Source organism: Eleutherodactylus coqui, chromosome 1, assembly GCF_035609145.1.
Source record: "Eleutherodactylus coqui strain aEleCoq1 chromosome 1, aEleCoq1.hap1, whole genome shotgun sequence".
Lineage (NCBI taxonomy): Eukaryota > Metazoa > Chordata > Amphibia > Anura > Eleutherodactylidae > Eleutherodactylus > Eleutherodactylus coqui.
Genome location: NC_089837.1, coordinates 50918305 through 50990393, shown reverse-complemented (window position 1 = coordinate 50990393; position 72089 = coordinate 50918305). Strand labels below are relative to the sequence as shown.

The 72089-nt window shown below is 45.8% G+C and overlaps 1 protein-coding gene across 1 annotated transcript; it reads left to right on the top strand.

The window, feature by feature from the left end:
* The first annotated feature begins 40251 nt into the window (after positions 1-40251).
* On the top strand, positions 40252-68584 carry LOC136616830 (cytochrome P450 2C15-like). Its single transcript, XM_066594222.1, has 7 exons — positions 40252-40717; positions 43395-43555; positions 43967-44143; positions 45214-45355; positions 45797-45981; positions 55941-56082; positions 68358-68584. The coding sequence occupies exons 1-7, from the start codon at positions 40252-40254 to the stop codon at positions 68534-68536; spliced, it is 1452 nt and encodes a 483-aa protein (XP_066450319.1). The 3' UTR covers positions 68537-68584.
* Positions 68585-72089: the final 3505 nt, after the last annotated feature.

The window sequence follows — 72089 nt, the reverse complement described above, 5'->3', positions numbered from 1 at the left end:
CATACATTGGCCAAAACAAAATTCCAGAACTCTGTTCTGGCTGTGTGTATATGCGCCAGCGGGGTATATATTCTATTTATCTACATTGTATAATCGCCCATGTGAATGGCTGCATTGGAAACCAATGCTTCACATGGGTACCTTATATGCGCCCGGGTGGGAAAAAGCGGCGTATATACGCTCCTGGGAATAAAGCCTGAGGGTGGGTTGTGGTTGATTCTAACCTTTGTTCATTCTATGCCCTCTGATGGCTTTCTTTATTACTTCTCTATCTTTCTAAGCTGGCTAGTATCAGATGTCCATTTATGACACTCTCTGAACTGCCAGTTCTAACCATGGTGCCCGATATGCTTCCTTGGCTCCCCTTACCCCCATCGACACGTTTCTACAACTACTATTTTAAAGTTGTTTCCTCAGGATGGAGTTTTAGAGATAGATATTAGAGATGAGCGAGTATACTCACTAAGGCACTACTCGCTCGAGTAATGTGCCTTAGCCGAGTATCTCCCCGCTCGTCCCGAAAGATTCGGGGGCCGCCGCAGCTGACAGGTGAGTTGCGGCGGGGCGCGGGGCAGAGCGGGCGGGAGAGAGGGAGAGAAAGATCTCCCCTCCGTTCCTCCCTGCTCTCCCCCGCAGCTCCCCGCCCCGCGGCGGCACCCGAATCTTTCGGGACGAGCGGGGAGATACTCGGCTAAGGCACATTACTCGAGCGAGTAGTGCCTTAGCGAGTATACTCGCTCATCTCTAATAGATATTGAACAGCCCTTACAGCCGTGATAGATAGATCATTGATGGTAAGTGTGCTCTGCGTTCTCGCACATGCGCACTGGGATCCACGGCCCAAGATGCATCACATGACCATCACGCGGTATAGTGCCACCTGATGACGTAGGAGTGACGTGTTTCCATGGAAACCATGTGCAGCGTTACTATGGAGTCGACATAACCGGCTACCATGGTTTCACGGCCCGTGTGCAGTAGATCGGATAATTGAGGACATACATTAGCCAGTCTGGGTGATACTAATTTGCAAATCAGTCATTAATAAACTCTCTATGGAGATAATACTCTTGATGGCTACATATATGCACATCCCTCATTACATCAAAAAGGCCCAGCTGTAATTAGCCCTGTACGTTCATCACTGTTAGCTTAGGGAAATAATTAGGTGATGGAGAATTTGTATCATCATATAGTATGATGTCACAACACCTTTTATTATCCCACGGGGTATATACAGGAGGGTGTTTTCCTTTCAATTCAATAATAAGGTAGAAGGGACTAACCTCCCATGGTTTTTATTTTCCACCTCCTATTGATAATTGAGGGGGTTATGTCCATAATTGGCCACATTTGTTCTTATGAGATACTTTTATTATCAATTGTAGATATAGTTCAATAATGTATAGACCCATTTCATACCCTCCCCTCTTAAAGTTCACACCTAGTGATGAGAGAGCATGCTCTTCTGAGCTTGCTACTCGTTCGAGTATTAGGGTACTTGAGACGAACACCACGCGGTACTTGAGTCAATTGCGTTTCCCTTTCCCGCATGTTTAGCGCCGTTTTCTAGCCAATAAACATGCAGGGGAGGTCTTACCACTTCTTGCTGTGACGTGCCAGCCCTCTCCCCCCCCCCCCCCCCCACCCCCCCAGTATTGAGTGGCTGGGGCTATCAGGTGACCACCAAATACTTAAACTGGTCCCACCCGCGGTTCGCCTCAGACGTATGCTGGCAGTGGTTAGGGAAAGTGCTGATGCTTATACAGGGAAAGTGTTAGCGTAGGATAATCTCATCAAGAACCCCAACAGTCCTTCCTAAGGCTACTTCTCATCGTGTGCATTACAGTTGTGGCTGTCTGGGAGCAGTAATGCACTATTTTTTTTTTTTTTTAAAGCATCTGTCCCTCTGCAGAGCATTACGGCTATAGTATTCTCAGTCTGCAGTGCATTGGGCAGAGTTTAGGGACAGAGTTGCTAAGATAGAGAAAGTTTTACAGTCGGGATCCTCTCTACAAGAACCCCAATGGTCCTTCTTAGGACTACTCCTCATCGTGTGCATTATAGTTGTGGCTGGTTGGGAGCAGTGGTGCACCCACTTTTTTTTTTTTTAAGTATCTAGGCCTGTGCAGAGCATTACAGTTATACCGTTCTCAGTCTGTAGTGCATTAGACCAAGGTCTCACCGTAAAACAGTACTCTAATATGTCCTAGGCCACTGCAAACTATTTCAGTTATACCGTTCTCAGTCTGCAGTGCATTAAACAGAGGTCTCATCGCAAAACAGTACTCTAATATTTCCTAGGCCACTGCAACGTATTTCAGCTCTGCCACTGTGCAGTGTCTCACAATACCCTTTCCTTGAGGGGGGTTGAGATCGCCACAGTTACCAGCACTATCCACTGGCTTTAGAGTCTTCTCCCCCTCCACACAGCCTCTATTATCTACAAGTCTCTGTGAGCGGTAAATTACCCCTAGGTATCAGCGCAAGACAGCGGGTTAATTTTTTCAAGTCGCAGAATAGAGCCTCTGCTAACTACAAATCTCCGTGTGCGGTGAATTAGCCACAGCTGTCAGTACTGTACAGTGGGGTAATTTATTTGGGCCCTGCCCTATCCTTAATCCGCCATAATGAGGAGTAGGGGTAAGGGTTGAGGACGCGGGCATCCAAGTGAGGGTGTGCACACAGGGCGAGTTCCTAGGTGGGGTGAATCACAGCTGGCTGCTGAGGGATTAGGAGAGAGGCAAGTTTCTGGACTCCGCAGCTTCCTATCACAATTTGTGGGTCGGCGTGGTAGACCTTTATTACAAACAGCAGTGTGTGAGCAGATCCTATCGTGGATGGCAGAAAATGCGTCCAGCGATGTATCGACCACCCAGTCTTCTATGCAGTCCACTACTCCCGGCCTAGGGACTGCAACTCTGAATCCTCTGGCTGCTCCTCCTTCCTCCCAGCCTCCTCACTCCATGAAAATGATATCTTCTGAGCAGGCAGACTCCCAGAGACTGTTCTCGGGTCCCTGCCGTGAGTGGGGAAAAAACAGTTCCTCTCTCACCTGAGGGGTCCGTCGTGACCAATGTCCAACCTTTGGAAACTTCCCGGAGTCTGAGTGATGAGGCTGGGGACTTCCGGCAACTGTCTCAAGAGCTTTTTGTGGATGAGGATGATGAGACCCAGTTGTCAATCAGTGAGGTAGTAGTAAGGGCAGTAAATCCGAGGGAGGAGTGCACAGAGGATTTGGAGGAAGAGCTGCTGGACGATGACGTGACTGACCCCACCTGGCTTGCTATGCCTACTGAGGACAGGGCTTCAGAGCGGGAGGCAAGTGCAGCAGCAGGACAAGTTGGAAGAGGCAGTGGAGTGGCCAGGGGTAGAGGCAGGGCCAGAGCAAAGAATCCCCCAACTGTTTCCCAAAGCACCCCCTCGTGGCAAGCCTCCGTGTAGAGGGCTAGGTGTTCAATGGTGTGGAAGTTTTTTAGTGAAAGCGCAGATGACCGATGAACAGTGGTGTGCAACCTGTGTCGCACCAAGATCAGCCGGGGAGCCACCACTACCAGCCTCACCACCACCAGCATGCACAGGCATATGATGGTCAAGCACCCCACAAGGTGGGACGAAGGCTATTCACCGGCTCTGTTAACACCACTGCCTCTTCCCCTCCCGGCCTACACCCACACCCTAACCTCCACTGTTCTCGACTCCATCAAGTAATGACTTTCAGCGCAGCGTTCAGCTATTGCTAACACAAGCGTTGGAGCGAAAGCGGAAATACGCCGCCACCCACCCGCATGCACAAGCTTTAAACGTGTGCATTGCCCAATTAATCAGCCTGGCGATGCTTCTGTACAGGCCTATGGAAACAGAGGCTTTCAAAAACATGATGGCGGTCCCACGCTACTCGGTCCCCAGTCACCACTATTTTTCCCGGTGTGCCATCCCCGCCCTACACCAGCACGTCTCCAGCAACATAAACTGTGCCCTTACCAACGCGGTTACTGGAAAGGTCCACTTAACCACAGGCATGTGGACAAGTACTGGCGGGCAGGGTCACTATTTCTCCTTGATGGCACATTGGGTGAACTTGGTGGCGGCTGGGACCGAGTCAGAACCTGGGACCGATCACGTCCTACCCACACCTAGAATAACGGGTCCTATCTTGATGCTGGTATCTGCGGCATTTTATGCCACCTCCTCCGCCACTTCCAACTCTCAATTAAGAAGTGTGAGCAAGTCACCAGCAGTCGATAGCGCGTGGCAGCACAGTGGTGGGCAAGAGTCAGCAAGCTGTGCTGAAACTAATCAGCTTAGGTGACAAGCGGCAGACGGCCCCTGAGCTGTTGCAGGGTCTGACAGAGCAGACCAACCTCTGGCTTTCACCGCTGAGCCTCCAACCGGGCATGGTCGTCTGTGACAATGGCTGTAACCTGGTGGCAGCTCTGCAGCTCAGCAGCCTCACACACATGCCATGCCTAGCCCACGTCTTCAATCTGGTGGTTCAGCGATTTCTGAAAAACTACCCCCACTTGTCTGACCTGGTCAGCAAGGTGCGCCGTGTGTGCTCACATTTCCGCAAGTCCACTACGGATGCTGCCACCCTGAGGACCCTGCAATGACAGTTTCAGCTGCCAGAGCACCGACTGCTGTGCGACGTACCCATACGCTGGAATTCTACACTGCACATGTTGGCCAGGCTGTACTAGCTGCAACATGGGCGGCGGAGTGGTAGTCAGCCTCCACAATTCTTTACTGAGGAGCGGGCATGGATGGCAGATATCTGCCAGGTCCTCGGAAACTTTGAGGAGTCTACCCAGATGGTGAGCGGCAATGCGGCCATCATTAGCGTTACCATCCTGCTGCTTTGCCTGCTGAGAAGTTCACTGCTAAGCATAAAGGCCGACGCTTTACGGTGGGAACAGGAGACGGGCGATGACAGTATGTCGCTTGATAGCCAAACCACCCTCATGTCTATATCTCAGTGCGTTTTAGAGGAGGAGAAGGAGGGGAAGAGACAGCTGGCCACACTGCAGAGGGTACGGAGGAGGAGGATCCTGAAAGTCATCTTCCTAGTGAGGACAGCGATGTGTTGCGTACTGGTACCCTGGCACACATGGCTGACTTCATGTTAGGCTGCCTTTCCTGCGACCCTCGCGTTAGATGCTTTCTGGAAACACAGATTACTGGGTGTACACCCTTCTAGACCCACAGTATAAGGAGAACCTTTCCACTCTTATTTCCAAAGGGGAAAGGGGTACGAGAGTGATGCAATACCACAGGACCCTGGTGGAAAAATTGATGCTAATGTTCCCATCTGACAGCGCTAGTGGCAGAAGCTGCAGTTCAGAGGGACAAGTAGCAGGAGAGGCGCAGGGATCAGGCAACATGTCCAGCGCAGGCAGGGGAACACTTTCCAAGGCCTTTGCCAGCTTTATGGCTCCCCAGAAAGACTGTGTCACCACTCCCCAGTCAAGGCTGAGTCAGAGGGAGCACTGTAAAAAGATGGTAAGGGAGTACGTAGCCGACGAGGGAGTACCGTCCTCCGTGATGCCTCTGCTCCATACAACTATTGGTTGTCAAAGCTAGGCACGTGGCACAAACTTGCTCTGTATGCCCTGGAGGTACTGGCCTGCCCTGCCGCTAGCGTCTTGTCAGAGAGGGTGTTTAGTGCAGCTGGGGGAATCATCACGGATAAGTGTACCCGCCTGTCAACTGACAGCACAGACGACTTACCCTCATAAAGATGAACAAGACTTCTCTTCTCCCCTGGCAGAAAGCAGCGGAACCTAATGATTCTTTTCACTGCAATAGGAGAGAAATGCATCCTCTATCACCGCAAAAAAAGGGGAATTAGCTTTGTCAATCACTCTTTTGGATATTATTACTCATCCTCCTCCTCCTAAAACAGCATGTCATCACGCTGAACTGCCAATTTTTCTGCGGCCCAAAAGGCTCTGTTTAAAAGTTGTTGTTTTTTTGTTTTTTTTTACAATTTTTCAAAGAAGCTGCAAAAGTATTTATAATTTAACAGAAACAATTTTTGTTCACAGGGCTGCCTCCAGGTTCTGTTACAAATTAAGCAACAGCGAGCTGTATCTTTAAAAAATGTTTATGGGTTTCACCTGTCCTCGTGGGTGAGCAATTTTTCAGGGGTACACTTGTACTCTTGGTACACAAATTTTTCTGGCCCTTGCCTATACTGTTATCTAATTAATTTTTCCTGCCTTCGCCTACCCTCTTGGTAACCAAATTTTTTTCAGGGGTTCACCTACACTCTTGCTACAGAAATGTTACTGGGGTCCGCCTATACAATTGGTACTGAAATGTTACTGGGGTCCGCCTATACAATTGGTACTGAAATGTTACTGGGGTCCGCCTATAAAATTGGTACTGAAATGTTACTGGGGTCCGCCTATACACTTGGTACAGAAATGTTACTGGGGTCCGCCTATACTCTTGCTACAGAAATTTTACTAGGATCCACCTATACACTTGCTACTGAAAGGTTCGAGGCTTTCCCCTATACTCTTGCTACAGAAATGTTACGGGGGGCCGCCTATACTGTGGGTGCACAAAGGTTTCCCATTGCGGTGACGCATACACAGAATGAAGTGTGTAGGGACACATGGATTTCCCATAGCTATTTAACTCACAGCACCTTGGGTCACACAAGGTGGAGGCATGGGACTGAGCCTTACCCAGGGCCTGCTCACGTACTTCCCACACAGAGTATTGCAGGTCCTACCTTGGTCATGGTTTCTCAGCCATATTATGCCTCCTCCTCCTCCTGCTCCTGCTCGGGGTCTGGGGATCAGCGATGAGCCACATGTATTTTCTCTCGTGTTCCCACATTTATCTGAGACAGTAGTTTGGGCCAAACAAAAGGAGCATTACTGCATTAATGAAACGTTCACAGCTACACTGGCAGGGGAGATCTTTCTCTCCCTCTCTCCCGCCCGCTCTCCCCTGCTCCCCGCTGCGACTCACCTGTCAGCCGCAGCGGCACCCGAATCTTCAGGGACGAGCACAGCGATACTCGGATAAAGCAAATTACTCGAGCAAGTAGTGCTTTTCTGAGTACGCTCGCTCATCTCTAATGTTAATGTATTAAATAGACCAATTCAATGATACTTGCATTGATTCTCGAATCGTCCGTTAGTTTGTTTTGGCGCCTCAGGTAGTCGAGGGGCAGCTTGTTGAGTGCATTGATTCGCAAGTTGGGCATTAGTTTGCTCTAGTGCTACAGCTAATCGAGTGGCTGCTACTTTGAGTACAGCTTTTGTCCTTCTGCCCAAACAGGTCCTTCGCTTGCTTGGCATCTTATGTCTAAAACCTAAAATCTGGTTTTTTTTTTGTGTTGTATACAAATCCCAAGTTCTGGTCCGATTTGAGTAAAATTTGGCTTTTTTTTTTTTTTATTGCCAATAGCAACCAATCATAGCTCGGCTTTCATTTTATTCTGATGAGGTAAAATGAAAGCTGCACTGTCACTGGTTGCTATAGATTATACTGCTGAGGTAAAATAAAAGCGTTTTATGTGTCCTTCTTTTTTTTTTTTTTTAACTGTTCGTTGATTTGCTATTAGACAGCTTTGATAAATAAGGGTCTGTGTTCATAAATTTGTCCCATGTATTTCTGGGGCCATATCATTTTTGCAAATTATTATCCATATGGACATCCAAGGCGGAATTAGGAAGGACAAAATGGGCAAATGATTAGTGGCTCCACCAGGGTTAGACTGTGGCTAAAAAGCAGTTCTGAAACACAAATTTTCAACGCTCAGTCTGACTCTTCTAGTGGGAAAAGAATGACTACAATTTTTTTTATCATGGACCGACTCAGGAAGATGGAACACTTGATCCCCATCAAAAGTATTCTCACCGCAAAGAACAACACTGAGAGTATATCAGGAATTCCATGTAGTTGGAAAACTTCCTGGATGACCAACTCCGACAGAGGGGTTCACTTCATGCCAAAATTCTGGAAGCACTTCTGCAGGGCCCTGGGAACTACTGTGAATCTTTCCTCTGTCTTTCATCCTCAGTCTAATGGCCAGATCGAAATAACTAACCTGACTCTGAAGCAGTATCTCCGTTGCTTCATTTTCCATCTTCAGGATGACTGAGTGGATTATTTATTTATAGCAGAGTTCAGCCCAACATGGTTCAACCACCCAGAGGCCATTCTATGCCAACTACAGTACACATCCTGTCTTCATGGCCTCCCTATCAACACTCCTGTTCTGACTGTCAACCACAGACTGACACTGTTGGCTGTATCTCAGAAGGAATTGAAGGAGGCCTTACAGGAATCCCAGGATGCCTATAAGGAAGCAGCAGACTGATACCGCCAGGCAGCTCCTCTTTTCCGGTTTGGAGAAAAGGTGTGGTTATCCACACACAACCTGAAGGCCCACGTGCCCTCTCCCAAACTTGGCCAAAAGTTTATTGGACCCTTCCCAATTTTAGCAAGAGTCAGCCTGGTGGCTTTTTGCTTGAAGCTCCTGGGCAGCCTCAAGATCCACCCCCATCTTCCATGTGTCCCTGCTAAAACCATTCTGGGAAAATTGCCTTCACAGGAAGACTACAACCGCTTCCCCATCTTGTGAAGGTTCATTGACAAGATGAGTTCGTTGTAGAGAATATCCTGGATTCTAGCAGATAGAGGACTTTATTACCTCATGCAGTGTGTCAGGACTTGGGGTCCGGGAAACTGGAAGTCCCTGAAAATGCCCGCAACCCCTGTCCCTACCTACTTGCTAAGCCCCAGGGCGACAACTGGACGATGGTTCCTACACTCACTAAGGAAGGGGAACACTGGGATTAACAAACAGACAGACACTAGAACAAACAGCATGGAGAGTCAGACTATCCGGGTCGGCAACAAGAGGGTACACGGTACAAGAGGGTCAGGCAGAGGCAACGTCCGGTTCAAAAACAGAGCGTCAAAAGTCAGGAGTCACAACAAGAAGTACGCTGGTGTAGCAGGAAGACCAAACTAACACTGGCACTGGAATGCAGACACATGCAGGTTTAAATGCTGTCAGAGCTCTTGCGCCAGCAGCTGATTGGGGCGGGGAGTCTGACAGCAGCTGAGTGCACCCAGCAGCACTGGGGAACCCGCCCCCAGCCCTGCAGGAGGCAGGGAAGAAGATGCATGCCTGGTTGCTATGATACCGAGGACGCGATGTGGGGCAACACCCACCGTGTCCCTAGCAACCCGGCAGCGAGGAGGAGCTCGGCGGCCAGGGGAGGTGACGAGGACCGAGGCTCCCCTGCGTCGCACAGCAGCAGCCCATGTGACAGGATCGGCGGTGAGGGCACGAGGGACCTGCGAACCGCCAATCCTTACACAGTGGCAGGGATAGAGGTAAGAGGAGAGCTCCTGGAAGCCAAACCAAAACTTACATGCTTCAAGGCTTACAAAAGTTTCACAAGTAGCATCGGGATAAACCAGCGCCTGAGTTGTGATTAACAAGCCTGCTGGTTATTTAATGTCTATATCCTGTAATGTCATAGCGCTATAAAGACATCTAGTCCCCTTTTAAACTCCTATAAAAAATTTTTATTTTTTCCTCCCCATCACCACTTCCTCAGGCAGAGAGTTCCACAGTCTCATTTTATAGATGCAGAGTTTGTCATTTGGCATACAGTTCTTTCTTTCACCTAAACCTAGTTACCTCACTGATCTGTATCCTATATTGCTCCAAAAATTCAGCCTGCAGATTAGCTCTTCTACACTTTTTTTTGTAATTTTAAATCTAATTTTCTGTCTGTTTTCGACTCTTGCAATCTCAAAAAATGGCATTTTAATACCAAATTTCATGTTTTCAGGAGATGGGAAGAAACCAAGATAAACAAACTTCATAAACGTTGCTATGATCAGGCTTAAAATTTTAATCCCAGTGATAAGAATACTAACCACAAATTACAATGCATCCATGTAGAATTATGCTGAGTGCAATGAGTCTTAACTAGAGATGAGCAAGCACACACCTCCGAGCTTGATGTTTGATCGCGTATTAGACTACGCAGGCACGATCGCCATAGGACCGGCACAATGGCCGTAGGGTCAGCACAATGGCCGTAGAACCAAACAATATGCAGCAAGCCAGACTATAAACCAGAGGAGCTAAACTGTCCACTGCAGACTTATATGCAGCCACCCACTCAACCCAGCCCAGATTGAGGAGTAGTAACTGAATGCAACTAAATCTGCAATGTGAACGATACCACAGAAGCTGGTCTGGTTTGCTGCATATTGTTGGGTTCTACGGCCAATTTTGCTGACCCTACGTCCATTGTGCTAGTCTTATGGCGATTGTCCTTACTTAGCGGCTATCGTACCGGCTCTGCATCTTTTCAGGTATTGCATTTTTGGCTCTTTTCCAGTGAAATAAGAATATGAGTAAGAGTCGTGGACGTGGGCGGCCCGATGAGGGTGTGGGCAGAGGCCGAGGTCCTGGGTGGGGGGGAAACAGAGCCTCCTGCTGAGGGATTGGTAGAGCGCCGCGTATCTCCACTCCTCAGCTCCATGTCACGTTTTGAAGGTCCGCGTGGTAGACCATTATTAAAAGCACAGCAGTGTGATCAGGTGCTGATGTGGAAATCTGATAACTCCTCCACTACTTTATCCAACACCCAGTCTTCCATGCAGTCCATTCATGCCACCCAAGGTACTGGACCTCTTAATCCTCAGGCTTCTCCTCCTTCCTCCCAGCCTGCTCACTCCAGAAAAAGGAGAGATTATGATGAACAGGCATACACCCAAGAACTCTTCTCAGGCCCGTGCCCTGAGTCGGGAAAAAAACAGTTCCACAGCCACGTGAGGAGTTTGTCGTCACCGATGCCGATAATGTGGAACTTTCACAGACTCGGGGTGATGAGGGTGGGGACTTTGAATTACTGTCTCAAGAGCTGTTTGTGGATGATGAGAATGAGACACAGTTGTCTGTCAGTGAGGTTGTTGTTTGGGCAGTAAGTCTAAGGGAGGAGCAGACTGAGGAGTCAGTGCAAGAACTGGTGGATGATGAGGTGACTGACCCCACCTGGCTTGCAAAGCCTATTGAAGACATGGCTTCAGAGGCAGAGGCAAGTGCTGCAGCAGAACAGGTTGGAAAATGCAGTGGGGTGGCCAGGGGGAGTAGCGGGGCCAGAGCGAAGAATTCACCAACTGTTCCACACAGCACCCCCTTGTGGCAAGCCTCTGTGCAGTGGGCTAGTCGTTCGAAGGTCTGGAGGTTTTTCAGTGAGAGCTTGTGTGGTGGAAGCCCAGTATATATCTATATGGATCGGTGGGCCTTGGCAGTAGACAGTTGTCAATTTAACATTCTGTATACATATTTGCTTTCTGTCTTGCTACAAATATAATGTTCTTACAGTTATGAAATAGGTACTTCTGCTCATATGAAAATATCTGTTTTATAACTCTGCTGACATGGGGAAGCCAACATGAAACTTCTGTTCTCAAAACGCTGACAAGATAATATATAGTATAAACACGTTACATTTTCCATCTGTTTTGCAATTTTGGAAGACAGTATAACTCAGACATGGACAACCGCAGTCTGAAACAGCTACCGCAGAAATTACCCAAGCAATTTTACTGGAAACGTATGCAAATAACATGGGAGGTTTGTGCAATTTATAGTTCATGATGTAACATCCAATCATATTGAAGGAACCACACGTGGCTCCAAGACAACCCACTCATTTCATCCACCACCTGATGGCCAATCACAGATGACCGGAGGATGGAAGAATTGCAAGATGCTTATCCAATAATTAAACAATACGTTGTATCTATGTAATCTTTGACCTGCCCAGATGGGCGGATATGTTAAACTCTTAAAACAGGCTACACGCCCATCATTAAAGTTAGAATTGAGGAAGCTATGCATGCTGAACCTTGTGTCAGTGTGAAAACTTCTTATGCGCATTATCAATTCAGAATTAATATGGAAGGGTGTAAACATTCCAAATTGAGTAAGCTGTGGTTCCGCAAAGGAGGGTTCCGCGACAGCTGGTGGCCCGTACGGGGAGTGATCGATAGGTTCCATAGAGTGCGGACAGAAGACACGGACATATGCGACCTTGGACTTGGTGGGCCCAAAATATCATCAGAACACGGTAAGATAAATTAATTATCTATACCTGTGTAGCTAAGTCCAGGCTCGCCTATGTGCCGTGTCAAGGCCGAACGATTTGGAACTGCACGACAGGTACTTTTAAGTCTCGATCACTCGATAAGAACCTGTCATAAGATATAAAGGAATGTTTACATGCCTGTCGTTTTGAGAGTACTGGTCGGTTGGCAAGGTCAGTGAATTGCTTTAAGGGAGAGGAAGTCCCCGTACAGGGGCCCCCTGCTCGGGTCAGGTTTGGAGTCTAAAACCTTAGAGTAAGGGGACCTGTCGGGGTAGTTTGACTAGGTGGTCCTGCTCGAGTCAGGTTTGGTGTCTAAAACCTTAGAGTCAGGAAACGGTCAAACGTCTGGACAGGCACCGCTGCTCCGGTAAAGTCTGGTAAAAGGCTTCCGAAGAAAGGGAACTGCCAGACAGTATCCCGAGGGGCAGTTTAGACTAAACCAGCCGTACTGGTGCTCCGTCTATTTGTCTGTCTAATTGTGTGGGTATACCACCCATGTCCTGCCCAAATTGCCAAAAAGGATTGTTATTGACGAAAAGTACCCTCGGATGGGAGATCTGTAGTCAGGATAATCCCTACCCCGCCCACCGCTGTGGTTACGGTCCACTGTTTGAGGATGATGGTCCACAAATATTTGCTTATTGTTTAAACGTGCACGAGTGGATCCCTCCGTCTGAGGGTAGATTAATAAACTGTGTAGCGACAGAAATGCTAGAGACTCTAGGGCTGGGCATACTGTGTCCGGCGTCTGAGGAGACTTCTATAATCATAAATCTGGCAGCCATGATTGAAATTGAAAGGCAGCGAACATTGTACCGAGGTTAATTCTTACACCCTCCAGGAAAGTGTGGAAGGGGTGGAGAGTCAAGTTATCATTGATTAATCAAGCAATCTTTCTGTGTGTCCTACCTGTCAGTATGATAAAGTTAGTGTGCTTGTCTGTTGTGTAGAGCTAATCCTGCTGAGTTGTTATATAGAATTAGTATCAGTCCTGCTCAACTGTAAGAGGAGATTGTTGGCAATGAGAACGCATTGGCTGGGTTATAGCCAAGATTAATGCACCGTACACAGCGGCGCGCTGTGGGTTTGGACTTTATAGGTTAGAAAGTATAACTGAATGTGTTTAGAGGAAAGAAAAAAAAAAAAGGCTGCTAACTACATTTAAAAAGAGGAAGTGCCATAACTCTTTATAGAAGCAAAGCAATTCATGTGCTGTTAGTATGTCTTGTTATGTAATCTAAGATTTTTGTTATACATCCGTCACACAAATGTAAAAAGTTATATGCCACTCACATCCTGAGGGGGCTCTTAAGAATACAAACTGTAACTGTAACAGACTGCGTAGCCCATCATGCCCACAAGAAAATACATCTATGTTTGCCAAGTCCCCAACAGCGTACATGTTAGCAGCCCCCAATTCAATTGTAACCACATACAATGTTAGGTGGTCACCGCTGTGACCGTAAGGTTACAACATAAGATTTATGCATTAGACGTTAGAATTTCCCTAAGTGTCAGAAAGAGGAAGAGAAGGTGGGCTGAAATGGCGTCTGTATTAATACACGCCAAAGACACCAGCGTTCAATATAACAGTTTAGTGAATAGAGAGAATTGCAGTACATTACCAATCAGATGGAGATGCCCGGCATCTAAGACTGCATCTGCCCGGTCGCCGGAAGTCTGGGACAAAAACTGTTGTAAAAGTAAAAATTAGCCACGTTCTCCCTTATAATCCTGTCGCTGGGCTGTCACAGGAGCGAGAGACTTAAAAAGAGGAAGTTACTTGCTTTGTAGTCCCAGCACAAGTAACGTATATTCACAGACAATATAAAATAAATAAATAAACTACAGGGAGTAAGAGAAACTGTAGAGAAGCCAAGGAATAGGAAACAAGCAGGTAACGATAAGGCCAGGTATCCACTGGAGGAACGGGGCAGATTGACCCGTAATTTGTAAAATGTAAATTGTGTGGTGCATAAGACTTTATCTTTATTGAGTTGCGATGTGTGTCTGAGGACTGCTAACATTGAATGAGGGAATAAGGAAGTAAGTGATTAGCCAAATTCAGAGGGGTGGAGCTAGATGATGCAAGAACACGTCTCTTATCCAAGGAGGGGGTAAGAATCATAGATAGCCAGAAGAAAAAGTTTTTTGTTTTTTTTCTCCTGTCCCAAACTCAGCTTTCCACGGTTCCTGACAAATTATGGGACACCCACAAGACAGGCATAGGGAAATTGAATATACCCACCATGATAATATATACGAGACCCAGATACACACCCCTGGGTCAAACAGTATCCCCCTAGTTAAAAAAAAAAAAAAGAAAAAAAAGGGGTGAAGGGTCAGCACACGCATCTTAGGTGCTGTGTGCTGATGCTTTGGAAAAAACTGCCAACCGGCCACAATTTCACTGTTAATTTCTCTTGCAGAAGGCTGTAAGGCCTGGAGGCCTCCAAAGACTAACCAAGTTCTGCAGGCCATACCTGTACATACACCCGTTGCCAAATTCCGCACCTTTCTGGGCCTTGTTTCATACTGCCACCCATATGACAGTATTGACACAAAAGCACGGAGGACAACCACAGCCATGAGGTTAGATCCAGTGACTCGAGGAGCTCCCTCATCTGCTTGTGCGGTGGCAGCAGTACAGGCAATGGCTGACAAATCTTCTAAGTTGGTATTGGACTACCCCCTAGTGGTCCACACCCCAAATGACATCCAGAACATACTCATGCAAGTGCAACCCAAGCACTTATCTCTGGCCTATTAGATCCGACTACAATGTGCTCTTTCCATGCCTCCCCCAATATTGCTTCCCAATGTTGTAATACCTTGAACCCGGTTACTCTTCTTTTAATCAGGTAATCCTGGGGGGAGGGGAGGCATAGGTGATCTGAGTATGGCAGATCAGCTATTTTTTTAAAATTGTTTAAAATTCTGTGCAACAAGATTCTGACATTATTGTAGTGATGTACACACTGTTAATGATGCATATTTTGAGTTTTCTTTTGTAGATGGTATCAGGGTGAGGATTGATGATTCCGAACCAGATATGCAGAGGTCACACAACAAGATGTCCTAAACGCAGAAGCTCTGCCTCCGCATGTCTCAGGGCAAGAAGCGGAACCGGAGGCCCTCACTGAGGCGTGTGGAGTGGTAGAAGGTAAGTCGGCAACTCTTTACACTGACTCCTGGAATGCATTTGGCATAGCTCATGATTATGGCCCAATATGGAAGGCCAGACAGCTTGTTATCTCAGTAGGACAGCCAATTAAGAATGGTGCAGCGGTGCAGAGTCTCATGGAAACCCTACTACTACTACCTGGCAATGGAGAATTCACACCGATTTCTACAATGGAGAAGCGAGAGATGACACCCTCGCCGACAACACAGCAAAGGTAGCGGCCCTCAAGCCGTGGAAGAAAGAAGAATAGATGCTGACAGCATGAGTCAGTGATAAAAACTTTGGACTTTGATAAAAACTTTGGACTTTGATAAAAACTTTGGACTTTGATAAAAACTTTGGACTTTGATATGTCAAGGACTTTACAGTTACAAGTCAACGAGGAAGGAAAGCAGATGGGCTAAAAGACGGGAGCGACAGAACAGGACGGCGTATGGCGAACAATCAACAGAACTTGCCTACAGAGGTCCCTGTCCCCCATGATGGCCCAACTGGTACACAGAATCAAAAGCAGCAATGACGGCGACACTGAACAAGAATGGGTGACACCTGGGTTCTCTGTAGCTGCTGCATCATTTGTCCAGTTAGCATGATCTTTGCCATATGCGAGTCCGGACAGAAGTAAGGTAGCCATATAACACTTGCCTTGACCACTCTACCCATTTCAGGGATTGCCAATTTGACCGCATTCAGCTCACACCTGTTGGGGAGTATGAATATGTGCTTGTTGTTGCTCGAGTCTTTTTCAGGTTGGAGGCCCACCCTGATACTAAGGTAAATGAGCAGGTAACCACACAGAAGCTCATGAATGAGGTAATCTACCGATACAGGGTACCGGAAGTGAATAAGGTAAACGAAGGTACACACTTCACAGGTAAAATAATGTGACATCATGTCTAGAAAGTAATTGGACAGGGGAGTGTGCCTTAGTAAAGCCCTTATGCTCCCCCACATCCTGTCAGACAGCATTGAAGATAATGAGGTTACCCCCCATAGTTACTCTATCTTGATCCAACTCTGCTGTGTTCCGTAGTTATCCTGTCATGTTGGTCTACCCTTGTTTCTGCATAGGTACGACGGCTCCTTCTAGTCTTGTCACTAGGTAGTGTAGGGTCAGGGTAGGCGGCCTGGACGTGTTCACCATCAGGACTATCTCCAGGAGGGACATTGGTGTGGGTGAAGATCAGGGAGTCCCAATCCGTGCATACCTGTGCATACTACTAGTATTGTAACAGCACATTAGAGTGAGAAGAGAGGCTCCTGGTGATAGTTTTGACCCACACATGTACGTTGACATCATAAGACAGCCAAGGGGGGTACCTGACGAGTTTTTTAGAAATTTTCCTGATTTATTATGGTAAATAAAATGTTGAGCAGATTAATTATGTTTATTACAATTAAAAGTGATTTATAAGTTATACTAGAGACGCCTTATAGGGACTAGTCGACCAATAGGACCTACCTCGACTATGACTTTTCAAAATAGAATGGCACTAGGTACGATTTTAGCCAAAAAAGGGAGTGTCTGTAAGATGATAGGGGAGACTTGTACCTACATTTCAGACAAAACGTGACCCGCGGGTAAAGACGCAGTTGCCATTAAGAAGCTGACCGCACTAACTAAAAAGAGCTAACCTTAGTCTGTTTTCCTCAGTTAGGTACCTAACAGGAGAAGGGAAAAATATATAAAATAAGTTTTGAAACATTGTGTATTTAGAACACTGTGATAGGTTTTTGCTAAGATTTTGCTTTATTTTATCTGCAGTGCACTCTGCTTATGTCCACGCAACGCCCCTGGTCCTGTTACCTTGCCGCCTCTGGAAAAGGGAAGTGGGAATAATCAGCTTGTAGCTCTTTCCTTCCAGACTAATATATATGATAATGCACGTACTAATAAGACAGGGGTTCAGTCATGTTGATCAGTTATTAGATAGTCCTGATTTTGCACTCTTGTTGATGAATCGAGGTAACATCAAGAAGGCGGGGTACTATACAAGTTATGCAGAGTTTACCTGAAATAGTAAAAGTCGCACCTCTCCTAACCTAATTATATTTGTCACCTTTCTAGTCATCCTAATTTCTGTTTGTTGTTGCATACAGTGTATTCCGACCCTGATGACTGCCTGGTCCACCTGTCCCACTACGACGTCCAACAAAAAGCCCACTGTCAGCGCAAACGTCGTCATCATGAATCCAGAATACGATGATGTCGAACCATCCTATACCCCCATGGCAGTAATAGGCCCAGTCGTCTACAACACAATGCGAGTCTAGGGTCAGCGGTGGGGGATTGGGGTGGGACGGAGCAGGGCGAGTTTAGTGAAACAGATAGTTTCAAGAGGGGTCTGTAGTGGAAGCCCAGTATATATCTATATGGATCGGTGGGCCTTGGCAGTAGACAGTTGTCAATTTAACATTCTGTATACATATTTGCTTTCTGTCTTGCTACAAATATAATGTTCTTACAGTTATGCAATAGGTACTTCCGCTCATATGAAAATATCTGTTTTATAACTCTGCTGACATGGGGAAGCCAACATGAAACTTCTGTTCTCAAAACGCTGACAAGATAATATATAGTATAAACACGTTACATTTCCCATCTGTTTTGCAATTTTGGAAGACAGTATAACTCAGACATGGACAACCGCAGTCTGAAACAGCTACCGCAGAAATTACCCAAGCAATTTTACTGGAAACGTATGCAAATAACATGGGAGGTTTGTGCAATTTATAGTTCATGATGTAACATCCAATCATATCGAAGGAACCACACGTGGCTCCAAGACAACCCACTCATTTCATCCACCACCTGATGGCCAATCACAGATGACCGGAGGATGGAAGAATTGCAAGATGCTTATCCAATAATTAAACAATACGTTGTATCTATGTAATCTTTGACCTGCCCAGATGGGCGGATATGTTAAACTCTTAAAACAGGCTACACGCCCATCATTAAAGTTAGAATTGAGGAAGCTATGCATGCTGAACCTTGTGTCAGTGTGAAAACTTCTTATGCGCATTATCAATTCAGAATTAATATGGAAGGGTGTAAACATTCCAAATTGAGTAAGCCGTGGTTCCGCGACACTTGGACGACCGACGAACAGTGGTGTACAACCTGTGCCATACAAAGATCAGCCGGGGAGCCACCACTACCAGCCTGACCACCACCAAGTACCCCACTAGGTGGAACGAAGGCCATTCACCACCTGTGGGTCACAACCTGGCACAGAGAGCAGCGACGCTGCCATTATCAGTGTAAACATCCCGCTGCTTTGCCTGCTGAGAAATTCGCTGCTAAGCATAAAGGCCGACACTTTGCGGTTGGAACAAGAGATGGGGATGACAGTATGTCGCTTGATAGCCAGACCACTCTCACGCCTGTTTCTCAGCGCGTATTGGAGGAGGGGAGGGAAGAAACTGCTGCCCACACTGCAGAGGGTACCCATGCTACTTCCCTCACATCTGTTCAGCGTGTATGGGCTGTGGAGGAGGAGGATTATAAGAGTCATCCTCCTAGTGAGGACAGCGATGTGTTGTGTAGTGGGACTCTGGCACACGGTTGACTTCATGTTAAGCTGCCTTTCCCGTGACCCTCGCGTTAGACGCATTCTGGCCAACACGGATTTCTGGGTGTTCACCCTTCCTAACCCATGATATAAAGAGAACCTTTCTACTCTCATTCCCGAAGAGGAAAGGGGTACGAGAGTGATGCACTACCACAAGGCCCTGGTGGAAAAGCTGATGCTAAGGTTCCCATCTGACAACGCTAGCAGTAGAGGGCCAGGTAGCAGGGGAGGTAGGAGGTCAGGCAGCATGTCCAGTGCAGGCAGGGCAACAGTCTCCAAGGCCTTTGTCAGTTTTATCGCTCCCCAGCCAGACTGTGTCACCACTCCCAGGTCTAGGCTGAGTCGGAAGGAACAGTGTAAAAAGATGGTCAGGGAGTACATTGCCAACTGTACCCATGTCGGCCGTGATCCCTCTACTCCATACAACTATTGGGTGTCAAAGCTGGACACGTGGCACAAACTTGCGCTGTACGCCTTGGAGGTGCTGGCCTGCCTTGCCGATAGCGTCTTATCAGAGAGGGTGTTTAGTGCAGCTGGGTGAATCCTCACGGATAAGTGTACCCGCCTATCAACTGACAGCGCCGACAGGCTTATACTCATTAAGATGAACAAAGGTTGGATTTACCCAGACTTCTCTTCTCCACCGGTGGAAAGCAGCGGAACATAAAGATTCTTTAAGCTGGAACTGGAGAACCATGCATCCTATATCACGCCCAAAAAAGGGGAGAAGTTGCTTGGTCTATCCCTCTCTGATCTTCCTCCTCCAAAACCGGCATGTCAGCATGCTGAACAGCCAATACTTCAGAGGGCCTAAAGGCCCTGTTTAAAACTATTTTTTTCGGAGGGCTGCCTCCAGGCTCTGTTTGCAAATTAAGCAACTATGAGCTCTATCTTTTTAAACAATGTTTTTTGGGTTCACCAGCACTGTGGTTAAACCAATTTTTCAGGGGGTACACCTGAACTCTTGGTACACACACTTTTTTTTTTGGCTTTGCCTATACTCATAGCAAACCAATTTTTCCGGGCTTCACCTATACTCTTAGTAAATAAATGTTTGAGGTGTTTGCCTATACTCTTGGTACACCAATTTTTCAGGGGTTCACTTATACTCTTGGTACACCAATTTTGCCAGGAGTCGCCTATACTCTGGCTACAGAAATGTTTCATGGGTTCACCTATCCGCTTGCTACAGAAATGTTCCAGGGGTTCGCCTATCCGCTTGCTGCAGAAATGTTTCAGGGGTTTGCCTATCCGCTTGCTGCAGAAATGTTTCAGGGGTTTGCCTATCCGCTTGCTGCAGAAATGTTTCAGGGGTTTGCCTATCCGCTTGCTGCAGAAATGTTTCAGGGGTTTGCCTATCCGCTTGCTGCAGAAATGTTTCAGGGGTTCGCCTATCCGCTTGCTGCAGAAATGTTTCAAGGGGTTCGTCTATACTGTGGGTAAACAAGGGTTTCCCATAGCGATGTAACTGACGGCACATTGGGTCAAGTTGGAAACCTTGGTCACGGTTTCTCTGGCTTATTATGCCACCTCCTCCTCCTGCTTGGGATCTGGGGATCAGCACTGGTCGACATGTATTTGCTCTTGTGTTACCACAGTTATCTGAGACACTGGTTTAGACCAATAAAAAGAAGCGTAACTGAATTAATGAGACGTTCACAGCAGTACTAGCATCCGAGTCCCCTTTATGCCCACGTTTGTTCTGTCTAGTAGTGCTCACTAGGCTTTTGTAAGCATGCCGGCTGTATAACAGGTAAACTCATTGTACACTGCCTGTTTTTGAGTGTCGGATGATGTATAATGCCCTGAGTGGCAAACAGCCAGAATAGTTCACAGGAAGCTTAACTGATTTAATGAGACTTTCACTGTATACCTGTGGTGGCTACTTTTGCAACACCTCCTGCTTCAAACCAATCTTTGATGTTAGTATGCACTGCTGCGTTGTGGAGATGTGCAGAAGTACTGGCATCTCAGTCCCCTTTATGCCCACGTTTGCGGCTCCTGACAATTTGGTGACGGAGGAGGCATGGGATTGGAATTATGATCGGACGTTAATTTATCAGCAATTCTCATCAGCGTTGTGGCCTATCGCCCACAATTTCAGAGAGGGTCACTGCCTAGTCCTGCCAACCCTCTGCAGTGTATGTCTCTAGTTCCTCCTCATCCAAGATGCACTTAGACAAGAGGGTGGTGTGACTATCAAGCGAGCGTGTGGCATGAGGGCAGCTGAATGCTGCACAAGGGAAATTTTGAGTACGCTGTGGATGCAGGCTCGTGCGAGGGATTGGACAGCAATGCCAGCATGTAACACAGGAGAAGAGGCAGTGGTGTTACCCGCAGGCGGTGATTGGCCTTCGTTGCACCCAGTGTGGTGCTTAGCTAAGATGTGCCAGTGCGTGTGCCTTGCTGATTATGGTCTGTCCCAAGTAAAAGTTGTTAGGGGGGTGACCCGCAGGCTCTTGCCCCCAATTTGGCTTATTAGTGCGACCTGGGAGCCCCAGATGCACCCATGCATGCAGCCCCTGTGGTTCCCTATCCGTTTTTGTGGTGTTTCTATGACTTCCTGATGTTTTCAGATGTTTCAGATGCGGAGCATCGGTAAGCTTGAAAAATGCTTGAGTCTCCCATTGACTTCACTGGGGTTCGTTACTCGAAACGAGCTCTCAAGCATTACGAACAGTTTGACTTGAGTAACAAGCACCCAAGCATTTTGGTACTCACTCATCTCTAGTCTTAACCTTTTCCAATTCAATTTCTCTGCCAGCCCTGCACCCTCCCAGATCTTATTTATTTTGGGTGGGAAAGTGCATTGTAAATTTCTTTTAAATTACTCAACAGAAACACTTAAATGAACGATCATGAGTTTATTAGCAGTTTTCTGAAAATTAAATATGAGTAATATGCATATTACAGTAATATACATATACAGATGAAAACTCCAATGACAGAAGTCTTTTCTGCATACTGTTAGAAACATCTCAGACCTCACCTGACATGGGAGCTATGCAGGCAAATCGCAATGTCGGACAAGGTTGAAACTGGATAGGAAGTGTTTAAAGGGTATGTCCACTCTTGTAAAAATGTTATTTTTTTTTTAACTTTCCAATATCTAAAATAAAGAGAAAATTAACCATTTTTTTACAAATTTGTCTCAATTAAAGATCAACTGGTTGTGTCCGTGGTTACAGACCATAAGCAATCCTTGTTTAGTTTAATCCTGCAGCTAAAATTCCGTAATCTGTCTCCTACCTTTTCCTAACCAATAATTTTGTATGCTGTAGAAGGCAAATGCAAGGAAAGAAGGGATTTTTTTGGCAGTCAGAAGTGCATAGAAAGTGTATGCACAAAACAGTATGACATTCTTTAAGTCAAGAGTATTTGTAAGGTTGCTTTCCCTCCGTCTGATGGGACAGGAAGAGGCAGAACATAAAAGGCACCTCCCCTCCACCAAACACCAGTGCTTTTCCTGTCCCTCCAGGACAGCAGCGGCAGAGCTCCAGCGATGCTGTCCCATGCCGGAGGTTCCAGGACTTACCGGTGAGTGGCGGCATCTCTTCTGGCAGCCCCGGTTGCCCCAGTGGGAAGTACCTCATCTGGGAGCTAACTGGGGACTGCGTGGGCCTGGTTCCAAGGACGGGCTTTCCGGCACCACTGCGGCCGTCATTCAGGCGGCGGCCGCAATCTCTAAGATATCATCTTCTGGCAGCCCCGCTTGCCCCAGTGGGAAGTACCTCATCTGGGTGCGAATCGGGGACTCCGTGGGCCTGGGTCCAAGGACGGACTTTCCGGTACCACCGCGGCCGTCAACCAGGCGGCGACCGCCATCTCTGGGTCCCGGCTGTAGCGGGCGAAACACAAGGAGTGTGACGCCAGACGCTCCGCAAGAGGGCGTGGCCTCGATGGAGCACACAAAGGGGCGCGGCTTGGCGCCAGATTCAAAATTTAAAGCCCCTGCACCAGGCGGCTGGTGTTTTCTTTTCACGCTAGGAATCGATTCTAAGGACAGGTATGGATCCCACAAGTGCAGGATGTCGGCCAAGAGAGGACCCAGAGAATCTCCAAACTGTAAGTGGTCCTGTGGGCCAACCTACAGACACCTGCACTACACTTCCCTTACTAACAGAGCTCTCCCTTGTCATGTACGACAGGGATACTCAAAAACCTAGGGGGGCTAGGAGGAGATGTAAAAAGCGTCCTGTATGCTTACAAAACTTGACGACTCCTATTCTAAAACATTATGCGCTTCCTGCTCAGCGAAAATTCTGCAGGAAGAAAAATCTTCCCCCATGTCTGAAATCCAGTCAGTTGTCCAGGAAGAAACAGTCCTACCTCTCGGACCTCCAACCAGGGCCCTTAGGGGCCACAAGAGGGTCTGCTCCGGCAGTGTTAGAGTCCGACTCTGACATGGCAGAAGCATTTGATCTTAAAGATCTTGGAAGTGTCGCAGGGGGAGAAAAAATATCTCGTTTTCGAAAAAACACTAACAGAGAAACCTTGCACTGTGCAGGACGTCATGTTGCGAGTCTGCTTCCACAACGTAAATCTACATTCCCTGTAAAGCACTTAAACCATTGATCCTTAATGATTGGAATTGTATGGATCAAGCTCCGTTAATTTCTAAAAGAATTTTAGGAGTGTCCTTTATTTGCAGACAATGAAGTGGCTATCCTTGAGGAGATGCCAAATGTTGACACTAAAAGAACTGGACTACCATCTGAGGATACGTCCCACTTAAAGGACTCCATGGACAACAAGTAGACATGACCATGCGTAAGGCTTGGTCCACGTCCAGCTTCATTATAAAGCTAATATTGCGGCCACCTTGGTGGCTCGCTCTATGGCGGTTTGACTAGGTCAGCTTCTACGGTCCGCTTCGGAACCCGCGTGGCAGCCCTATCCAACACGAGCATCTCTTCTGCCAGCCCCGGTTGCCCCAGTGGGAAGTACCTCATCTGGGAGCTAACCGGAGACTGCGTGGGCGTGGGTCCAAGGACGGGCTTTCCGGCACCACTGCGGCCGTCATTCAGGGGTAAAGTATTGGTCAAGAGACATAACCTCCAAAAATAGGTTGTGTACCCTACCCTTTCGGGGCGGCTAGTCATCAGACCCCACAAAAAGCGCCTTAATTCCATGTCCCTCGTCTACAACATAAGTGGGGAATGGAAAAAGCGGAGGAAGCGGTAAGGCTCTTACTGTTGTCCCTCAACCTGCATCTTCATGCCCGCAGAAGATTAGTTCACTTGTGCACTAGTTGGAGAAACATAGCTACTGACGGTGCCTACCACACGCTGGGAAACGATCCTAATGACAGGAATCGATCCCACAAGCGCAGGCCTGGTGATGGAGGGGTACAAGATTTGAGCTAGAACCCCGCCCTCCAAATAGATTCATTTTAACCTCGGGGGACTGTGTGAGCCTGGGTCCAAGTACGGGCTTCCGGTTCCACCGCGACCGTCATCCCGGCACCAACCCTAGAGCAGGCTCTACTTAAGGGTGAACAAATAGTGCTGGATATCGGTGCAGTTATCCCCATCCCTAAGACGGAATGGGGGAAAGGGTTTTACTCCCCTCTCTTTCTGGTTCCCAACCAGATGGCTCCCACCGATGGAGACTATCAGAACCGCAACCCCCCTGATTGGTAGGGATAACGTTATGGCTACGATTGACATAAAGGATGAGTATTATCACATCCCCAGTTATGTCAACTCGCAAAAAGTTCCTAAATTTGCGCTGAGAATGGCGCCTTCCCTTTGGAATCTCCTCTGCTTCACGGATCTTCTCCAAAGGAGTGATTGAAATGGTAGCCTTTCTGCACAATCACGGGATTATCATCATCCCTTATCTGAAAGAGGGCATAGCTCAGTAGATGGTTCCCTGCTGGTGGCAGATCCCCTCACTATTCTGAGGTCACACTGGGGGTCCACGCTTCAGCTATCTAAGGGTCTGAGCTGGATCATTAATGATTTGAAATCCAACATGGATCCGGACACCAGGAAAAAATTCCTGGGAGTCATTTTGGATTTTCGTCTCCAATGTTCGTCCCTTCCTCCTCTAAGGAAACAGCTCATTCTAGAGAATGTTCTGCTCTATATAAAAAATCTACAGTTTCAATAAGAGGCTATGCAGATCCTGGGGCTAATGACTTCATGCATTGGAGTGGTTCCCTGGGCCCAGTTCCACAGCGGTGATCTCCAGACACTTATCCTCCAGAATGAGGACAAGTCAGTCCTCACTTGACAGAACAATCCCTATTTCCACTAGGGCTAGATCCTCACTCCGCTGGCGGTTGTCCTCAGACAACCTTTTAATGGGGACCCCGCGATAACTGATGCCAGCACAAAAGGGTGAGGGGTCACCTTTGAAGGTGGCCATATACAGGGTACATAGGACCCTCATGAGAGATCCATGTTATCTAATGTTGGAGAACGTAATGAGGTTTGGGAAACCCGACGTAGCCTGCAAACCGTTTAGGGATGAAGCATGTGAGGATTTTTTCCGATAACATGATGGCAGTGCCACTCATTCGCCACCAGGGTACCACCAGGAATCCTCTACTTCAGCATTTGGCGGGAAGGTTCCTTCAACGGGCGGAACTCACAACTAAGTCGCTGTCGGCCTTCCGTATAAAAGGAGCCGAGAATTCAGTCGCGGGCTTTCTAAGCAGGAAGAAAGTGGACGCAGGAGAGTGGGGACTCCATCCCGAAGTGTTTAGCCTACTCGGGACAAATAGGGGGTACCCGAAATAGTTTTGCTTGCGTGAAGCGCAAATACCAATTGCCGTCTTCTCTTTTCCCGAGACTCGGAGAAACAAGCCTTAGGCACGGGGGCCCCCTCTCACCCCTGGGTTTGGGACTTGGCTTACGCTTTTTCCCCTTTACCCCTGATTCCGCTACTCCTAAAAAAATTACTGCGGCCAAGGCTGTCAGTAACGTTAGTAGCGCCTTATTGGCCCAAAAGACCTTGGTTTCCTCTCTGAGATCTGTCAGTGGGAGAGCCTCTCCATCTTCCGTCAAGACTGAACCTATTGCTGCAGGGTCCTCTCCTCTACTCGGAGGTTCACAAGTTCAGGCTTACAGTCTGGATCTTGAACGGGTAAAATTCTTAGAAAAGGATCTATCATCTAATAGGGTTTCCACTAATTGCGAGAGCCTTATGCCCTCGATGGAAAAGATTTATTCCAAAGTCGGGAAAAAATTCTCAGAATGGATGGGTCAGGACATCCAATCAGACATTCGTAAAAAATTTTAAATTTTGTCCAGGCAGGCCCGGATAAGGGTTGAGTCCAGATTCCCTCAAAGCCCAAGTAGTGGCTTTGAGGGCATTCTTTGATCTCGTGCTTGCTGAGCACAAGGGGATCAGGAAATTTCCTAGAAGGGCGAGTAGACTGCATCGATTCATAAGGCTGATAGTGCCCCCCTGGGATCTGACTATAGTCCTTCAGGCCTTCTGCGATTTTCCCTGTTTGAACCTGTTAGAAACCTATCCATCGCCTTGCTGACGTACAAGGTAGCCCACCTTGTGGCAGTTATGTCGGCTATGTGCGTGGGTGAAATTCAGGCCCTTTCGCAAAGGGCCCCATATATGACTATACACCCCGATGAGATCGTATTCTCCTTAGACCCTTCCCTCCAACCCAAAGTCTTGTCAGACTTCCACGGAGGCCAGCCAATAGTCATTCCAGCCTTTGTCTAAATTTTAAAAACGAAAAGGAGCAGAGGCTCCATAATCTTGACGTTAAATGAGCTGCATTAGCGTACCTTGAGGCAACGGAAAGTTGCAGAAAGTTTGACAAACTTTTGTTCAATTTCAGGGGCGGGCCAAAGGGAAGGCTACTTCTAGAGATTCAATAGCCAGGTGGCTCAGAAGAGCCATCCAGGAGGCTTACAAGGCCAGGGGCATTCCTCCCCCAGAAGGTTTGAAAGCCCACTTTACTCGGGTGGTGGCATTTTCCTGGGCAGAAAGAGTGCACGCCTCAATCGAACAGATTTGTAACGCAGCCACGTGGACTTCTAGTCATACGTTTATTAAACCTTTATAGGCTGGACATTAAAATCTAGTGAGGATGCAACCTTCGGGAGGAAGGTGCTTCAAGCAGTAATCCCTCCCTAAAAAAGCCCATGCCAGTTATTTGGTATTCCTCCAGGTGTATGCTGTCATGATGTCGGAGGGAAAACGGGAATTTTTCTTACCGATAATTCCCTTTCTTGAGGGCATCATGACAGCATACGGGCTCCCCCCCCCCCCTACCGACACGGTTACCCTTGTTTGTTTAACACATGAGGTAATGTGTATGCTTATGATTTCTTTGTCTAAGGTGTGTGGTGCCAATAAAACACACCTTCTGGTTAAGTATACTGTCATTGTGGTTATTTGGAACGCACTGGTGTTTGGTGGAGGGGAGGTGCCTTTTATGTTCTGCCTCTTCCTGTCTCAGCAGGTGAGCAACCTCCAGGTGTATGCTGTCATGATGCCTTCAAGAAAGGGAATTATCGGTAAGAAAAATTCCCGTTTTCTTTTTTTATTTTGGGTGCATTGGACCATTAAAGAAATGGTTGCAAAGGTCTACACATGCTATGAACTTAATTATTGCATTTGTTTTTTACTCCAAAGTCACTCATTTGTCTTATGTCTTTCTTCTCTATTATAAAGAAGTCACGTCCTCCATGGAACTCGTCACAGTCCTTCTGTCCTTGGTTGTCGTCCTATTTTTGGTCCATGTTTTCAGCAATCAAAAAGATGGAAAATGCAAAAATTTTCCCCCTGGGCCAAAGCCTTTACCCATTCTTGGGAATATCCTCATGTTGGACATGTTGAAACCACATAACTTTTTTTTTCAGGTAAAGTGAATGTTCTCAGAAGAAAAATAGATATTCTATACTAACCTTGGCACGTTTTAAACTAGCTTACAGTTTGTATCCCTCTACACAGGATTTTAGGGGAAGGGAGGGGTCTCAGCATCCTGGCATTCATCTCCTACTCTATGGATGAGGCATAAATGTCTTTAATGAGAAAACCCTTTAAATTTTTGTGTCCACAGCTATCTAAAGAATATGGCACGATCTTCAGTGTCCATATGGGAATGACGAAAATGGTGGTCCTATGCAGTTATGACACCATTAAAGATGCTCTGGTCAACCACGCCGAAGTATTCTCTGACAGACCCTATATACCTTTGTTCTCAAAATCCACAAAGAACCATGGTAATTGCTTAACTTGCTTAAACTACCTCCTTATTAAAAAAAAAAATAGATTTTGGTGGATCAGTGAAAAGGAGATGGTTTTGTAATCTGGAGTTGTATGCCCTCCGTTTTCTTGTAGATACACTATGGCCAATAGTAAATGAACACCTGACTATCACATGTATATGACCTTGTTGGACATCCTATTTCAAAATTATTAGTGTTAATATAGTTGATTCCCAAACTGTTGCCACAAAACTGACATACAACTTTCTAAAATGTCTTTCTATGTAGCATTAACACAGTGTTTCTCAACTCTAGTCCTCAGGGACCCCCCAACAGGTCATGTTTTCAGGATTTCCTCAGTATTGCACAGGGTATGTAATTATTGTTGGTGCCTCAGACATTGCCACAGATGTTCGTACTGTAGGATATCCTGAAAACATGACCTGTTGGGGGGGTCCTGAGGACTGGAGTTAAGAAACGCTGTATTAACATTACCCTTGACTAAAAATATGGGGCGAAGCTGTGAAAAACAGCCCTATACCATTTTTCCCTCTACCAAATTCTGCAATAGACAGAAGACACTCCATTAGGTAGTGTTCTGCAATGGGTAAGCCCAAACTCACCCATCCTACTGCTGGATAGTGAGAGGTGGTTAACCTCTGCTTTGAATAAGTTTCTACATTCTTTACACCATCTGGCTGACACTTTGTATTGACAGTGGTGGTCTTAAGCATGTGTGCAGCAGCTTGATCCTAAAAAAACATTTCAGGAAGGTCATGATGCAGTTCCTGTGCTGATGTCGCATTCAGAGGTAGTTTGAAACACTAGTTTAAAACCCTATAGTGAGTGATACAAGACATGATGGGGGATTTAATCAAACACTTTAACATTCGACAACACTGCTATGTGAGTTGGCATTCTCAACTGCTTTGTTGCTAAGCTGCTGCTTTTCCTAATACTTCCACTTCACAGTAATGCTGCTTACAGATGACCAGGGCAGAGCTAGCACATCAGAAATTTCACGAACTGAATAGTGGCAAAAGTGGCCTTTTATGACAGTGCCACATACAAGGTCACTGAACGCTTCAGTACAACTCGCACTACTACCAATGTTTGTCCTGTTTGCAATGAGCGTGAATGGACTACTCCTAGGTTTCCACATATCTTTGTCCATAAAGTGTTTATCACATGTAGTTCAGCATCAGAAGACTAGAGGATTGTATATGTGTACTTCACCATAACATGTATTCCATTACTTAGGTATTTTTTTGCCAATGGGGAGAACTGGAAAGTGATGAGACGATTTGCACTCTCAACATTTCGAGATTACGGAATGGGTAAGAAAACTATGGAAAACAGGATTTCTGAGGAAGCTATGTGTTTAGTACAGAAGCTGAAATCATATGAAGGTGAGCAGTCAGATGTCTTCTGCATTGTAGTGTGTGTGTGTGTGTGTGTGTGTGTGTGTGTGTGTTCCCCTACATTCTCAATATCTTAGTCAATTTGTTTACCTCTACAGTTACTAATTACTTGACTTTAGGGTTACTCAGATGAGATCTAGAATGTAGACAAGTATTGATACACATAGAAGGTGATGAAATTTGATTTTATTCACATTTTCAATATGTTGGGCTGGCAATGGCCTCAGTGATACAGTAACCCTCCTAGGCGTGCTTTCCACAAAATTCCAATAGATGTGTTGAAGAATTTGTCACTATTCCGCAAGAGGTTCAGATGGTGATGATGGCAGTGTTGAATGTGTATGGACATGTTGTTCTAGTTCATTCCAAAGATGCTCGATGGGAGTAACATCAAGACTTTGGGCTGTCCAATCAAGCTTGCAGATGTTCTACTCCTCAAACAAGCCTCAACATTGCATGCTGTATGAGTTGGTGCTTGGTCTTGTTGGTAGAGACACAGAGCTATACCAAAATATTGCCACAGGGTAGGAAAATTCCACATTTTCCAGAATGTCTCTGTAGTCTTTGGCATTGAGGGCAGACTTTACTATAATCAATGGCCCTAGTCCTTCCCAACAGAAACCTTCTCCAAACTTAATTATTAGGACTAGTTTCTTTCTAGTTAAAAGCCACAACCAAGTCCTACCATATGAATGGAAGATGGTGTACAGTGATGCATCTGTTCAACACTTGCTTTCACTCCTTTCCAGTTCAAGAAAGATGCTCCAAGTACCATCTAAAGCACCTCTGTGCATTTACTGCTGTGAGGATCGGCTTGTGTGCAGCTGCTTGTCCATGGTAACTCTTCAAATGCAGTTCCCTACAGATTGTGCTGCTGCCAATGGATGTTCAAATGGCCTGTTAGACCTCCTGAGCAAATGCTTGTTCTTTGTGTGTGATTTCTGCAAAGCTTGTTCTTAGTTGACAATTTTCTCTAAGTTGACAAGGTCTCCCTGAATGTGGCTGCACTGCACACACCAGATGTTTTCCATTTCTGAACAATATTGTCAACAGTGGTCTTTGAAAGATCCAAAAGTGCTGCAATATCCTGTACTGATTGCTCTGGTAACATTTCACCACCACACCCCACTGGAAGTCTTTCAACTTGACTCCTCATGACATTCTGATTGTTTCTGTACTTGGATATGTCTGTGTAATACTTTCCTTTTATGCCTAATGCTCACACATCCAATTTGCATATCCCCTTCATCTGACAGCACAGCATTAGTGGGAGTCCCAATACTTCTGTCAACATAGTGAAGTAATGAAAGAACCTTGGCTAGAGTATTCTTAATAAGGACAATTGGCTAGTAAATCACCGCTGCTAAACCTTAACTTTTGAAGAAGCAGAGGAGAAAATGACCAGCCAAGTGTTCTTCTAAGAATGGTGTTTTATGGTCAATACATTTTTTACACATCCGTTATCATATACAATACAGTTGAAAATGTCAATTGGCATTATAAAACTTGGTCAATAGATCTTGCTCAAAAAAGTTACAGAACAAAATTAAAAACGTTAGGTTCGTAGCCAATAACATGACTAACTATAACACACAGAGCACACATATGGGGGGAAAAAAGGGTCAGGAAAAAGAAGGGGTGTGGGGGAGAGAAGGGATCCAGGTATTAACTCCTTGGCATTCGCTTCTGTATGAACTTTAATCATTTTACTCACAGGTGCTATCCTGTAGCTAACTAGTGAAATATAGAGGTTTTCCGGATGTCTGTCCAAATGGCCCACGTGCAATAGAAACCCTCATAACCCAATGTTGACAGGAGCTGTGGATTCCCAACTAAAGGAGTGAGGGGCCCCCTGGACTATCATCCCCCCACCCCACCCCCAAGTCCAGGCTCTGAGTAGAGTGGCCATCATTATCGACGCCCCCATTCTTTCCCAATTGATTTTTCCCTGGGATCCAAGAAGAATGGTGTTTTGGAGATGATGGAGCATGGAAGTACTTTCACTTTGAGGTTAGCAAAAAACCACTTTGGAGGGAGTGTGGACTGAAAGTGAACCAAGACAGTTACATAACACGGAGCTCTGATTGCTTCCAGCCTACAGTGACTAAAAGTGATCCTAGCCACTTCAACAACACCCAAAAGCAGACCGGTGGTCTTCTAAAGGAGAATGCCTAAAAGAAGGAGCACCAAAACGCCGCTGAATAAAGTTTCGGACTTTTTCACCACCCGCGGTCCGAGGAGACAGGGTCCGCTGAGCAAAGGGAGCTCCCCCTCGCCTACAAGCCTCGGAGAGGATGCGGGGGTCTCTCCTTCTCGGTCGCCTGGCGTGAGAAACCAAGTTGCTGCTCAAGAGCTGCAAGGAGAGGAGACACTGAAGACCATGTCCAGGCGCGGGGTGAGTGTTACCTCTGGGGAAAGTGTTAATTCTGCTCAATATGGCCACAAAATGGCGCCGGCGGGCTCTCAGCCATCATCTGTCCTCTCCACTCCCTTATCAAGCCCAGAAAAACAGCACCCCCCGACTCTCCCCACATACCAACCTACATCAAGGGGACCCCACATCTGAGCCTGACCCCATTACAAGTGTCCCGTCATCCAATATGCCTGCTACGGAAGATTTTATAAAACAAATGATCCTAGCCTTAAGGGAATCCTTGCAAAAGGACATTAAGTCTCTGTCAAATTCCCTAAACACCTCTATACAAGATCTGGAAGAGAGGACCGACCATATTGAAACTAAAATGGGAGAAGTTACTGCATCTCATAATAAGCTAATAGATGCACACTACTCCCTGGAGGAGGAAGTAGAAGACATGAGGAAAAAACTCACAGATCTGGAAGATAGGAGTAGGAGATGTAACGTCAAGTTCAGAGGCATCCCAGAGAGTGTCCCACAGAACGATCTAAAAAGCTTCCTCACCAAGCTAATCAAAAGCATCCTTCCAGATGCCTCAGAATTAGATTGCACAATTGATAGAGCGCACAGATTGCTAAAGCCGAACTTTCTACCAGACTCGGTTCCAAGGGATGTAATCGCCAAATTTCATTTTTTCCACATAAAAGATGCCCTGATGACAGCTTCAAGAAAGCAGGGCACCCTACCATCTCCATTTGCAAACATAAGCCTTTTTACCGATTTGTCGCAGAATACAATCCAAGCAAGAAAGGCTTTCTCTTTAATCACCTCATCCCTGAGAGCTGCAAAAATACCCTACAAATGGGGCTTCCCTGCTAAAATAATAGTGCATAAGCATAATGCAGTGCATGCCCTAAACTCTCCAGAGGATGGCGCCAACGTCCTCTCAAAATGGAACATCCTACTCTCAGAGGAACCGCAATCTAGTAAGCCTTAGAGACCTCTGAAACCCTCCCATCGCCGCACGCTCCCTTCTACTCCGTGAAATCAGCTTAAAGGTGCTGGGATCAGCACACATGACGGGGCGGAGCTACGCGATGACGCGTAGAAGGGGCGGAGGCAAAACGCTGCTGCTGCCGGACAGACCCGAAGGCAGAAGACCCTTCTGCGCAAGCGCGTCTAAGCATTCCAAGTGTTCTTCCTCACATGGCGCTGGACACACTCTCTACGCTGACCTTCAATACCAGGCTGATGGTCTGTAAGCCTAACTCCCCCCCCCCCCCCCCCACACACACACACACACACACACAACAGGATTCAGGTTTTTACACCTGCTTTTATCCAAAGTTTTATTTGTTTAGTTTTACAAGTTCATTGTCTTTTCTTTAGAGGGCTCATCTTGATGCTTCCAAGCAATAAGATTAGAGATGAGCGAACGTACTCGTCCGAGCTTGATATTCGTGCGAATATTACGGTGTTCGGGATGCTCGTTACTCGTAACGAGTACCACGCGGTGTTCCGGTTACTTTCAGTTTCCTCTCTGAGACGTTAGCGCGCTTTTCTGGCCAATTGAAAGACAGGGAAGGCATTACAACTTCCCCCTGTGACGTTCAAGCCCTATACCACCCCCCTGCTGTGAGTGGCTGGGGCGATCAGATGTCACCCGAGTATAAAAATCGGCCCCTCCCGCGGCTCGGCTCAGATGCCTTGTGAGTTAGCTGAGGGAAAGTGCTGTTCTATTGGAGTTGCTGTAGGGAGAGTGTTTGTAGTGAGTGTAGGCTTCAAGAACCCCAACGGTCCTTCTTAGGGCCACATCTACGTGTGTGCAGGCTGCTGTTAGCGGTGGAGAATTTTTTTTTTTCTCAAAAACGGCAGTGCAGAGCATTGCACCCGGTATTAGGGACAGAAGTGGTGCTTAGGCAGGGAGAGTGTTAGGAGTGAGTGTGTAGCCTTCAAGAACCTCAACGGTCCTTTCTAGGGCCACATTTAACTGTGTGGAGTACTGTGCAGGCTGCTGTTAGCTGTGTTGCTTTTTTTTTTTTTTTCTCAAAATCGGCGGTGCAGAGCATTGCACCCTCCATTGATACTACAGGCACAGAATTGTGTAGGCAGGGCCACAACACAGCTATTAGTCATTGAATAGACGCAGTGGGCCTATCCTTTTAAACAAAAGGGAAAAAAGTATATTTGCCCTGCCTCTGTCAGTCCTAAGGGCTCTGGGTACGTGTGTGCTGCGTGGAGAACGTAAAAAAATCAGACGCAACCAGCTACGGTTGAGTGCAGCCTTGCGCCAATTTCTTTCCTGCCTGGGAAATCAAATCACTGGTAATACAGCATGCTGAGGGGTAGGGGTAGGCCTAGAGGACGTGGACGCGGCCGAGGACGCGGAGGGCCAAGTGAGGGTGTGGGCACAGGCCGAGCTCCTGATCCAGGTGTGTCGCAGCCGACTGCTGCGCGATTACGAGAGCGGCACGTTTCTGGCGTCCCCACATTCATCGCCCAATTAATAGGTCCACGTGGGAGACCTTTATTAGAAAATGAGCAGTGTGAGCAGGTCCTGTCCTGGATGGCAGAAAGTGCTTCGAGCAACCTATCGTCCAGCCACAGTTCTGCGCCGTCCACTGCTGCAAATCCGAATCCTCTGTCTGCTGCTCCTCCTTCCTCCCAGCCTCCTCACTCCACTACAATGACACATGCTCAGGAGCGGGAACACTCCCAGGAACTGTTCTCGGGCCCCTGCTCAGATTGGGCAGCAGTGGTTCCTCTCCCACCAGAGGAGTTTATCGTCACTGATGCCCAACCATTGGAAAGTTCCCGGGGTCCGGGGGATGAGGCTGGGGACTTCCGGCAACTGTCTCAAGACCTTTCAGTGGGTGAGGAGGACGATGACGATGAGACACAGTTGTCTTGCAGTGAGGTAGTAGTAAGGGCAGTAAGTCCGAGGGAGGAGCGCACAGAGGATTCGGAGGAAGAGCAGCAGGACGATGAGGTGACTGACCCCACCTGGTGTGCAACGCCTACACAGGACAGGTCTTCAGAGGGGGAGGCACGGGCAGCAGCAGGGCAGGTTGCAAGAGGCAGTGCGGTGGCCAGGGGTAGAGGCAGGGCCAGACCGAATAAACCACCAAGTGTTTCCCAAAGCGCACCCTCGCGCCATGCCACCCTGCAGAGGCCGAGGTGCTCTAAGGTCTGGCAGTTTTTCACAGAGACGCCTGACGACCGACGAACAGTGGTGTGCAACCTTTGTCGCGCCAAGATCAGCCGGGGAGCCACCACCAACAGCCTGACCACCACCAGCATGCGCAGACATATGATGGCCAAGCACCCCACAAGGTGGGACGAAGGCCGTTCACCGCCTCCGGTTTGCACCGCTGCCTCTCCCCCTGTGCCCCAACCTGCCACTGAGATCCAACCCCCCTCTCAGGACACAGGCACGACCGTCTCATGGCCTGCACCCACACCCTCACCTCCGCTGTCCTCGGCCCCATCCAGCAATGTCTCGCACCGCACAGTCCAGCCATCGCTAGCGCAAGTGTTGGAGCGCAAGCGCAAGTACGCCGCCACGCACCCGCACGCTCAATCGTTAACCGTCCACATAGCTAAATTTATCAGCCTTGAGATGCTGCCGTATAGGGTTGTGGAAATGGAGCCTTTCAAAGCTATGATGGCGGCGGCGGCCCCGCGCTACTCAGTTCCCAGTCGCCACTACTTTTCCCGATGTGCCGTCCCAGCCCTGCACGACCACGTCTCACGCAACATTGTACGCGCCCTCACCAATGCGGTTAGTGGCAAGGTCCACTTAACTACGGACACGTGGACAAGCACAGGCGGGCAGGGCCACTACATCTCCCTGATGGCACATTGGGTGAATTTAGTGGAGGCTGGGACAGAGTCAGAGCCTGGGACCGCTCACGTCCTACCCACCCCCAGAATTGCGGGCCCCAGCTCGGTGGTGGTATGTTCGGCGGTGTATGCTTCCTCCAATAAAGCACCCTCCTCCTCCTCCTCCTCCTCAACCTCTGTCTCGCAATCTAGATGTGTCAGCAGCAGCAGGACGTCGCCAGCAGTCGGTGTCGCGCGGCGTGGCAGCACAGCGGTGGGCAAGCGTCAGCAGGCCGTGCTGAAACTACTCAGCTTAGGAGATAGGAGGTGCACTGCCCATGAACTGCTGCAGGGTCTGACAGAGCAGACCGACCGTTGGCTTGCGCCGCTGAGGGGGGGGGGGGGGGAGAGGAGGAGGAGAGAGGAGGAGGAGCTTCCTAGTGAAGACAGCCATGTGTTGCGTACAGGTACCCTGGCACACATGGCTGACTTCATGTTAGGATGCCTTTCTCGTGACCCTCGCATTACACGCATTCTGGCCACTACGGATTACTGGGTGTACACACTGCTCGACCCACGCTATAAGGAGAACCATCCCACTCTCATTCCCGAAGAGGAAAGGGGTTTGAGAGTGTTGCTATACCACAGGACCCTGGCGGACAAGCTGATGGTAAAATTCCCACCCGACAGCGCTAGTGGCAGAAGGCGCAGTTCCGAGGGCCAGGTAGCAGGGGAGGTGCGTAGATCGAGCAGCATGTACAGCCCAGGCAGTGCAACAGTCTTTAAGGGCCTGGACAGCTTTATGGCTCCCCAGCAAGACTGTGTCACCGCTCCCCAGTCAAGGCTGAGTCGGCGGGAGCACTGTAAAAGGATGGTGAGGGAGTACGTAGCCGATCACACGACCGTCCTCCGTGACGCCTCTGCCCCCTACAACTACTGGGTGTCGAAGCTGGACACGTGGCCTTAACTAGCGCTGTATGCCCTGGGGGTGCTTGCTTGTCCTGCGGCTAGCGTCTTGTCGGAAAGGGTGTTTAGTGCGGCTGGGGGAATCATCACAGATAAGCGTACCCGCCTGTCAACCGACAGTGCCGACAGGCTAACACTCATCAAGATGAACAAAGCCTGGATTTCCCCAGACTTCTCTTCTCCACCAGCGGACAGCAGCGATACGTAAGCAATACGTAGGCTGCACCCGCGGATGGAAGCTACATTCTCTCTCACCATCCAGAACGGGGACATTTCTGCTTCATCAATCTGTGTCTAATATTCCTCCTCCTCCTCCTGCTCCTCCTCCTGAAACCTCACGTAATCACGCTGAACGGGCAATTTTTCTTAGGGCCACAAGGCTCACTCATCTAATTTTTCTAAACAATTTTTATATGTTTCAATGCTCTTAAAAGAGTTGAAACTTTAACTTGAACCAATTTTTCGTTAAACTGGGCTGCCTCCAGGCCTAGTTACCACTTAAGCCACATTAACCAAAGCGATTAATGGGTTTCACCTGCCCTCTTGGTTGGGCATGGGCAATTTTTCTCTGGTACATTAGTACTGTTGGTACACCAATTTTTGGGGGCCCTCGCCTACAGTGTAATCAAATTAATTTTTAGCCCACCTGCATTACAGCTGACGTTACATCCGCTGTGTTGGGCAATGCAATGGGATATTTTTATGTACCGCCGGTGGGTTCCAGGGAGCCACCCATGCTGTAGGTGCACACGGAGTTTAACCTACATGTGTCCACTTGTAAAGAACCCCAGTCTGACTGGGGCATGCAGTGTAGGCCGAAGCCCACCTGCATTAAGCACGACATTACTACCTCAGCTGTGTTGGGCAATGCAATGGGATATTTCTATGTACCGCCGGTGGCTTCCTGGCACCCACCCATGCTGTGGGTCCACAGGGAATTATAAATGCATCTGTTTCCACTTCTAAAGAACCCCAGTCTGACTGGGGCATGCAGTGTGGGCCGAAGCCCACCTGCATTAAGCACGACATTACTACCTCAGCTGTGTTGGGCAATGCAATGGGATATTTTTGTGTATCGCCGGTGGGTTCCAGGGAGCCACCCATGCTGTCGGTCGACAGGGACTTCACAATAGGGAGTTGTACCTGCCTGTGTCTATGAATTAAAAAGCCCGGTCTGACTGGGGCATGCAGAGACACCTTGACAGAATGAATAGTGTGTGGCACATAGGTTCCCCATTGCTATGCCCACGTGTGCAGCTCCTGATGGCGGTGGCACAGGATTATATTTCTCATTGCTTCTGTACAGCATTGTGGGCTATCGCCCCGCCCCTTTTAAAGAGGGTCGCTGCCTAGCCATGCCAACCTCTGCAGTGTGTGCCTGCGGTTCCTCCTCATGGCAGACGCACTTCTAAATAGACATGAGGGTGGTGTGGCATGAGGGCAGCTGAAGGCTGCGCAGGGACACTTTGGTGTGCGCTGTGGGGGGGGGGGGGGGGCGGTTGGGCAGCATGTAAGCCAGGAGAAGTGGCAGTGGAGTGTCATGCAGGCAGTGATTGTGCTTTGTTGGAGGTAGTGTGGTGCTTAGCTAAGGTATGCCATGCTAATGAGGGCTTTTCAGAAGTAAAAGTTTTTGGGAGGGGGGGGGCCACTCTTGCCGCTATTGTGGCTTAATAGTGGGACCTGTGAACTTGAGATGCAGCCCAACATGTAGCCCCTCGCCTGCCCTATCCGTTGCTGTGTCGTTCCCATCACTTTCTTGAATTGCCCAGATTTTCACACAAGGAAACCTTAGCGAGCATCGGCGATATACAAAAATGCTCGGGTCGCCCATTGACTTCAATGGGGTTCGTTACTCGAAACGAACCCTCGAGCATCACGAAAAGTTCGTCCCGAGTAACGAGCACCCGAGCATTTTGGTGCTCGCTCATCTCTAAATAAGATTGATTATCTTAAATCTGCCCTCCTAAATAGCATGAATAACGCAATTCATATATCATTCAATGTTAACAGGCATATTACTGTTTCCGCCTGTACTTTTGTTTTAAGTTCATATGTATGCTATGCTGCTAATGTGTTCCAAATAGAAATGCTCACAACTTACCTTTACAATGCATATAAAAGTTTGCTCCCAGAACGTTAGGGGGTTAAACTCCCCTTTCAAACGCTCAATGGTCTGGAAGGATGCTAAAGCGTCCAATATAGACATTTTGTGTTTGCAAGAAACGCACTTCGCCCAGCAGTCTTGCCCTAAATTTTCAAATAAACAATACCCACATGTTTTCTTCTCAAATGCCCACAAAAAACATGCTGGAGTACTGGTCGCCCTGAGAGATAGTCTTCAATTTTCTCTTAATAAACAAATTTCAGATGTCAAGGGCAGATACCTGATATTGCAAGGCACTATAAATAATTCGCCGATCACCCTGGTGAACATCTATGCACCTAATAAATCCCAAATCTCTTTCCTGAACAAAGTAATAAAGAAGATCAAAAAAGTCCTCACAGGAAAATTGATCTTATGTGCCGACTTCAACATAATAGTAGACAGGGAAATAGACTCCACAGCATCCACCAGGAGCATGTCGGTCCTCCACCCTTGGTTACACAGAGAGGGTTTATATGACACATTTAGATGTCTTAATTCCTCTTCAAAGGAATTCACTTTTTTCTCTCCAAGGCACAAAACATATTCAAGGATAGACATGTTCTTAGTAGACAGAAACTCTCACTTCAATTACTGATTCCACGATTGGAGTATCCACTTGGTCGGACCATGCACCGATATATATGGAATTGAACATGGGCACCCGTTGCACTTTATCAAAAATTGGGCGCAACGACACTAATTTGTATAATATCCCTGAGAACCAAAAAATCATCAATAAAGCTTTAGAGGAATACTTCTCTTTTAATTCCACCTCTGATATAAGCAACGCCACATTGTGGAACGCCCACAAGGCAGTTATAAGAGGGGTACTAATAAAACTCAAAATACAGCAAAATAAAAACAAACGAGAAAAGATAGACCTCTTATTAGAAAAAATAAAGAAGCTGGAATCACTCCCTCAAGAATCTTCACAAAACAAACTCCTAACGGAGCTATCTTCCTTGAGGAGAGAATTAAAAAAAAAACGCCACTAGACAACTATAATAGGGGTCTGATGTATTCCAAGGCAAATTTTTACTCTTATATGGACAAGCCTTCAAAATTGATGGCCAATCTTGTTAAAAAAAACAAATAAAAACAAAAATCCCTTTCATCATCAATAACAACGCCCCCCAGGTAAAAAATCTCCCACCCCCAGCAGATAGCTGAGCAATTTAAGGACTACTACAATAACCTGTATAATCTTAAAGATAGTCCCTGCACCTTTCAACCCACTCCGGAGTTAATAAATGAATTTCTAGACGGATTAGCTCTCCCCACGTTAGACACCCAAAAAGATATATTAAACAAACCAATTTCCAACGCAGAAGTCCTTAAGGCCATTCAAGATGTAAAAAACCACAAATCCCCTGGGCCTGACGGTCTTTCAAACGAGTACTATAAAAACTTCGCTCAACTGTTATCCCCACATCTAAATTTGCTATTTAACAAGGCGATGGACCAGGGTTCCATGCATGAAGAAATACTCCAGGCCACTATCGTCACCATACCCAAACCAGGCAAACCACCTATAACACCAGCAAATTTCAGGCCTATTTCCCTCTTAAATTCTGACTTAAAAATATATGCTAAAATACTAGCCTATAGGCTTCTGGAGGTCCTGCCCACGGTTATACATAATGACCAAGTGGGTTTTACGAAAGGAAGAAGTGCCACCGATGGCACACGCAAGATACAAAATTTGATGGATCAAATCACCTCGAGTCGGATGTCTTCTCTCCTCCTTTCCCTGGATGCAGAGAAGGCGTTCGATAGAGTGCACTGGGGCTTCGCATTTGAAGTGCTCCGGAGATTTGGGGTGGGCGAGGGCTTCTTGCGGGCGGTCCAGGCTCTTTATACAAAACCCTCGGCCAAGGTTTTGGTTGACGGGGTGTTGTCCTCATCTTTCTACATATCGAATGGTACCCGACAGGGATGTCCACTATCCCCATTGCTATTTGTCATGACAATAGAACCCCTCGCAGAAATGATCAGAACCTCTCCAGAGATTAGGGGTGTATCTATGGGATTAAGACAACATAAAATTGGTCTTTTTGCCGATGATATCATCGTTACCATGACAGACCCTTTGAGCTCTCTAAGGGGCGTGAAAAATTGCATTACCTAATACAGTAATACCTCTCTGTACAAGCTAAACTCCGACAAATGCCAGATATTGGGTATCAATATTGATTCTGACTTAAAACTGGATATTCAGAGGGAGTTCCCTTTCCAATGGAAAATGGAGATACCATATGTAGGTACCAAAATATGCCAAAACGTATCTAAAACAATTTCTGCAAACTTTGATCCCCTATATGCCTCCCTCCAAACAGAGATGGAAGAATTGGGTAAAAAGGAACCATCTTGGTTCGGCAGAATGGTACTTTATAAAATGTTATTACTCCCGAAAATCTTGTATCTCTTTCGTACATTGTCCTATCAAATTCCCCCGCCCACGATTCAAAAATTCCAGAAACAACTACTTAACTTTATTTGGTGTGACAAAAAACCAAGATTAGCGGCATCAATATTATACCAAAATAAGAAACAGGGAGGCCTTGGTGTGCCCAACCTACAAACCTACTACAAGGCTTCTCTACTAAGCCAATCGGGTGTTTGGCTGAAATCCCAACTATCCCCATCTTGGTGCCATATAGAGAAAAACAGGAATGGAGGCAAACACCTGGGCTCCCTAATCAAAGCCTCCATTCTTGGAGCCCTGACTCCAAAGATCTCACCACTAATATATTCCCAAGACCTCTCTTTATTAATGTCAAATACCCTCCAATATTGGAACCAACTGGCACTTGGATGTAGGGCTGACTACAGAGGTCCTCCAGCTGAGCTTCCATTCGAAGTCCTCTCTTATTTTATTCAAGACCTAAACCTAAACAGGTGGTTATTAAGGGGAGTAAAATTTATCTCTGACATACTAAATAAAGGTAAACCTCTTCCTTTTCAAACAATCCAAAACAAATTCAGTATACCTGACTCAGAAGCTTTCTCGTATATAAAAATTCTCTCCTTTCTCAAACAAGCTGATATACACAATTTCTCCTTCCTGAAGGAATTGGAAGACATATTTCTCAGATGCAAAAACTCCCATGCTTCCCAAATCAAAGTTTTTTTTTACAGCACAATCACTCAAAACGCTAATAGATCAAAAAAGATCCACCTACTAAATTGGGAGCACACATTAAAAGAAAACCTACCACTTCCCATGTGGTTGAAAGCCTTTGAATGGGCCAATAAAGCTACTCTGTCAGCCAACATTCTCCAAACCCATTACAAAATAGTAACCAACTGGTATTATACTCCCTCAAAAATGGCACAATTTTTCCCGGCTTATTCTAATTTATGCTGGAGAGACTGCGGCCAAGCAGGCACTTTATATCACTTGTTTTGGGAATGCCCCCAAATCCATGAATACTGGAAGGAGGTATTCAATACCATTCAATATATAACTGGCATACGTTTGGAGTGTTCGCCTCAACTGGCACTCCTTCTCATTGACTGTCAAGTAATTCTGAAAAAGAAAAGAGGGTGGATATGTCACTTTCTACTGACCACCAAAAGTATTATAGCTAAAAAGTGGAAGAGAGTCCCCCCACCCTCAATTGGTGACCTCTTGGGCGCAGTTTCAGGCCACTATTGCTACGAAAAGATATATGCTAAATTCAACAACTGTATTTCTAAGTTTAATAGCACTTGGAACAATTGGCAGAAATTCGAACTGGAAAATAAGTTCTGACATGTTCAAAATTGTTTTGTTGAATTCTTTTTACTACTGCTTAAATTCAAAGAGTAATCTATCACATTTAAAACCTATATCGCTACACTAATGTAAAGCTTGATATGTTTATCGTCATATTATGAAAACTCTGTAACGATGTATATATCTGCTACCTATATATGTAATGATGTGTATATGCTCTTGCTTCTTTATAAAATCTAATAAAAATTATTGGTTAAAAAAAAACAAAAAAAAAAACCCGGAAGTCCACTAGACTTAAACACAAAAACACAGCATGACACTGGAAAAACAAGCAAGCAGGACTCAACGCGTTTCTTTTAGACTCGAACACTAAATCATCAGGACTAAAAGTCTTTGAAGAATAACCAATGGGACCCAGTCTTAGATACAAAACAGAGTCCAAAAAAGAGATACAGATGAAGATAATCACTATGTAATATTTTTTTATTTTTTTATGCACATGAAAAAATGTATTTGAAAATGCTTGTACATCGATGTGAATCTCGCCTTTTTAAATGCTAAAACACATACATGCCAAAAAGCGCATAGAATAATTGTTGGTAATCCAGTGATACAGATCAGATTTTCATTGACTAACATTGCATTTCCCTACGTAAATACAGCCTTACTCTAATTCCCGGGCTTACGATTGGTGAGAGCTACAGTAGATACTTAGTTTTATGGTATGAGGGTATCTTTACGTGAGGGTGCACTTTAAGAATGTACTGAGGGGAAAAAAAGACAAAGAAAAAAGCACAAAGATGAGAAATGCTGTCTGCCTATAACCACACATTATAAATGTAATTTTACTTTTATTTCAAAATGTTATTTTCTTTTTTCAGGCAAGCCCTTCAGTAATTTCACCAGTTTAAATGCTGCTGTAACTAATATAATTGTGGCCTTACTGCTCAATAAGAGATTTGACTATGAGGATCCGACCATACTGAGGCTTATGGGTTTAGTTTGTGAGAATATAAAACTCCTAGGATGCCCGTGGGTCAGGGTAAGTCACAATTTTATTCTCTAAGTATTAAACGGGTTACCTCAAATACCATAATTGATAGTTTATTATAACCTTAGGAAAGGCCATCAATAACAGATAAATGGGGTCCAACTCTACTGCATGGCTAACTGAAGGAGCATGAGACTCCAGTGCTGTCGCGCCTTCATAACCAGGAATACCTTGTACTTTAAATAGTAGCTGTAGGCGGTCACATCGCTCAGTCCCAATCACTATCATTATTTTAAGTAATTTGGCAAAATTTATATTTTTATGAAAAAATTACATTTTCTACTTCAGAAATTAACTTAATGTCAAGGATTTTTGCTTGAAATTATTTAAATTAAATAAAAATTTTAGCTTCTTCCGCTTCAGTGTTTAAAATATTTTTTTTTTATTATTATTTTTTTATAGCTGTACAACAGTTTTCCATCCATCATGAATTGGCTGCCTGGACCTCACAGAACATTTTTTAAAAACCTAAGAGAGTTTCAAAACTTTATAACAGTGACATTTACAAAATACAAGAAGGAAGTGGATGTAAATGAACAGAGGAACTTTGTTGATGCCTTCTTAGCAAAGCAGCAAGAGGTAATTACCATTTATTTTATTTTTTTAGCTAGAAAGTTAAAACATGATCACTTATCTCCATGAAGTTTTTGAAAAATGCTGTGTATTTGCATACACACCATAGAATTAACCCTTTCCAATCCACTGTATGACATCTAAAGACATTCTGACTGAAGGCTGTACAGCTCCGATATCAGAAGACGTCCGGCAGGGTATTCTTACTGTAGATTACTGGCCGCTCTGTCGGGGGCCTCTCCAGCATGTCGCATATTGCAATACTGGCTCTAGCCAGCAGATGGCGACATTGTATAATGGCAGAAAGAGAAAGCTCCCTAGGAAACCCTGAATCCAAAATTGGATTGCAAAGGGTTAAATACATACTACACAAAACTACAGCTTGGAAATTTGGTTTGCAAAGGCTTGTTTGAACTAGGTCTTCATATTACATGTAGATCCCACTCAGCAGGATGATGTGGCATCTTATACTACCATATGTTAACTTTAGTTAGTGTTAAATGATTATCAAAATATTAAAAAATATGTATATAATAAATTGGGATGTCCAGATTCCGACTAACAAGTCAATGTAAGTAAACACCTGTCCTTTCTGCTCCATAATCTAAAAACAGCATTCCACTGTTGCCCTTGGACAGATTTGAACCTAGAACTCCAGTACAGCTGGCATGTTGTTAAATTCTTTGTGTTTATTATTCCCGTTCTTCTCCTCTGGAGCATGAAGGATAGGTGTAGTGGCTCACTCGTTGGCACCGCTGCCTTGCTGTGTTGAAGTTCCAGGTTAAAGTCTCACCAAAGGCAACATCAGGATGGAGTTTTTAAAAAGTCCATGCAGAAGTTGTCCTTGATGAGATTTGAATCTAGTACCCCAGCTCTGAGCCACATTCATTAAAGACAGCACTCAGAATTTTTCAGTGATTTATTTATTTATTTTTTATTTTGGGCAAAAAAATGGGTTACGATAATCTGATAAAAATTAGTTGGAATTTTTGAAAAATCCTACCAAATAGCCAATCACGATGAGCAACAGTAGATTTACTAATTATACGGTGTACAAACATGTATATTTTACACAGGGAAAGCAAGAGTCCACTCAGTATTACCACAATGAGAACTTGACTGCGCTCATGGCAGATCTGTTTGGTGCTGGAATGGAGACCACATCAACCACGCTAAGATGGGGTCTTCTGCTAATGACAAAATACCCCGAAATACAAAGTAAGACCAACTGTTAACTTGTGAACTGGTTGGCATGTAATGTTACATGTGGCCACTGGTGTGGAAATGTATGGATAGAAATGGCTTGTCCTCCACTTCGGGGCTGTCTCAACACATCACTCCATCTCCCACTATCCAGAATTTTAAAAGCAACCTGAAAACTCCCCGCTTGGGAAAAATATGCTGTCTCCATTACACAGCTGTGTAAGCAGCTTGTTCTGTCTGTTCCTGTCTCTTTACCTCGTATTTCTGTTTTCTTCTCAACTATCCAATTAAGTGTACTATACTACAATACCACACATGGCCTATAGGAAAGAGTGGGGCTACTTCTAGGCAAAAAAAATATTTTCTTTCAATTTCAGACAATCTCTTTATATGGTGGTCTTAACCATATACAATATTCTCATTAATTAAACTATATCAATATCTTTCTCCTGATAGAAAAAGTGCAAAATGAAATTGATAAAGTCATTGGATCAGCTCAACCGCAAATGGAAGACAGGAAACAAATGGCTTATACAGATGCGGTCATTCAGGAAATTCAGCGATTTGGGGATATTGCTTCATCTACTGTACCACATGTAGCTTCTCAAGATGTTACATTCAGAGGTTATTTTATTCCAAAGGTAAGCACCACAAGCCAATAAAAAGGTTGTCCAGTTGTAAACTATCAATGGCCTATCCTCATGATAAATAGTAGATCAGCAGGTGTCTTATCACCGCAAATTCCTACCGATCTGCTGTTTGCTGGGACAGTGTATTTGTAAACTGAGCTGATTTTTCCAAGAAGCAGACAGCTCCATTCTCGCTGAAGTGGCCAGGTTTAGTATTACAGGCGAAGTTCCCATTGAAATGAACAGGAACTTCACCTGGAATATCAAGCCTTGCCACTGTAGTGAGAATGGAGCTGTCTGCTTCTTGCAGGAATCTAGTCAGTGCATTAATGCACAAGCCCCACGATCAGGTATCTTAAGGGATTCCAGGTGGCAGACTCTTACCAATCCTCTAATGATGGCCTATCCTAAATATAGGCCTATCCTAAATTTAAGTTATCAGTAGTTTACAACTGGGCAGCACCTTTTATTCCCTTAAGGACCGACCATTTATTTATTTTTTTCATTTTGTCCTCTTTCATAAAATCATAACTTTTATTTTTCCATTGAGGTTGGTGGTGAGAGTTTGTTCCAAAAAAACAAACAAACAAAAAAAAAACTATCTTTTTTAATTATACTATTTAATGTACTGTATAATGTGCTGAAAAACCATTTCAATTAAATTCTGTGGGTTTTTTATTTTTTTCCTGACCTTCACTGTACAGGATAAAAAAAAATGCATTACTGTGATTACACTTTTATGGATGCAGCAATACCAAATAGATTTGTATTTTATTTTGATTTTTCTTCTATATTGCAAATATGGGCAAGTGGTTTCTTTTCTTTTTTTTTTTTTTCTTTTAAACTTATATATAATTTTTTTTTTTTTTTTCAGTCTCCATAATGGACTTGGACTTGCGATCATTTGATTGCTCATGCATTATAAATTCCATAGTATTTTACAGCAATTTAAAAGTTTACCAACCATGATTCACATTCAAACTGATTGCATATGTTGTCGGGTGTCCGCTGTAGGAAACTGCTACCACCTGCATTGCATAGAGCTGGCTCAGCTCCTGATCCCCCTCCATGTAAATCCCAAAGACATCGGCTATAAATGTACATACTGTCATTAAGGCGTTAATTGCTTACCCAACACAGCTGAATGCATATGGTTGTGGCTATGCTAGGCTCATTTACACTCTATGGGACTGCTGCAAATTGAATACAGTGCTTGGCTATTTTTTTTGCTCCTGACCAGACACTCTTCACTTATCTTGTGGTGACACAGTAAGTTATTCTGGGATAACCCCTTTAAAAGCCTATTTCCAGTGTTAATCATATTGCAGAAACCTTTAGTGGGAAAAGAAGGAAAGATTGGATATCTACTATAATCAAACTCAAGGGGTTTCCCAGGGAAATACTATTGATGACCTATCATCAGCATAGGTCATCAATAGAGATAAGCGAGCATGCTCGTTCGAGCAGTAGCATACTCGAAGGTGCTTGAGAATTTCATCCTCTCCTCCCCACATGTTTAGCGCCATTTTTTTCAGCCAATAAACATGCAGGGAAGGCTTTGGCACCTCCTGCTGTGGCGTGCCAACCCTGTGCATGTCTATAGCAGTGACTGGCTGGCCAGATTGGGTGACCTAGAGTATAAAAACTCTGGTCACCTGAGGCTCGCCTCACACATATGCTGCATTAGCTAAGGGACAGAGCTGCTGCTATTCAGGAAAAGTGATAGTGTAGGGATTAGGTTGCAGTTAGGCAGGGATCCTTGTTCCAAGAACCCAACAGTCCTTTCTAGGACAACAACTCCTCTCATTGTGTGCATCAGCAGTTTGGCTGGCTGGGAGCAGTAGTGCACTCAAAGTATTCTCAAGCATCCCTGCTGTATACTGCATACTGTTACCGGTTTTATGCAGTATACTACTAGTGGTGTACAGAGAGCAGATAGTTTTGTTACTTCCTATCATTTTTTCATTTTTTTTTTTTTTTTAATTTGGGGGGTCTGAAAGCGTACGCTATATACCCCTGTGTGGGTCCTGTCAATCCACGCTATCTAACAGCATCATACACTGTTTATTGTGTCTATTTTGGCCTATAAGCATACGCAAAATAACTCGCAAATTGCATAGCATTTTGACTAAGTGCATTATGCAACATGATGAAGACTAGCGGTAAGGGTTGAGGTCGAGGACGTGGGTGTCCTAATGAGGGTGTGGGCAGAGGCCAAGGTCCTGGGTGGGGTGAAACTGTGCCTGCTGCTGAGGGATTTGTAGAGCGCCGCGTATCTACGCTCCCTAGCTTCAGCTCACATTTTGCAGGTCCGCATGGTAGACCATTATTAAAAGCGCAACAGTGCGATCAGGTGATGACATTGATAGCGAATAACGCATCCAGTAATTTATCAAACAACCAATCTTCTACGCAGTCCACTCACGCTAGCCAAGGCACTGGACCTCTGAATCCTCAGGCTGCTCCTCATTTCTCCCACCCTGGTCACTCCAGGAAAAGGAGAGATTCAGAACAGGCATACTCACAGGAACTGTTCTCAGGTCCCTTCCCTGAGTCCAAAAAAATGGTTCATCATCCACCTGAGGAGTTTGTCGTGACCGATGCCCAAACTTTGGACCTTTCACAGTCTCAGTGATGAGGGTGGGGACTTCCAAGTAGTCTTTCAAGAGGTATTTGTGGATGATGGGACACAGTTGTCTGTCAGTGAGGTTGTTAGGGCAGTAAGTCTGAGGGAGGAGCAGACTCAGGATTCAGAGGAAGAGCTGGTGGATGATGAGGTGACTGACCCTACCTGGGTTGCTAAGCCTACTGAAGACAATGCTTCAGAAGGGAAGGCAAGTGCAGCACCAAAACAGCTTGGAAGAGGCAGTGGTGTGGCCAGAGGGAGAAGCAGGGCCAAAGCAAATAATCCCCCAACTGTTCCCCACAACACCTCCTTGTGGCAAGCTCCCATGCAGAGGGCTAGGTGTTCGAAGGTTTGGAGGCTTTTCAGTGAGAGCGCGGATGACCAACGAACAGTGGTGTGCAAACTGTGCTGCATCAAGATTAGCAGGGGAGCCACCACTACCAGCCTGACTTCCACCAGCTTCCCTTGGGTCACATCCTGACACTGAGATGTGTTTCCCCTCCCAGGACACAGGCACGAGCGTCTCCTGGCCTGCACCCATTCCTTCATCTCCACGTTCCTCCACTGCCTCCATAAATCTGTCCCAGCACAGCATTAAGCTGTCCATAACCCAAGCATTGGAGCACAAGCGGAAATATGTAGCCACCCACCCGCATGCACAATCACTAAGTGTGCTTATCTCCAAACTACTGAGCCTGGAGATGCTGCCATATAGACTGGTAGAAACGGAGGCTTTCCGCAACCTCATGGTGGCAGCCATCCCTTGGTATTCGGTCCCCAGTCGCCAATATTTTTCCCGCTGCTCCGTCCCTGCCCTACACCAGCGCGTGCCCTCACCAACGTGGCTACTGGGAAGGTCCCCTTAACCACCGACACGTGGACAAGTGCTGGCGGGCAGGGGCCCTACATCTCCCTGCCATTGGGTAACCTAGTGGAGGCTGGGAACGAGTCTAACCCTGGGTCCGCTCGCCTGTTACCCACATCTTGGATTGCGGGTCCTACCTCGGCTATGGTTTCTCCGGCTTATTATGCCACCTCCTCCAAACACCCCCCTCCTCCTCCTCCACCTCTAAATTACCATCTGTAAGCACGTTGCGTTCAGTCAGTAGCTCGAGACGCTGCAGCAATGCCATTGGGAAGGGTCAGCAGGTTGTGCTGAAACTCCTGAGCTTAGGTGACAAGAGACCCACCGCCCAAGAGTTGTTACAGGGTTTAACGAAGCAGACAGATCTGTGGCTTCCACCGCTGAACCTCCAGCTGGGCAAGGTCGTGTGTGACAATGGTGGTGGCTCTGCAGCTTGCCAGACTAACACACAAGCAATGCCTGGCCCACGCTTTCAATCTGGTGGTTCAGCGCTTTCTTAAAAACTACCCCAATTTGTCTGAGCTGCTCAGCAAGGTGCGTCACATGTGTGCACATTTCAGAAAGTCCACCACAGATGCTGCCACCCTCAAGACACTACAACATTGCTTCCAGCGGCCAGTGCACCGACTGTTGTGCGACGTGCCCACGTGCTGGAAATTTAACATTGTCCATGTTGGCCAGGGTTTACAAGCAGTGTAGAGCCATTGTTGAATACCAGCTGCAACATGGCCGTCGTGGGCATGGATGTCTGACATCTGTCAGGTCTTAGGAAACTTTGGGGAGTCAATACAAATGGTGAGCAGCGATGCAGCCATTATCAGTGTAACCGTCCCGCAGCTTTGCCTGCTGAATAGATCACTGCTAAGCAATAAGGCCGATGCTTTGCATTTGGAACAGGAGACGGGGGATGAGAGTATGTCGCTTGATAGCCAGACCACCCTCATGTCTGTTTCTCAGCGGATATTGGAGGAGGATGAGGAAGAGGGGGAGGAGAAGAGACTGCTGCCCAAACTGCAGAGGTTACCCATGTTACTTCCTTCACATCTGTTCAGTGACTATGGGAGGAGGAGGAGACTGAGAGTCATCCTCCTAGTGAGGACAGTGATGTGTTGCGTGCCGGGATTCTGGCACACATGGCTGACTTCATGTTAAGCTGCCTTTCCCATGACCCTTGCATTAGACGTATTCTGGCCAACACTGATTACTGGGTGTTCACTCTTCTCGACCCATGGTATAAGGAGAACCTTTCCACTCTCATACCCGAAGAGGAAAGGGGTTCGAGACTGATGCTATACCACAGGACCCTGGCGGACAAACTGATGGTAAAGTTCCCATCTGCAAATGCCAGCAGTAGAGGATGCAGTTCAGTGGGCCAACTAGCACAGAAGATGCAGGCTACAGGCAGCATGTCCATCACAGGCAGGGGAACACTCTCCAAGGCTTTTGGCAGTTTTATGACACCCCAGCCAGACTGTGTCACCACTCCCCAGTCTAGGCTGAGTAGGAGGGAACACTGTAAGAAGATGGTGAGGGAGTACATAGCTGACCGTAACAATGTCCTTTGTGATTGCTCTGCTCCATACAACTATTGTTGGACACGTGGCACGAATTTGCGCTGTATGTCTTGGAGGTGCTGGCCTGCCCTGCCACTAGAATGTTATCAGATACAATGCTAAGTGCTGCTGGGGGGATTATCACTGATATGCGTACCCGCTTGTCAACTGACAGCGCCGACAGTTATTAAGATGAACAAAGCCTGGATTTCCCCAGAGTTCTCGTCTCCAATGGTGGAAAGCAACTTAACATAAAGATTCTTTAAGCTGGAACAGGAGAACCATGCACCCTCTATCACCCCCAAAAAGGGGAGAAGTAGCTTTATCTATCCTTCTCTGATCCTCCTCCTCCTAAACCAGAATGTCAGCACGCAAAACTGCCAATTTTTCAGCGGGCCAAAAGGCTCTGTAAAAACTTTAATTTTTTCGGAGGGCTGCCTCCAGGCTTTGTTAGCAAATTAAGCAAGTACGAGCTCTATGTTAAAAAAAAATTGTCAGGGCTTCACGGACACAAAAATTTCAGGGGTTCGCCTATACTCTTAGTAAACACATTTTTTAGGGGTTCGCCTATACTCTTGTGCACAAAAGTTTCAGGGGTTTGCCTATACTCTTGGTACACAAATGTTTTAGGGGTCCACATATACTCATGGTAAACAATTACCCTGCAAAACTTTCAGGTCCTTGCCTGCAATGTTGGTAAAAAAAAATTCTTAATTTTTTTATGAAGAAAACAACCCATTTTAAAAAGAAGCGAGAAAATATTGCACAAAAGTGCAAGAAAAGGTACACCAGCGCTACTTACAGGGATCTGTAAAGGCACAAAGAATCCACCCAGTAGTGATAACTGAAAAAAGGATTCTTTATTAGGACGCACGGGTCCTCCTAGTGCAACGCGTTTCGTCTGAACAGACTTTATCAAGCACAAAAATAGTAATGTATAATGCAAACAAAGGCATAGTATAAAATGCACACCAAGACATCACCTTATATACATGTGTATCAATAGGAACTAATGAAACATGAAAACGAAAGTACCTGCTCATGTTGCCAGCGTGGCGGCCGCCATGTTGGAGGGGGGGTCTAGGTCACGTGTCTACGTGACAGGTCACGTGGGTGAGCCGGGATGACGACACAAGCATCATCAGGAAGGGGGCGGGCTGATCGCATAACGCTGCCTATTGTGAGCTTAAACTCGAAATTTAAACTTTCCAAACTGGATATGCCGGAACCGAGGAGGCTTGAGTAAGTTGTGAGGTTATTATGAGCTCTCGCGAAATAGCGATGTGGCCGCTGGTTCCAGCGGAAATGACGTATGAGTCACATGCTGTGCGAAGGGGGGGGGGGGGGGGGGGCGGCCGCAGCGCTCCGTGGTGCAGAACGAGTGACAGAATCGTCACATGTTGTGGGCGGGCCTTAGAGACGCCGGTAGTACAAGTGTGGAAAGAGGAAATGCAAGTGCTGTTTGAATATTTCAAAAGGGAGAAAAGGGATTACATTACATAATGGAGAAGTCTTAAACATCAAACAATATTTATCATGCGAGACCAAATGTGTTATATACATGTTGGAATGCACATGCGGTCTGAGATATGTGGGGAGGACTATCAATCCACTCAGGGAGCGTATCAACAACCATAGAAGCAACATTAAAAAAGGCTACGGGAAACACAGCGTATCCAGACATTTTTCTACGCACCATAACAAAAAGATCGAGGACCTCACGGTCACACCATTAGAGTACATATATTCCAATTCTATTGACCGTTTGAGAGAGAAAGAGATGTATTACATTTTCAGAATAAACACTCTAGTACCCCACGGCCTTAATGAAGTACTTGAAAAGTTGTAACCTTGGAAATCTCATACCAGTTCTCAAAGTTCTAAAAGTGTATTTTTTACCTCTCATCTAGATATCCTTATCTCTATTTTTATGTTTTTCTCACGTTGGTCCCTGGTCCAATCCGTGCACGTAAGTGATGACTTCGTTATCAGCCTTTTTAGTGAGACCAATGGCAGTTCTATCCTTATTTCACCCTGTGGTTTATTCATACAATCATGTATATATATATTTTTCATCCATTTATGCATATCCACACCTTTTCTTTGTCTCCAATTTCAGGGATTGCAAGTTTTATATGCATCAATCTTATATTATATACTATTCCACTGTTGGAACCATGTGTATATATTTATATATATATATATATTAATATCATTATGGTACATTAGTTCATGCAAAGTCAGGTTCTACGGATGAATTTTAATTATTTTTATCATTATTATTTTTATTTGTATTATTGTCCGAATTATACTTATGTATATGATAATATATGGGGGCATACATACGTGTATAGAGCACCCATCGTGTACTAATTTTTTAACACATGTGACGCTTATACATTGGTGACTGAGCTGACTGGGCCTCAGCCCGGTCGCCATATTTATATTTATATTTGTATTTACCTATGTTACATATTTTTATCCCCTTTTATATGCAATTCACACATAACAGGACATCACCATGTTTTATTAATGTATCAGTACTGTATTTTTTCAATGTTTAGTTTTCCCACGTCGTATAAATTTCTAATTGGCTGTTTATTAGCCCTATAGCTCTTATCTTTAGCCCTATAGCTATTATTTGATGAGTTATAACTAAATCTAAGCTATCACTCATATGTTTATCAATTTTATTTATTTATATATTCCCCATTTATACATTTTACACCTTTATGGGACTATGGAAATGTAAATATATTAAGCACCGTTATAGGCATAGTTGTATTTAGTTACTATAATAGGGGGCTCGGGGCACCGGCGCCTTTAGGTCCCGCCCAGTACTTGTGACGTATCTGTCACTTTTCTCTACTACGGGACACCTCGTTCCAAGGGCTACATTCTAGCCGCGGACATGTGACCATTACGTCACCTGGCCACTCAACCACGCCCCCCCCCCCCCCCCCCTTGTACTACCGGCGTCTTCAAGACCCGCCCACAACATGTGACGATTCCGTCACTCGTTCTGCACCACGGAGCGCTGCGGCCCCGCCCCCCTTGTACTACCGGCGTCTCTAAGGCCCGCCCACAACATGTGACGATTCTGTCACTCGTTCTGCACCACGGAGCGCTGCGGCCGCCCCCCCCCCCCCCCCCCTTCGCACAGCATGTGACTCATACGTCATTTCCGCTGGAACCAGCGGCCACATCGCTATTTCGCGAGAGCTCATAATAACCTCACAACTTACTCAAGCCTCCTCGGTTCCGGCATATCCAGTTTGGAAAGTTTAAATTTCGAGTTTAAGCTCACAATAGGCAGCGTTATGCGATCAGCCCGCCCCCTTCCTGATGATGCTTGTGTCGTCATCCCGGCTCACCCACGTGACCTGTCACGTAGACACGTGACCTAGACCCCCCCTCCAACATGGCGGCCGCCACGCTGGCAACATGAGCAGGTACTTTCGTTTTCATGTTTCATTAGTTCCTATTGATACACATGTATATAAGGTGATGTCTTGGTGTGCATTTTATACTATGCCTTTGTTTGCATTATACATTACTATTTTTGTGCTTGATAAAGTCTGTTCAGACGAAACGCGTTGCACTAGGAGGACCCGTGCGTCCTAATAAAGAATCCTTTTTTCAGTTATCACTACTGGGTGGATTCTTTGTGCCTTTACAGATCCCTGTAAGTAGCGCTGGTGTACCTTTTCTTGCACTTTTGTGCAATATTTTCTCGCTCATCCATAGTGGGTACTATTTGCCAATAGCACCCACCATCATCATCAGCTCTCCGGACCTAGCCCCGCTGGATTGGCGCAACGAATTTCCACCACCCATCTATATATACACTGGAGTATATATATCATTTCTATAGGACTACTTGGATTTGGAGGTGATAGTGAGGCCATTGCCAGTCCTCACTTATCACCGGGTAAGTCATACACATTTACCGCTTGACCCACCTTTCTTATTTTACCTTATTGGTTTTTTCGGCTGAAGCGCCCTCCTAAATTTCCTCTATCTTCATTTTAAAAAGAAGTATTGGCTTCTGAATGCCCCCTATGGTGGTGTTTGTGGCTAATGAAATGCTGTGACGGAGGTGGCATGGGATGGCACTTACAATCATACATTAATTTGTCTGCAATTTGTCAGCTTTGAAGCACAATTTTAAAAGGGTCACACAACGTACAGAAATCTATCCCAGTGTGGTATCTATCTTTGCTGATTATCGTATGGCCACCAGGCTCTTGTCCACAATTTGGTTTAGTAGTGTGATCTGGGAGCCGAAGATGCATCCATGCATGCTGCCCCTGCTGTTTCCATCACTTTCTGATGTTTTCAGGTGATTTACATAACCTCCACTATGCGGAGCATGGGTCACCTTAAAAAATGCTCGAGTCTCCCATTGACTTCAATGGGGTTCATTACTCGAAAGAAGCTCTCAAGCGTTACGAAAAGTTTGACTCAAGTAACGAGCACCCAAGCATTTTGGTGCTTGCTCATCTCTAGTCATCAATAGTTCATTGTCCAGAGTCTGTTGCTCATAACCCTGACCGTTTAGCTGAGCGGAGGCTTCTGCTTTGACCTCTGTGTATTTGGAGCGGAAACCTCCACGCTGACCTCTGTGTAGTGGTTGGTGCTTGTAACTGCAGGCACGACTCCCATTGATTTCAATGAGAGCCGTGCCTGCAGTTGCAAGCGCAGGCCACTATATGGGAGGTCGGAGCGGAGACTTCCGCTCCAAATACAGTGGTCAGAGCAAAGGTCAACACAGAGACGTCCGCTATGACCTCTGTATTCCTGATGATAGATCATCAATAGTATTTCCCTGAAATTCCCCTTTAATGCAAACCCAAAAATGTACTATCTATTGACAATATAACTCATACTATTTTGAATAATGCATACTTTCTTTTCCCCCTCCCAGGGAACTCCTATCATTCCTGTGCTGCATTCTATACACAGAGACAAAGAATACTTTCAGAAACCCAATGAGTTTTATCCAGAACACTTTCTTGACTCGGAAGGAAATTTCAAAAAGATTGAGGCCTTCATACCCTTCTCAATAGGTAACATTCATAACTAATAACTGTACTGTAGGAGGGGACAATACATTTCTAAGCATACAGAGGCGAATCTTCCATAGAAGACTCATTTATAATATAGATAAAGTGTTTTTGTTCTAGAGAACTAAACACTTCCATGCATTTACAGCTTGTTTTAAATTGCAATGGCGTAGTGCTTAATTTGCCCTTTGGTTGCACTGCAGGGATATTGAATACTAAATTAAATTACAGCTGATTACTAGTTCAGCCAACAAAAAACATGTGATGAGCTACAGGTATTTTTCAGGTAACTGTTCTAACAAATAAATGATTCGCCAAAGTTGATTATTTCTTTAAAATGTTACTTAAGACTTCAAGCTCCATTTAAAATTCTTAAGTGGGATAGCTTTTCAAAATCGCCATCAGAGCTCAAAACTTTTACTAGCAAGAGTTGACAAACCTGGTCAAATGCGGAGATGCTCGAGTGTCAAACTTCTCTTCTGAATCTGAGTTTTAGAACCATGAGACATCAGGGATGTTATGTATATATGAGTACTGATTACATCCCTATATATATTCTTTTATACGGACTATTGGAAGTGGAAACTCTAGTGCAGAGTGTACCTGTACCATCTCTGTTCTTTCCCTTATTAAGTTTGGGAAGGAAAAAAAAGTGCTGGACATTCCATTGCTGGGATAGAAGTTGAAGAGCCAGGGTCAGAGTCAGGAGTTGTACAACCGATGCCAGCTAAACCATCACAAGGGCAGTTGAAAAATGCGGAAGCAACATCTGGGAATGAGGCCAAGATCAGTCAAGATTCAGGATCGGGGTCAGTTTCATGAGGAACCTGAGCCAAGTAAAGGAATGAACTACAATTTGAAAGCAAGGAAGCTTGATTCTCCGTTCAATTGGCCACAGACCTGGCTTCATTCGCAGGCACGGGTTGCCACCCTACCATTGGCCATGGAAAAGAGCGCTATGGTCGGATCCAGCAGGGCTGCAGCAGAAAACAGAAGCAGGTGAAGAAATATTCAGTTGTCTAGCAAATAGATATGGCTATCGGTCTGAGCTACTGACATTTGCTGGGGAACATTGTGGTAGCCAGTTGAGGTGAATAACATTTGACTTTCGAATTGGTGACCAGACCCAGATATAAAAACCTTCCCTCCAATTCCTGTCTTTTTAAAATAAATAAATTAAAGAAAAAGAGCCTATGAAGACCTTAAATGTCTTATAATGAAAACCCCTTTTTAAAATAAAGATGTGAGACAATTAGCTAGTCATGGGTCTGGCTTCTCACAACAGACATTTATCCGCTTTTACTGGCAGAAGTTGGTGGCCACTGTAGGTGACATTGTAAAGTCATATGGCAAAGTAATACATAAACACATCAGGTCAGACATAGCAATAGCGTCTTACAGGCATCTGTAGCGTCCGAGGGGGGCGATCCAATGAGGAAGAGACCACGGGAAAGCAATATAGATTTCACGGGTGGCTCTGTGATCTCTCCCGGCAATGGCGGCAAAGGTTCCGTACTCGGTAGTCGCACAGTGGCAAAATAGTTTTACAGTCTCTGAATATTAAGGGTGGTTTGTCACGTGTCAAATAACTGACACAAGTCCTGGTAGCTTTGATTTAATAAACTGGAAGTGCACAGTTTTACATGAGCTCAAATGTGTAGAATAACAAAACGCAAATGGTAGTCTTGCAGTAATTGGCAGAGTTAACCCTTTCCAGTCCAATGTCGGGCCTGCCCCGACGACATCATTTTCCTCCACAGCTCCGATGTCGGGGCAGGCCCGACACTGCAGTGCAGGAGTGGATCTGCACCCGATCGTCAGGCACATCGGGTGCAGATGCACTCCTTTACTGGTCGTCATCGAGGACCCCCGAGGAGAAGGCAGAAAGGGTTTTTAACCCTTTCTGCCCACTTCTTTATACATTACATAGCGCTCAATTAGCGCTATGCAATGCATAGATTCCGGCCGGCGATCATGTGACCGCCGGTGTTACCTGACCCCCGGCGGTCACATGAACGCCGAGCCGGGAGCCTGCACCGTGCAAGGACCTGCTTACCTGACCAGCGTCTTGTGCATTCTCCTTCTGTCTCCCGACCCGGCGATCATGTGACCGCCAGGTGTCACCTGACCCCAGCGGTCACATGATCGCCGAGCCGGGAGGCAGAAGGAGAATGCACAAGACGCCGGTCAGGTAAGCAGGTCCCTCCCTGCACCCTCCTGAACTCTGTCAGATCAGGAGGGTGCAGGGAAAATGTATTTTTTCTCACCTGTTCTCCCAGCTCCAATTTATTTGGAGCTGGGGAGAATGGGTGAGAAAAAATAAATGGATTGGAAAGGGTTAATGATTTTGCACTGAAATGACATGTTTTACAGTAGAATACAGCTGAACACAATTTAATGTTCAACGCTCTCCTCTCTTTGACTCAGTAGAACGCCCACAGTCCTAGTTATCTGCTGGGCTTACTGGAAGTTTTTAAGGCAGTTAGTAAAGTTGATATTAAGATGGGCCTCTTTACTTTCCCTGGCTTTGACTTCACTGGGTTTTGTGTAAGTCACTGTTTTAGTGGAATAGGTCTTATGTTTTCTTCGCCACACTGCTGTCGATTAGGGAGCTGGTGATTCCTGGCTTCCCAACTTGAAAATGTGTTATCGCTGCACACTCTGCAGAACTCCTTGTTGAGAATTTGTTTTGTTTATGAAGAAGACTATCTCAGATCTCATGTAGAAGCATGAGAAATACCAATCACACCAACCTGTTGCAGTATCAAATAATTTCTAATGTATTCAAAGTTGCATGTTGTTCATACATCATAAATGACATCACAGGTAAGTATATACCTTCAAAACTAATAAGAATACATGATGGGCTCTAACTAAAATGATTAACATAAGTTCATACCTTTTTAAGGTGTAACTAAAACAGACAGAGAAACCCTTACTTTCTCATTAGGATGGAATGCAAGGGAGGGGGTCTGGAGGACTATCTTATCTCTGTCCTACCCAGTAACATACATTCACTAGTGTGTGTGTGTATATAAAGGGTTACATTTAACCCCTTTGCTATTCATACTAGCAGGATGCTAGATAGTAGACTATAAAGATATAATAGCAAAAGCAATTAACTGATATATTGATCTACAATTTTTCTTAATACTCCTCCTATACGACGTCGTCCGATGACTCTTCTCTCCAATTGACTTATCTTCCTGTCTAACTCTTGCATTTTCTGTATACACCTCCCCCTAACCTCCTGTCTCAACCTGATATTTTTCCGCATTGGACTATTACACCATCCCCCTCTGCCAATCAGTGATAGTATGACAAGCAGCCTATCAGCAGCCAGCTGTTGCCAAGCAGTTAGCTTTAGCTTTGAGAAGAAAGGGGAAAATTGGGTTTTTCTGACGTAAACACCTATGTCTCCTAGGAGCCCATAGATAGGTGTTACAGGACAAATGATTTTGTGGCTACGCTGGAGGACCTTCCGGGCCACTATGACCCCTTTTAAAGGTGTTGTCCTAAAAAACAACTACTTTTTTCCACTTATGCACAGAACAGGTGATAAATATCTGATTGCTGGGAGCCCCATGAATCTCTAGCCTTGGAACTCCATTTCCCAGTTCAGTAAGGAGTTGGAATAGGGCAGTGGTATATCATGCATGTTGCCACTACATTCAAAGTATGTAGGACTGACTATGGCTAAATATAGCATTAATCTCCAAAAAGTTTGAATAGAGAGTCAGATGAAAAGACACAGATGAAAAGACACATGGTGACACCATTCAAACACCTAATCTTTGTGGTTGTGCACGGAAGGATAATGAGGGGCCTAGGATACTTGTTCTAATGATTAGCTGAGGTCCCAGCAATGAGGGTCCCAGTGATCAGACACTTATCTGCACTTTGGTGATATCTATTATGGAAAAAACCCTAATATAAATAAATTAAATAAATAAATATATAGACAAAAGCCCTCACTGACTCGCCACTAATTCTCCAACTTCCCAATGTCATAGAAACATGACATTTGGCAAAAGCATGGATTATGTCAAAAGTAGGAAAAGTAAAGTGGTCCCAACTCGATCATTCAATTTTAGCGCAAAAGAATTGGCATCCAAATTTTACGTACCTAATCTAATGCTCTCACTTCCCGATGTCATAAAAACTTGAAATTTGGCACGAGCATTGATTATGTCATATATAGGAAAAGTTGATGGGTCCTACCTCGATGATTCAATTCTAAGCACAAAAGAATTAGGGTCCCAATTTTACGTACGTAATCTAATTTTTCCCTGGCATCATTCTGACGGCATACCTGGAGGTTGCACCTTGACCTTGTAGGGACAGGAAGCAAGAGACTTCAAAAGGCTCCTCCCGCTTCCCATTCTCCAGTGCTTCCTGTCCCTACAGGGACATGCAAGAGGAGCTCCCTCTGGGGAGCCGCAGGATGACAGCTGGGGGGACGGTCCATAGGGCTGCTTCCCCCGCCCCCCTCACCTCTCTTCCAAGCAGGCTGACAGTAGGGGTTGATGGTTCACAGGGCTGCTTCCCTTCTCATCTCCCTTTGGGTGTCAGCGCGGTCCAGGAGCACGGTGGGCCACAGTTCTGACCGCTCGGGGTTCACCACCGCAGCGGTCGAAGCGGCAGACCAGAGGTCCTTGAGTCCCCTCCTTCCTCTTCCAGGGCGTTTTTGAGCCAAGAGAGCGGCGGGCCATAGGCTCAGATGCCTCTCTCCTCCAGGCATGCCGACACGACTGCGCGCGCCGTTGGGGGGCGGAGCCAATGACACAGTGACGTCAGGCGCCGCCGGCAGAGCCCGGAAGTGGCGGGAGATTTAAAAATGGAGACCCCCCCCCCCCGGCAAGCTTCCACTGACAGCACACCTTCAGAGAAGGATTAATCTGTCTATCAGGTTCTGTCTACGCTATCTGGCATTATGACTACAAAGGAATCAGAGATGGAAGCCCTGCAAACTGTAAGTGTGACTTCTTGCAGGGATAATATGCTCGGGGATTTAGCATTGTGTGTTTTTTTTCCCCTTATGTGCATGCATATAACTTTGCAGGAGAGGGAATCCACCCGGTCTAAACAGGACCTTAAGAAAAGACACAGGAAATGCGCCCCGTGTCTTAAAAAACTGGACGAGGCGTATAAAAAGCCGCTATGCCCTGATTGTACCTCCAAGATCCTTATGGATGAACACGCCGCATTTAGGGAAGATATTAGCTCCCTGGTTAGAGAGGAGGTCTGGGCATCGATTTCCAGTCTCCCCCCCCCCCCCCCCCCGCCCCCCCAGCTCAGCGGGAAAGAAGGGCCGCTAAAAGGTTTAGCCACATACCGCTAACGAGCTCAGAGTCTGAACAATCCCTGGGCGACCTGTCAGATGGTGAACTCTTTGACCGTCCCCCTGACGCCAAGGATGAGAATAAAAAATATTATTTCTCATCTGGGGACCTGGATAACCTGATCAAAGCAGTCAGGGATACTTTGAAGGTCGAGGATGTGGTTGAGCCAAGGTCCGTACAGGACGACATGTTCGGCGGGCTCAGACCAAGGAACCGCATCGTCTTTCCGGTTAATGATACCCTGAGAAAAGTGATCACGGATGAATGGGCCTGCGCAGACAAACACCTCTATTTATCCCGCAAGTATAAAGAGAGACTCCATTTTGCGGAGGAAGACGTGAGCATCTACGAGGATGTTCCCAAGGTGGACGCACAGGTGGCCAGAATGGCCAAAAAGACAGCCCTACCATTCGAGGACTCCTCTCATCTTAAAGACCCGATGGACAAAAGGGTAGAAGCCTTGATGAAACGGGCCTGGCAAACAACGGCCTATACGCTGGAGTCCAATATCGCAGCGACTTCTGTGGCAAGGTCAATGCTCCTCTGGTTAGGGGAACTCGACGACCAGATCAAACAGAAGGCCCCTAGAGATGCGTTACTGGAATGCATGCCTCTACTAAGGTCAGCAACAGGCTTCCTGGCAGATGCATCTGCCGAATCCATGAGGCTGGCGGCCAGAAGCGCCGCATTGTCTAACATGGCCAGGCGGGCGGTCTGGCTGAAAACGTGGAAGGCAGATAGGGCATCCAAAGGAAGACTGTGTAATATTCGTTTTCATGGTCAGCACATCTTTGGCGCGGACTTGGAGGAGATCCTTAAAAAGGATACCGACAAGACCCACAGTTTTCCGGACCAGGCGAGAACGGGATTTCCCCACAAACGTCAGCCATCCTTCAAGCCATATCGGGGCAAAGGAAAGACGGGGCGCTGGTCCTACCCCAAAGGAGGCAGGGGTAAGACAAAAACAACCCCTACCCCCATAGAGTACCAGGTGGGGGGCAGACTACTGAATTTTTCCTGGGAATGGCAGAAGATTACAGATAACCCGTGGGTCCTGCAGCTCATAGACCAGGGGTACAGAATAGAATTCTTCCCCTGGCCCCCTAATTTCTTCAGTCACCCCCACGCAATCCCCTGCCCTGCAGGTAATCTTTAAAAACGAAATTTCTAAGCTGCTACATATAGGGGTGGTAGTTCGGGTCCCCACAGTAGAGCAGGGCCTGGGATTCTACTCACCCCTATTTTTGATCAAAAAACCAAACGGCAGTTTCCGGATGATCCTTAATCTGAAGGGCCTGAACAAATTTATTACCTACAAAAGGTTTAAAATGGAAACAGTCAGGTCAGCAGAAACTCTGATCGAAAGAGGGGACTTTGAGTACCGTCGATCCAAAGGACGCGTACTACCACGTCCCAATCCTGCCAGAACATCACAAGTACCTGCAATTCGCCATCAGGATAGGAAGCCGTGTACGCCATTTTCAATTCCAGTGCCTACCTTTCGGCATTTCTACGGCACCCAGAATATTTTCTAAAATAGTGGTAGAGATGGTGGCGCATAAACATCATACCATACCTGGACGATTTCCTGGTAATTGCTTCCTCACCAAAGATCCTCAGAGGATACCAGCCGAGTCACCTCCCTGTTTCAGAGACTGGGGTGGATAGTTAACTTCCCTAAGTCTAGTCTTTTCCACGAGATGCGGAAAACCATCCTGGGGGTACAGATAGACTTGGTGTCGCAGACCTTGTCTTTGCCTGCACCCAGGCAGGAAAGCCTTAGACTGGCAGCACAGAAATGCGGCCAGAAGAAGGAAATAACGATTAGGGACTAGAGATGAGCGAGCACCAAAATGCTCGGGTGCTCGTTACTCGAGTCGAACTTTCAGTGATGCTCGAGAGTTCGTTTCGAGTAACGAACCCCATTGAAGTCAATGGGCGACTCGAGCATTTTTGTATATCGCCGATGCTCGCTAAGGTTTTCATTTGTGAAAGCTGGGTAATTCAAGAAAGTGATGAGAACGACACAGAAACGGATAGGGCAGGCGAGGGGCTACATGTTGGGCTGCATCTCAAGTTCCCAGGTCCCACTATCAAGCCACAATAGTGGCAAGAGTGAGAACCCCCCCCCCCCCCCCCGCACTGTCAGCATAAAGATCGTTCTCCTCTGCCATAGCTGTAACAGCTGTGGCAGAGAAGAACGATGTTAGCCCATTGATTTCAATTGAGCCGGCAATACAGCCGGCTACATTGAAAGCAATGGGCTGCCGGCGATCGTGGGATGAATTGTCGGGAAGGGCTTAAATATATAAGCCCTTCCCTGCAATTCATCCAGAAATGTGTAAAAATTAAAAAAAAAAAAATATATATATATATATATATATATATATATATATATATATATATATATATATATATATATATATATATATATACTCACCTGGTCGGAGTTCAGCGCGGCCGGCGGCAGTCCTCCTGAACTGCTCTGAACAGCTGTGAGTAGTATTCAGCAGCCGGGGATTTAAAATCCCCGCCTGCTGAATGGTCACAGCCTGACCAATCAGAGGCAGATCCCACTCACACACCCATTCATGAATTTATGAATGGGTGAGTGACTGCTGCCTCTCATTGGCTCAGCGGGACCAATCAGATGAGAGGCAGCAGTCACTCACCCATTCATGAATTCATGAATGGGTGTGTGAGTGAGATCTGCCTCTGATTGGTCAGGCTGTGACCAATTAGAGGCAGCTCATTCAGCAGGCGGGGATTTTAAATCTCCGGCTGCTGAATACTACTCACAGCTGTTCCGAGCAGTTCAGGAGGACTGCCGCCAGCCGCGCTGAACTCCGTCTGCCGGGACCAGGTGAGTATATATATAATATTTTTTTTTTTATTTTTTTTTTTTTTACACATTTCTGGATAAATTGCAGGGAAGGGCTTTTATATTTAAGCCCTTACCGACCATTCATCCCGCGCTCGCCGGCAGCCCATTGCTTTCAATGGAGCCGGCTGTATTGCCGGCTCCATTGAATTCAATGGTCAGTGCTCGTTTAATCGAGATGAGTACCGCGTGGTGCTCGTCTCAAGTAACGAGCATCCCGAGCACCCTAATACTCGAACGAGCATCAAGCTCGGACGAGTATGCTCGCTCATCTCTATTAGGGACACAATGAGGCTCCTGGGCCTCATGACCTCCTGTATCGGTATTATTCCTTGGGCCCAGGCGCACTAAAGAACGCTACAGAGAGCCATCCTGGGCAACTGGGACGGGGCAACAACCTCTCTGGACAGCAGAATGCCCATGTCATCATCTGTCACAGGGTCCCTCCGCTGGTGGCGGTCAACTGACAATCTAGAAGCAGAGTCCCCATGGGTGGCAGAGCCCTTCATCTCCGTAGTCACCGACGCAAGCCAGTCTGGCTGGGGAGCGCAAGTGGGGCAGCGCCTGCTCCAGGGCGAATGTGGTCCGACGTTGCATGCCCAGACCTCAAATTTCAGAGAACTTAGGGCCATCTGGGAGGTGCTTCACAGAGCTCAGGATATCCTAAAGAAAAGACATGTTAAGATCTTCTCTGATAATGTAACCGCTGTTTCACTTATTCGCCACCAGGGAGGCATCAGAAATTTTCACCTGCTGAAATTAACAGCCCGGTACAGTCTCTGACAGCGGTCCATCTCAAAGGGTCCCAGAACCTGACAGCCGACTTTCTCAGTCGAAGACTCCTAGACTCCGGGGAATGGTCTCTGAATCAAGAGGAATTTCGTCTTATTACAGAATCCTGGGGCAGTCCACAGGTGGACCTATTCGCGAGCAGCAAAAATTCAAAATGCCCCGCCTACTTTTCCCTAGATCCGAGGGACAGGGCCGAGGGGTTACTCTTTTTCCCTGAGTTGGGACTTCAGTCTGGCGTATGCCTCCACCCCCCCATACCCCTGATCCCGAGAGTTCGTCAGAAGGTCCAGCAAAGCCATATCACGCTAATCCTAATCGCCCCATATTGGGGAAAAAAGGGGCATGGTTTCCAGTACTCCTAAGACTCGCCATCATGGAGCCAATCCGCCTTCCACCCAGGACGGATCTCCTAGCGCAGGGCCCAGTTTTGTGCCCCAACTTAGAGAGACTGAACCTCGCAGTGTGGATATTGAGGAACAGACGCTACTAAGACAAGGTCTGTCCTCCACAGTTATCGCGACTCTACGCCAGTCTCGCAAACCTGTGACCTCAGCTATTTATAACAAAATCTGGAAAAAAATTCTCCTCCTGGAGGGGGCTGGAAGTCTCCAATCTTGACACTTCGGTGGCGGAGATTTTGGACTTCCTCCAGGAGGGTCTAGATAAAAACCTGAGACCAGGGACCCTGAAAGTACAGGTATCAGCGCTCTCTGCCATTATAGACCAACCCTTAGCGGATCATAGAGTGATCCGCAGGTTCATGAAAGCGGCAGAAAGAATGAGGCCAGTTAGCCGTAGTATGGTCCCCCCCCATGGGACCTAAACCTAGTTCTCCAAAATCTCTGCAAAGACCCCTTCGAGTCTATCGATCAGATACCAATTAGGTTGCCTCACCTTTAAAACCATGTTTCTGGTAGCTATCACAACAGCAAGGCGCGTAAGCAAGCTCCAGGCCCTATCTTGTAAAACACCTTACCTACTAGTCCAGGACGATAAGGTTATACTAAAAACAGACCCCTTTTTTCTTCCGAAGGTAGCCTCAAAATTCCACAGACAGCAAGAAATTATTCTCCCATCTTTCTGTCAAAATCCCAAGAATGATAGGGAAAGAGATTACCATAGCCTGGATGTAAGGAGGGCCATTCTATGCTACTTTAGAGCAGACGTCATCCTTTAGGAAGGCTGACTGTCTTTTTGTTCAATTTCAGGGCCCGGGCAGAGGAAGAGCGGCTTCTAGGAGGTCCATTAGCCGCTGGATAAAATCCACCATCCAGCAGGCCGACTCTTCCTGCAACAGACCTATCCTGGAAGGACTCAAGGCCCATTCAACCAGGGCAGTATCCTGCTCCTGGGCAGAGAGGGCTATGGCGACACCGGACCAAATTTGCAAGGCAGCCACATGGTCCAACCTGCACACGTTGGCGAAACATTACAGGCTGAATACGGACCTCTACTCCGATCTCTCATTCGGGAGAAAGGTCTTGCTAGCAGTGGTCCCTCCCTAAAGAGATAATCTGGTATACTCCAGGTATGCCGTCAGGATGACGCCAGGGAAAAGGAGTGAATTTCTTACCAAACATTCCTTTTTTCTGAGTCATCCTGACGGCACGTATTTCCCTCCCAAATTCCCACGTTTATATTTATGTTTATGCGGGCACGAATCTGTAGCCCTGAAGCTCCTATGTCGGACATTCATTTTATACGGAAAATTTGTGCATATTATCCTTTGTTTAAGTCCGGGTAAGCTAACCTCTTCTTGCTTATGTTCAAATAGAACTAACCATGTTATTTTTGTTTCGGAGCAAATAAATATCTTCCTTGGTTAACCACGACATGTCCATGTAAGTAATTTAGAAGACACTGGAGAATGGGAGGCGGGAGGAGCCTTTTGAAGTCTCTTGCTTCCTGTCCCTACAAGGTATGATGTCAGGATGACTCGGAAAAAAGGAATTTTCGGTAAGAAATTCACTCCTATCTCACTTGAAATTTGGCACGAGCATTGATTGTCAAAAATAGAAAAAGCTAATGGGTCCCAACTCGATTATTCAATTCTAAGCGCCAAAGAATTAGCGTCCAAATTTTTCGTACGGAATCTAATTTTCTCACTTCCCAATGTCATAGAAACTTGAAATTTGGCACGAGCATTGATTATGTCATAAATAGGAAAAGTTAATGGGTCCCAACTCGATTATTCAATTGTAAGCGCCAAAGAATTAGCGTCCAAATTTTACGTACGGAATCTAATTTTCTCACTTCCCAATGTCATAGAAACTTGAAATTTGGCACGAGCATTGATTGTCATAAATAGGAAAAGCTAATGGGTCCCAACTCGATTATTCAATTCTAAGCGCAAAAGAATTGGCGTCCAAATTTTATGTACATAATCGAATTCTCTCACTTTGCAATGTTATTTTATATAAAGGAAATGTCGCATGGTTACCACCACGTTGTGTTTCCTGGGTAACGCAAAGAACCATGCAAAATAGGGAACATATTTTTTTCCGCGGAATCTCTAAAGTAACTCTGACTTCATAAGATTTTCCGTGTGAACACCAGATAAACACCAGTACCAAATTAACTCGGGAGAAGCAGGGTATATCAGCTAGTTGGATATAAAGCTGACTTTACAATAATTGGTGGACAGAAGTGTGGTACTTTTATGGAATGCTCAGTGTAAATTAGTACCCTCAAAACCGTAAGAGATCATATACACCATATAAGTATCCAAACAGTACTGACCAAGCAGCAAAACTTACAAGTAGTAAGAATATAAAAACTTCAGGCATGCTCTAAAAATGTACCTCTTCAGGGAGGCATGCCATATCCCCTAAACCAAACCCCTCTGTACTCCAGCTGATAACATGCTCCCTGACCTATTGACTGCAATCCCTGCTAGCCGCCATAAACCGCCCCTGTAGTCATACCGATTTCTGCCAGCACACGGCTGAACGTTTGACCATTGTTTGTGTATAGCATCCCACACTCTCCACCTCGCCATAACGTGCCCATCTCCAGCCCCTTTACTTTGTGTATCACCCCATTACTGGTAGTATGTAAGCTCGTTGGAGCAGGACCCTCACCCCTATTGTTTCCATCAACTGTTTACTACATGTAACCATGGTTCTGTAATTTTTGTACTTGTGTCTTTCTATATTTCCCTCATCTTTGTAAGCACTGCGGAATATGTTGGCGCTATACAAATAAAGATTATTATTAAATGCTACTCTATCTATTGACGTTGTTTTTTTTTCCATTGTTTATAGGTAGAAGAAGATGCACTGGTGAGTCCTTGGCTAAAATGGAGCTCTTCCTATTTTTTACATCACTTTTGCAACAGCTCACATTCAAGGCCCAATCCGCTGCTGAACTGGACCTTACCCCTGCATTGGGGTCTCTAAATTCTCCTAAACCTTTTGCAATCTGTGCCATACCCCGCAGCTAGGGCATAGGGGGTCCGATCTTTTGGGGAAAATGCTGTTCACTTTTAACTGCTCACAAGCAGATAAAGTAAAATGATTATATCACTTGTATAGACTGCTATGCGGAGAGCAGAGCACATGCTTAACCTGCTCTCTGTCCTATTGATTTACACGATGGGTGTAACAAGACCCACTGACTTCCAGTAGGTATAGATCTGAGGGGTGGACTTTCCATCTATCAGACATTCGACATATTCTACTGAGGTGTCATGGAGGTCTACTGTTGGGATACACTTTTAATATTAACCAATAAATTACTTCACTTTTCATATGTTTTGACTTTGTTAGGCATTGTGGATATAATTTGTTGGGTAAATGCTTAGCGCTCTTCCAGATGGCTGTATTACATTTTTCAGACCAAAAACACTGTTTCCCTGCATATTTATGCCTATCTGTAGTTTTTTTTACACACACAGGCTATTTATGTGCGTTAAAAAAAACCTCAAGGGCATTGTTTCCAGTGTAGATATGCAGGTTTCCTGTGTATTTACTAGATATTCACACAACCCCTTTGAATTCAATGGGCTTGCATGGTGCTTAAAACATGCCAAAATAGGAAATTTTGTATTTTTTTTTTTCATGCAACAAAAATCATGTGAAAGATACGCAGCTGAACGATTCTATTTAAAACCATGGAGCCCATTCACTGTGCATCATGTGCGTAAAAAATGCACACATAATAAGTTGCAAATATACAGGCGTGGGAATGAGCCCATGAAGTATATCCTCAGCAATCCACTTATAAAACCAACAGCTCTTTTTGTCTGCTACATCTGTATCCTACCAGCTGTGGCTCAATGCAACATTGATATACTATGTGTATGGTATTTGCATAGATTGCTGTTAATACACTTTGTTTTAGAATGGACATACTACATAAATCGCGTAGTACATCAGTGTCTGTTCTAATGCCTGGTACATCGGTACACAACTCACTGAGTGAATTCAAGTTTTCTGTTTGGTAAATCACCTGCAAGCTGCATACTTCATTCATGGTTACCTTTCCTTTCTATAGAGGACTTTGGTTTGGCTCCTATTCCCGATCCTGTTATAAGGCTTGTTGAAAGGTCAGACATTGACTTGCAGGAATGTTGCCTTCTAATACGTGGTGCCCTAGAGGCATTGTTCCATCTGTCCATTTGCATATTGAATTTCCCAGAGGAGAATACATGGCCTTATAAGGCCTATTTACACGGAGCGATGATCGCTAAAAGGTGATCGTTTTAGCGATAATCGTTACATCTAAATGTGCACCCATCGTGCACTTTTCATGCATTGCTAGCAAAAAATTCTCATTCAGCTTTATCAGCAGTTCTCCACGGGGAGAACAAACAATCTGAATGCAGATAATAGCCCTCCAGCTATTAACTGCTTTCAGCTAAGGCTTCATTTGCATACTTAATTGCTCTTAAGCAGCTATTTAAGTTTATGCAAAATGATTGCTCAAAGCTGTCACTCAAACTGTCATTTGATAGATCATCCGGCCATGTAAATGGGCCTTAAGTCTCCTCACAACTACTAGGCACACTTCATAAGGAAAACTATACCCGTCTTGACCTTCATTCATTTTTATAATATGTGGGTCTTTGGGGGGATGGGACACAGATACATGAAAAACCAGGTAATGCACATTCTCCTGCCCTATTGGTTGTATGTCATGTAAAGAAATAAACTGGTACAACATTGGAAGGCACCATGTAGGAGTTCCTACCAGTTTTATCAGTCCTTTTATGCCTCCATGGGTTTCTGATGATTTTTACACTCAAGCTTCTTTCACACGAGCGCATATCAGCCGGGCCTTTTCACAGCCGGACGATATACGCTACGTAGGGAGTGAAAAATCTGGTGAACGGGCGTACAAATTAAACGTTTGTGCACCCATTCTTATGGCCTGGTTAGGCTGGCGCAAATGCGCCAAGCTCACCAGGCCATCACCCATTTTACCTCCCCATTGCAGGCTCACCTTTCGTTCCTCCCCACTGGTTCTGTGTAATGGGAGGGTCTGGACAGGGGTGGAGCTAAGTGACGGTCTGCCCCGCCTCCTCCCATTGATGGCTATGGACAAGGGGTGGGGAGAGGGTGGGCGCTCAGCTCCGCCCATGTCCTGCCCCTTGTCCATATCCATCAATGGGAGAAGGTGGGGCGGGATGGTGCTTAGCTCCACCCCTGCCCCTCCCAATGCACAGAATGAGCAGAGAGGAACGAGAGGTGAGCCTGCATGGAGGAAGGAGAACAGAGGGAGGGGGTTTAGCAAACTTTAAAAAAAAAAATTCAAAGTGGACAGAAACGTAAAAAAAAAGACATTCCGCCATTTTTTTGGTGCCTCCTGTTTCTACGGTGCACAAACTGCAACAAAAATTACAAGATAGTTTTATTCCATGCGTCAGTTCGATTACTACGATACCAAACTTAGGGCTTATTTATGTGAGCGTATATATCAGTCAGGTTTTCATGCTCGGCCAAGATATGCTTTCGTCTAGGCAGTTCTCCTCTTCCCTCCCCCTCACCGGCTCTATGCCTATCTCCTCCAGTTCGGTGTTTGCAATGAGTGGGGGCGGGACAGAGCTAAGCTTCACTCTGTCCCGCCCACTCTCATTGCTGGCTATGGGCAGTGGGGAGAGCTTAGCTCTGCCCACTCCCATTGCAAACCACTCGAAGGGGAAGAGAGAGACAGAGCCAGTAAGTGGAAGAGAAGGGAAAAACTGCTTAGATGGAAGCATATATCGGCCACCCATGAAAACGCTGGCCGATATAAGCCCTAAAATAGTTGTTTTTTTTTTTTTTTTTAAATCTGTACTAAAGATATTTAATTTTTTTAAATTATTTTCTGCGCACAATAACTTTTTATTTTTCAGTTGACATAGTCGTGTAAGGGCTCATTTTGTACGGTACATCCTGGTGTTTCCGATTGGTTCCATATTTGAATACATAAGACTTTTTGATTGCTTTTTATTACATTTTATTCTTAGAGACAAGGTGACCAAAAAAGCGCATTTCTGGCGTTCTTTATTTATTTTTTTGGACAACGTTCACCATGCGGAGTAAATGTGTTATTTTGATAAAACAGATTTTTACAGATGCAGCAATACCAAATACATATTTTGCTTTATTTTTTAGATTCTTTTATTGTAAATATGGCAAAGGTTTTTTTTTAACTTTCATTACTTTAAAAAAGTATTTATTTTTAATAAAAAAAAAATATTTTTACATTTTACTTTAGTCCCCAGGGCCGACCACAACTAGTGATGATGCTTTGATTGCTCCTGCAGTATGATATAATGCCATAGCATTACATCCTACTGCATTCCGACAGGCACCCTATCAATCCATCCCACGGGAAGGCTTGATAGGCATACTGCCAAGACAGCCCTGGGGCCTTTCAGAAGGCTCTCTGCTGCCCCGATCTCACTGCAGAGGGGCTGTACGGCATTGATTGGCTACCCAGCGTGTCAGGGTTGTTGCCAGCAGGTGTCAGCTGTAATAAACAGCTGATGCCCACGATGTATGGAGGGAGAT

Bases quoted from the DNA above. Each gene is read 5' to 3' on its own strand.
- LOC136616830 (XM_066594222.1), top strand. From the start codon at position 40,252: ATGGACCAGGGTTCCATGCATGAAGAAATACTCCAGGCCACTATCGTC. The intron at 43,556-43,966 runs GTAAGTCACAAT...ATTTTTTTATAG, and splicing joins TAGGATGCCCGTGGGTCAGG to CTGTACAACAGTTTTCCATC. The intron at 56,083-68,357 runs GTAACATTCATA...CATTGTTTATAG, and splicing joins CTTCATACCCTTCTCAATAG to GTAGAAGAAGATGCACTGGT.